The 72,089-nt window shown below is 36.4% G+C and overlaps 3 protein-coding genes, 1 long non-coding RNA gene and 1 pseudogene across 4 annotated transcripts in view; 2 read left to right on the top strand and 3 right to left on the bottom strand.

The window, feature by feature from the left end:
• Nucleotides 1–1,686, bottom strand: part of LOC132602606 (polygalacturonase-like) — a 2,342-nt gene extending 656 nt beyond the window's left edge. The window contains exons 1-3 of the mRNA XM_060315418.1: nt 1,193–1,686; nt 472–761; nt 1–125 (exon numbers count right to left, since the gene is read on the bottom strand). The exon at nt 1–125 is cut by the window's left edge and continues 104 nt beyond it. Coding sequence (XP_060171401.1) covers nt 1–125; nt 472–761; nt 1,193–1,642 — 865 coding nt within the window. The 5' untranslated portion in view covers nt 1,643–1,686. The remainder of the gene's footprint in view (nt 126–471; nt 762–1,192) is intronic.
• Nucleotides 1,687–20,932: 19,246 nt separating this feature from the next.
• On the bottom strand, nt 20,933–22,339 carry LOC132602607 (uncharacterized). The gene is made up of 2 exons (XR_009567838.1): nt 22,296–22,339; nt 20,933–21,354 (listed from the first exon to the last, which is right to left on the bottom strand). It is a non-coding gene; the product is annotated as an uncharacterized LOC132602607 (long non-coding RNA).
• Nucleotides 22,340–31,977: 9,638 nt separating this feature from the next.
• LOC132602608 (polygalacturonase-like) lies at nt 31,978–34,319 on the bottom strand. The gene is made up of 4 exons (XM_060315420.1): nt 33,827–34,319; nt 33,106–33,395; nt 32,528–32,756; nt 31,978–32,418 (listed from the first exon to the last, which is right to left on the bottom strand). Exons 1-4 carry the CDS (start codon nt 34,274–34,276, stop codon nt 32,200–32,202), a joined length of 1,188 nt encoding a protein of 395 aa, XP_060171403.1. The 5' UTR covers nt 34,277–34,319; the 3' UTR covers nt 31,978–32,199.
• An 11,600-nt stretch (nt 34,320–45,919) lies between these two features.
• On the top strand, nt 45,920–47,806 carry LOC132601922 (uncharacterized). The gene has a single exon (XM_060314970.1). It carries the CDS (start codon nt 45,920–45,922, stop codon nt 47,804–47,806), a length of 1,887 nt encoding a protein of 628 aa, XP_060170953.1.
• Nucleotides 47,807–54,514: 6,708 nt separating this feature from the next.
• On the top strand, nt 54,515–58,419 carry LOC132601923 (probably inactive leucine-rich repeat receptor-like protein kinase At5g48380; annotated as a pseudogene).
• The last annotated feature ends 13,670 nt before the right edge of the window (nt 58,420–72,089 follow it).

Raw genomic sequence — 72,089 nt, forward strand, 5'->3', positions numbered from 1 at the left:
AGCCATTGCTAGGCCTTGCCCAAGTTTTCACTCTCACACCATTTTGAGTTCCAGTGAAAGTCACTGTTTTAACTGTCACATTTTGAACTCCAGCCTCTTCCACTTCCCAACCTAAACTTCCAATGCTGCATCAAACATATTAATTCTTAGTTGATAGTAATTAAATCATTATAACTTAACGAATTTATACAAGAGTTTAATTTCTATACACTGACAGTTTAATAAAGATTCAAGCCACTTAAAGACAACTACATGTAAATGTGCATAACAAGTGAAACTAGTAACTTGGAATAATAAGGCGGGTAACCTTCTACTAAAAGTTAAAATGAAATTGATTGTGTAAAGTATTTTTATACTATCGGTGCATATAAGTTAATTTTAACTATGTTAAATAACTAAGATACATTAAAATGTTTATAAAAAATAGAGAGGATGTTTTAAATAGTGTACTACAAGTATTATGTCCCAAACCTGATTCCATGGCCAGGGCCACAAGCAATGCTTTCGATCCATAAGTTAGAATTTCCAGGGCCAATTGAGATGCAATCATCTCCAGTACCAATACGTGAGTTCATAATGCTGACTCCTGATGATGATTGTACATGAATTCCATCGGTGTTGGGGCTATTTCCTGGAGCTGAGACTCTCACTCCTTGTAGCTTCACATTATGGCAGCCATCAACCAAAATATGGAACATTTGACTATTTTGTGCAGTTACTCCGTTGATTATGATGTTATCCGAGTTGTAAAAGGCCAGTGCCTGCTCCAAAGTTCAATGCACAAAAGATTATTGTGCTAGTTTAATTTGACGTAATATCGATCCAATTCTTCTTTGGCACTACGGGTATGTTTGGTACATCAGAAACCAATTTTCCAGAAGTTTTTTTTTTTTTTTTTTCACGAGGAAGTCATATATATTAGCTGGATTTTATTTTTTCTTTCGTACTGGGGAAATGACTTCCTTACTTAGCTTATTGATGGAAGTCATTTTTCTTACAAGTATTTTAACCTTTTAACTTCTTTTTATTTGATCATCTAATGAATAGTTACGTACTACATATAGGAGTATCAATATTTTAGATTCAAAAGTTTCGCCTAAACGCTCTCACATTTGGGAGTTATATTATTACTAAATATTTTCTACATACGTACTAAACACTGAAAACATTTTTCGTGGCAAACTTTACATACCGTAGTTCCCTGAGGACATTTCTTGCCAGAGGTCTTGCAAGCCCAAAGACCAGCACCTTGTCCATCAAAAGTTCCACCATAGATAGAAACTCCGGTGACTTTTTCGAACTTTATCCAATTTCCAGACTTGCCAATCACATTATAATCAGAGAGAGCTAAGAGAGTGCCATCAATGCGTATAGTAATAGCGTTGCTCTTGCATGTCTCGCCACTGAAGTATGCGTTGCGAATCAGGTAACTTCCACGTGGCACGTATATAGTGGCCGCGCTAGTAGAAGCACAGGCTGCAGTCCATGCACTCAAAAAAGCATTTGATGAGTCTGTTTTGCCATTGGATTTTGCTCCATAATTTTGGACATTGTAAATGGTATTTGCTGCTAATGATAGGTTGAAGAGAAAGATCAAGAAAAGTGGGAATATTGCTAAGAGACTAAGTTTGCACATCATCATTTTGCTGATGGAAAATTGCTAAAAAGTTTTTTTGAGGGATTCAAAGAACTGATCAAATGGAGGTGATGAGGAATTGGAGTAGTTTAGGGGGATATTTATAGGCTTTGGATTGATGAGTTGTACTTTCATGGATTAATTTAAGTTAAAAAAAGTAAAGACTTTTTAATAGTTGCTTTTACACTTCAATGAAAGTTAGGTTTTCTTTCCAAATTGGTCATGTTCGGGTTTGGGAAAATAAGACTTTAAATCACAATCCAACATATGCAATCACACCAATTCTACAATTGTTGGCAATTTATTTTAAGGAGAAAAGTGAGGGGAAACAGAACAATCAAATGGCGAGCTTATGTTTCTTTTACATTTGAATATTAACTAATTGTCTTAGAATGCTAGCAATGTAGTTGTGTTCTGTTGCATACAAACCTTAAAAAGATAGAAAAATAATGCCCATAACGTTTTGTAGTCTTCCTTTTTGCATTTAAAATAAAAATTTGTCCAACGGACTCTTAAAGAGGGAAACATAAAATAAGACACAAATTAAAAGCGCCTATTGAGACGTTTCTAATAGAATAATTAATCTAGAATAGTGTCGTCAATCCAATCGTTTAAACTAAAAATAGCTGGCGATTATATAATGAGTTTAAGTTTGGTGCACTGTCAGTGCATCATTTTTTTACACAAGAGGGTAATAAGCAGGATTTTCCTATGTCTAAAATTAGTCACTGATTTTTTCTTTTTTCCTTTTCGCTCTCTTTCCTTTAAATCTCCTTCTTCTTGCTCTCAAATAGTCGATGGTTTCTCTCAATTTGCTTCTTTTCCACTGTTCACTTCGGTTTCTCCCTCAGTCCCTCCATGTTCATGAAAGACTTTTGCTGGAGGTTGACTTTTAAATGGAATTTGAAGGATTCAATTTAAAATTTGCATATGAAGAATGGCAGATATTGGAGAAAATATGACAAATCCTTTAGATACTTGTTACAAGATTCACAATGTTTGAAGAGTTAACGAATTACTTCAATGGTGATCTTTAGAAAAATCATGAGAATCTCAAAATCGTAAACATCAGTAGAGAAGGAATAATTTTGTTACCAGCAAGACAAGGAAATAATTTTGGTAGTTAGAGTACAAGTCGGATTCAACTTTCCTTTAATATTATTTACAAGTCGGATTCAACTTTCCTTTAATATTAATTACTTTTATGTTAATTACATTTTTATTAAAAAGGTAAACAATTACTACTACTTAATCAAGTCACTGTATTTACCTTTAAAATTACCTAATAGTGTAAAAAAAAGGTACACTGACAGTGCACCAAACTTAAACTCTTATATAATATATATAATCCACATTTAATATATGTATAATCATGTATAGTCAGTTATACCGGCCAGGAAAATTAAAAAGTTAATCTGACCAGTTATTTTATATTGATCCCTTTCTAAAATGCGTTTATATGTTAAATACATACTTCAGAAGAATATATATTTTGATTAAAGGAATTGTTGCTTCCGTGTGTTATATTCAAACTTTTACCATTTTTTGCCAACAATATCACATGGCTGGAATTAATTATGATTGAATACAAGGAACTGATTAAGTAAAGAGATTAGGGTAAAAAATTAGGTGGATTTATACATACTATGTTGACTTTTGTTTATGGATAAGGAGCTTATACTAATTGCACGTGGTTCATGGATTTTTTTACGTATATAACTTGTACATGTAAAGCCACACATGTTTAGCACAATTCCTTTTGCAAATGTGGGCCCAACTAAATTTTTTATTTTACACGTATCAATTGATAGCCTCTGTTTTGCTGATGTTGATAGCTGATGTTGATATTTAAATACACAGCCTAAGTTAGTGAATATTTGTAGATCTCAATTGTTTCTCCGAACATCATGTTTTCCAACACATGATTTTAAGTAAAATTAGATAGTAATGAGTCTATATTTTCAAAAATTACCCTATTTAGCCTATTTTTATACACTTCAAAATTCTTTACAAAAAGATAAGAATTTCTTAATTTGTGATTATAATTTCTAATATTTTTATGCTTAGAAATTGATTAAGGATGAGTGAATTAAAGTGAAATTTTAAAAGTCCATTTCTTGAATTCTTAAAAGCTCAGAAACTTGCAAAATATAGTTTTATGATAAATAGTCATTTAATGTAATTACTCACAATAATGAGAGAAACTCCTTTTAAACTTTATTTTTTCAATTAATACTTATGACTAACAAAATTATGATATTTTTCTTATAACAAAAAAATTTATACTCCAATATTTAGTAGTGTTATTGGGCCGTGCACCGCACGGGTTATCCTTAATTACGACAATATATATATATATATATATATATATATATATATATATATATTGTCCTTAGGCTATGTGACTGGTGGCTTTGAAATAGTAGTAAACTTGCCCAACAAATTCACATCATCTATGTACTGATTTTTACATACTTTTAACAAGGTAAACCTGAAAGTAAATATGGAACCCCAAAAACAATGATCCGTGCATGCATGAAATTAAATATGCTGTAGCAATCCCCTTTGCATGTCTCCTTTCTGCATGCAACTGGTGAACAAGATAATAATAGTCACCCATCATGGTCCAAGCCTATGACACGTATTGTTCACTTTGAGTCTAGGTCTACATGGTCCAAGCCTATGGCGCGTACTTGTGTTACGTGTTATAAAAGTTCACTTTCCTCTCTCATCCAGTTTGTGATTCACTGAAGGTACTGTGTGCAACCCTTTTTCAAAATCTTGTCAATCTAAGGCCCCATTTGTCCATAGATATCAAAAAAAAAAAAAAAAAAAAAATTTAGAGTTGGAGTTGTGTTTGGCTATAGTTTTTGAAATTGTAGTTTTTAGTGAAATGTAGTTGTAAAGAAGTGATTTTTTAAAAAAAAACAAGTTTTTTAAGTTTTTAGTATTCCAGAATACAACTTCAAGTTGTATTCGGAATTCTCATGGCCAAAAGCTGATTCCGAAAAAAAGCATAAAAAAAAAATTCCAGAATAAAGTGAATAATTCTTATGGCCAAACGGGGGCTAAAAGTGTGTCAATCTTGCTTGATCCACCCTCTCTAGGCGTCACATCATAGCTATAATTTATTCGTTTATTAATATCTCAAAGCAACAAATTTGTTTTCTTCTCTTATAAATTTCGGTTTTTTTTTTTTGGGCGGAGGCCAACTATATGTAATTGGTTTATTGTTTGATTTGTTACGGGGGACGATGTGGTGGGCGATGGTGATGTGATAATTTATTTGGTTCACATTTCACTACTGTAAGCTAATAAGAGCAGTAGATATATACTATTAATTTGTGTAATAGTTGAATTTATTATTTTCTCGCTCTGTATTTCAGACTTTACGAGAGACAAGCTCATATTCCTAATATTGTAACATTTTATATTTAGAAAATAATTTGTTATTTTCTTACACCTTTTGTCATTTAAACACGATCCTACAAGATTAGACATGACTTATTGGACGTGATCCTACCAGAGACAATTTCAAGTAGTTTTCCTTATAGGGTACTTTAGTAAGGTATTCCAATTCTATATGTTGACACGTACTGTTGCAGGACAACTACATTTACTCTTAGATTTGGAATAAGGGGACGTTTTGCCACACGATTTAGGAAAATACTACCGGTAAAAAGTTCATTATAAAATGTTTATAACTACACAAATGTTATTACATATATTTGACTATAAATTTCAAAAGTTTTTTTTATTATAAATTTTTTATGCCAAGTCCAACTATGACAAATAAAGTGAAACAAGAGGAGCTAGTCCTAACTGACTAAAAAAAAAAAGAGCACCAATCAAATTGAGATGAATGACGTGCATCATTTCGATCGTAGAATTCGTTGTATCCTTGCCTACCTAACAGGAAAAAATGAACTTATCTCAGGTAAGGTCTGGATGAAGAGCAACAAAATAATACATTCAACTGTTGATAAATAATATCTAGTGCTCATATGATTCCCCTATCCCCCTCGTCCCTGCAGCCAAAAAGGGCAAAAGAAGAATAAGAAGAAAAAGAAAAGAAGATATTAATAAGAAGAAACGAAAACAATAAATTGATATATTGGGATATTAATACACGACGAAAATTACATAAATGTCCCAATTTATGTGGTGGTTTTCGAGAATCAAAAGAGTTCTTCGACCGTGATATTTTCATATATATGTTCTTTGAATATTGTGAATGGTAAATTATATATTATCACTTAGTATAGTAATTTTATGTAGTTTTCAAGTATATAAATTCTATTTCAAAAAATTTAATGTCTAAATTCGCGATCAAATTTGAGAAGTTTAACTCTGAAAAATCGAACTATAATACATAAATTGGGATAAGGGAGTATTATCTTGTCCAATATGGAACAATTGCGTGCCGAAAGGAGACGTGAAAAGGGGGTTATTGCATATCGTCCTATTTCATGCATGCACGTATCCTTTTTTGGGATTCCATGTTTCAGGTTGGCTTTTATTAAAGTTGTTAAAGTCAGTTAAATGGATGATGTGAATATGTGGTGCAACTTTACTAATTCAAAGCTAGTAGCCACACAGAGTTAGGAAAAATTCAAAATTGCCATTAGATCTCTTAATATCTACCTTTGCTCAATTGTTTGGGTTCTAAGTTTTCAACAAGCTGTAAATTATTTAACATATTTAATGTGGAGAATGCAATCATTTCCAGTTTCACCATATTCAAATATTGTGACATGACTTTAATTTTCACTGGAAACTAAATTAATGCATCTTTCTAAATATAGAGGTTAATGAAGCGGATTCATGAACAGCATGATGACGTTTTAGATTTAAACCCCCGGTGTAGGTAAAAATAAATTGGCGATTTCTTTCTCCTTTTCAAGGTTTGATGGACAGAGATTTACCTAATATCTATGCTTGTGGGAGGTAACAGGTATCCCATGAAATTAATAGAAGTGCGCGCTAACCGGCTCGGATACTACGGTATTATAAAAAAACAACATATAAAGATTAATTGGTCCTTCCTAGTTTTTTACATGTAGAAGTTATATACGTCAAATAACCATGTGTGGTTTTGTTAAAGCTCAACTGTATAGCTCCCAATACCTAGTAGGCTATTTACGCCCCTATTGGCCTAAAACAATGCATAATTTAACAGTCAACTTAGGATAAATCCATTCGAACTTGTAATAGTATCCACCTAATCTATTTTTTGACTCTATTCCGGCCTTTACCTAGTTCCTAATTCAATCGTAATTAATTCCATGCATGTGATATCGTTGTCAAAAATTGGCAAACGTTTGAATTAATCAAATGGAAGCAACAAGATCCCTTAATCAAAATATTCTTCATAAGTACATATTTAACGCATAAATGGATTTTAGAAACATCAAAAGAAGTTGACACATGAAGAGTTAAGCCAAAAGGGTTCAATATATAGTATATATACTTTTCCAAAATTATCCATCTACATTAAGTTCGATGAAGGGTGTCAATTACGTCCACTTAGATGTAAACTTAATTCATTTGTTCCTCTTTTTAGTCATTGCTTAAACAAGGTCAAGAGTCAGAGAATTCACTTTCTTGTGATTGCTGACTATTACGTCTGTGGCTACAACGACGAAAAAAAAAGAGTAACAAAGAGAGCACCACTTCCTACTAAAAACAATAGTGATTCTTTCCTAGCCAAAATTTGCATAGATCAAAATATATTTCATCAATATAACTTGAAAATATATTTAAGAAGAAAAGAAACTATAGAATAAGCAAAAACATTAGCAAAAAGTATATTAACAAAGAAGAATAAATCCACCTGATGTGAGGCGTGTATATTATTTTTTTTGTGTGGCAAATAATGAACATGTATGATACATTAAAAGAATAATGATTTTACTAAAAGAAGAATTCATTAATTAACTTGAAAACTTTCTATAATGCAAGGTGACAAATAACATAAAAAATAATCCTATCAAAAAATAATACTCCATCCGTTTCAATTTATATGAACCCATTTGATTGGGCACGACATTTAAGAAAAAGGGAAGACTTTTGAAACTTGTGGTTCAAAATAAGCCTTGAAAATTTGTGTGGCTGTAAATCTTTCATAAAGTGAATTTGTTTCCAAATTAGTAAAGAGCTCATTCATTTTGGCACGGATTAAAAAGAAAATAAGTTCAAATAAATTGAAATAGAGGGAGTAATACTTTTGATCTATTGGAGGTTGGCTGAAGTAAGCCAAGCAGAAAAATTAATGGATTTCTGATAGAACTAAGAGAAATAGGATAATGTGATAACATAATCTTTGGCAAAATACATCAAATGACACTTAAACTATAGCCAAAATGTCGAGTTCACACTCAAGCTATGCAGGCAACCTATTACACACCTCAACATCTAAAAAGTGAATTTAATAACCCCCAGAAGCTGATGTGGCACAAAAAAAAATTATGATTAAAAAATAGGCGCATTTTGTTGATTTTGTTTTTTGCTAAATATGCCCCCACCCTGCCCCGCCCCCTCTTCTTCATTTTTGTAGGAAATCAATTCCTTCCTTGCTTGATTATGATTGAATGTCATCAATATATACAAAAGACTTACCTTATTCTAGGAGCTATTCTAGCTGTACATAATATTCTAGGAAATATTCTAGTTGTACATAATAATGACTAATATTCTAGCTGTACATAATAATGACAAAATACAATCGTTATCACACCCCCGCTGTCGAAGCGGGAGGTGGACGAACGCTTAGACTGTCCCGAAAGTCATCAAACAGTACGCGCGGAAGCCCTTTTGTAAAAATGTCTGCAATCTGATATCGGGACGGAACATGAAGGACACGAACTTCGCCACGGGCAACTTTTTCGCGAACAAAGTATATGTCCATTTCAATGTGTTTAGTGCGCTGATGTTGTACCGGGTTACCTGATAAGTATATCGCACTCACATTGTCACAATAAACAAGTGTCGCCTTTTGGATTGGGCAATGTAGCTCAAGGAGTAAATTCCTGATCCAGCAGGATTCAGAGACAACATTAGCAACTCCCCTGTATTCGGCCTCGGCACTAGAACGAGAGAGTGTAGGCTGACGTTTTGAGGACCAAGAAATCAAGTTGTCACCGAGGAAGACACAATAGCCAGAGGTGGAGCGTCTGGTATCCGGGCAGCCACCCCAATCTGCATCTGTATAGGAGACTAAGCTACTGACAGTAGACTCATAGAGATGCAACCCAAAATCAATAAACCCCTGAATGTAGCACAGAATGCGCTTAAGAGCAGCCATATGTTCATTACGAGGGTCATGCATGTGGAGACACACCTATTGGACGGCATAAGAGATATCTGGTCTAGTGAAAGTAAGGTACTGCAAAGCCCCAGCAAGCTGACGATACTTAGTCGTATCATCAAATGGTGCATCTTTCGAGGCACTTAGCTTCGGCTTCGTGTCAACAGGTGTAGGAGACGGGCTACAGAGTGACATACCTGCCCGTTCTAGGATTTCTTCGGCATACTGCTTCTGTGATAAAAATAAGCCATCTGCATTACGAGTAACAGCAATACCCAAGAAATAGCTTAGTGGACCAAGGTCTTTCATGGCAAACTCGGCACTTAAGAGTGCCATAATAGACTTACGGAGATCGTCTGAAGAGGCCGTCAGAATGATGTCATCAACATAAAGCAGTATATATGCAATATCAGAACCCCTGCGATAAATGAATAATGAGTGATCAGACTTGCTGTGTGAGAAGCCAATGGTGGCGACAAAATCAGCAAACCGCTGGTACCAAGCCCGAGGGGCTTGTTTCAAGCTGTAGAGAGACTTCTTCAATAGGCAAACATGATCAGGAAAATTGGGATCCCGAAAACCCAATGGTTGATGCATATACACAGTGTCAGAGAGATTTCCATGAAGAAAAGCATTCTTGACATCGAGTCGGTGGATGGGCCAAGAATAAGATAAGGCAATACTTAGCATAGTGCGAATGGATGCCGGCTTGACCACCGGACTGAAGGTCTCCTCACAGTCAACACCCTTCTGCTGAGACCTGCCATCACCTACAAGACGGGCTTTATGCCTCTCAAAAGAACCATTAGATTTCTTTTTATGACGGAAAATCCACATTGACCGAATCACATTAACATTAGCAGGCCGAGGAACTAACTCTCATGTCTTATTTTCAATTAGAGAATTAAATTCATCCATCATGACATTCTTCCAATTTAGGTCACGGAGAGCACTTACGGGATTTTTGGGTAATGGAGAGATGGAGGTAGTGCTCTCGGTGTTAAGGTTAGAGGAATATTTCAAATTGGGTTTGAAAATGCCATTACAGGATCGGGTAGTCATGGGGTGTGGCTGCTGTGGGGAGGGGGATGTAGGTGGTAATGGCGGGCTGGAAGGCAGCGGCGCAAGAGCAGCGGGAGGGCTGTCCTGCAGCGGGAGGGGGCTGCTGCTGGAGACTAGGAGTGGCCGCGGGTGGAGCCGGGGGTGGAGGTGGGTTGGGATTTAGAGTGTTGGGAGATGTATTGCCAGAATTTCGTTGCATATGATGAATGATGTATGGATTAACATTATGGTTCAAAAATTCATACGTGTGAGATGTCGGAGTATGAAGTTTTGAGAATGGGAATGTGTGTTCATCAAAGACCACATGACGGGCAACGAAAATTTTCCGGGTTGACATATCATAACACTTATATCCCCTATGATAGGAAGGGTACCCAAGAAAGACACAAGGAGTGGACCGTGCTTGTAACTTATGAATGGTAGTGGATGGAAACAAAGGAAAACATAGACACCCAAAAACCCGAAGATGGGAATAGATAGGATCTTTTTGGTATAGGAGTTGAGTAGGGGAAAAGTATCCTAGAACTTTAGTAGGGAGAATGTTCAAAAGGTATGTGGCCATAGAAAGTGCATGATGCCAAAAAGAGGGGGGCCTCAAGGCATGGGTGAGCAGGGTCCGAATTACATTATTTATGGATCGGATGTGACGTTCGGCTTTTCCTTTTTATAGGAGATGTGTAAGGGCAAGAGAGGCGGAATTGCAGCCCATGTTTTTGAGCAAATAGTTAAAGTGGTCCGTTATCAAATTCTTTCCCATTGTCACATTGTAAATTTTTAATGGACCTTTCAAATTAAGTTTTGATAAAAGCATGGAATGAGGTGAAAAGAGAGTAAACTTGAGACTTCTTAGAGATAGGAAAAGTCCACAAAAATTTACTAAAATCATCAAGAAATAGTACATAGTAACGATGCCCATTAGAGCTAGCTACGGGCGACGTCCAAAGATCACTATGAACTATGTCAAATGGAAAAGCAGTGAAAGACATCGAGTCATAAAAAGGTAATTTAACTTGTTTCCCCAAAGTACAAGATGAACATAAAAACTGTTTGTTCCTATTACATTCAATAAAATGCTTGCTATGAAGAGAGCGTAAAGGTTGGGCTCCCGGATGTCCTAAACGACGATGCCATGAATCAGGAGACAAAGAACTGAAGACAAAAGGAGATTTTGAAGGTGAGGCCTGGATGACGGTGGAGAGTGGATAGAGGTCCCCGCTACTGTTACATCTCATTAGTTTGTTCCCGGTCTGGAAATCCTTCACATAAAAACCAAATAGGTCAAATTCAACAGAAACCCAGTTATCAATGGCAAATTTTCGGACGGAGATAAGATTCTTAATGAGCTTGGGTGCATGCAATACATTATTTAAGGTAAGAGGGGGGTGTGGAGGTGAGAGAGTAGTGTTCCCGAAACCATGAATTGGAATTACATGCCCATTACCAACAACAATGCGATGATTACTATTGCTCAAATTAAAATAATATGAGAGTGTACCTTGGTTCGAGGTCATATGTGATGTTGGACCGGTGTCCATATACCAATTCCCATCCGGTGGAGTGATAGAGAAACTATGCATTGCCGCCTCAATGTCCGTCGGAGTGTAGCCAATATGGGGCTGGGCTGCCGAGGCCGCGTAGGCCTGTTGAGGTCGTGGCCCAAGAATACCGGGCTGCATCGCCAGTCGGGATTGCTGCCGTGGGCAGTCGAGTAGGGGCATGGTGGAGCAGCCCACTGTGTCCGCCACTGCCCATATGGAGGGTAGGAAAAATAACGTGGCGCGGCTGCCACTGACTGGTGCCGCCAGTTGGCCACTGGTTGGTGTCGCGGTCAGCGTTCTGCCCACCCCCACCGCGGCCATTATTGCGGTTTTGCCCATTGTTCTTTCCATTATTATTTTTCTTCTTGTTCTTGTTGTTATTATTCCTGCCATGATTGGAACTTGAAGAAAAATTATTCTGAGAGTTGGAGTTAACATGTTCCATGTTACCTGGTTGGACACCGCCAGTTGAGGCAATAAAAGCCGTATTCCCGCCGGCTTCCTTGGAGAGACGATTTTTAGCGTACGTTTGGCCAGTTTTATTCGGGATCAAACGCTTTCAAAAGGTGGTAGTGGGTCTTGATTTTGGACAAAATCCACTGTGCCAGAGTAGGCCTCTGGAAGACCACCAATGAGCCGCAAGACAAGGCGACTATTTGCCACCGGAGCATCCACATCTTCCAGCCTGTCCGCCAAGGTTTTCACGTGGTTGCAATACGCATCCGCACTTGAATGTTTTTTGAGAGAGATGTTACGACCCAACCCCGTGGGCCGTGACTAGTGCCCGAATTGGGCACCCGAACACAATCACAAATCCGAGTGGCAAATAGATGGCTTATACCGACACAAATATCAAATGCTGCCTCAGATTATATCAGATACATCCAGGTATATAACAGAAGCCGACAAGGCTATATTTCAAATTTAGATAATTTCCAGAAAAATTTCGGTAGAGTTTCCTTTGTTTTACAGACTATCCAAATTAACCCTGCGCACAGATAATACCAACAAAGGCCACACAGGGCCAACAAAGCAACATGTAAACATATGCGGACCGGCCGCCGCGGCGAATGGGATCGCCCAAACACAACATATACACGCATCTGTACAGAAAGACCCTAACCCACAAACATGTCCACAGACCTCTAAACAGACCGACAGAATCATATGACGGGACAGGGCCCCGCCGTACCCATGAACGAATATGTATAAATGCACTACCAAGTATATATACCAAAAATATAAGCTCCGGGATGAGAGGAGCACTCCGAATAGCAGAAGGGGGTGTCCTAAACATGTGGATCACCAGGCTGTGCGTCTGTACCTGCGGGCATGAAACGCAGCCCCCGGAGGAGGGGGTCAGTACGAAATATGTACTGAGTATGCAAAGCAGAAGGTACAAAAATAAATCTTGTACAGTAATCGAATCAGAAGTATGGAAAATGATACATATCCAAAAATATCAAAATGTTTATTTCCAAAGTATAAATTATGCATAGGGCACAGGAAAATATGGTCGCCCACCTGTCGATGGCGCCATAACACAGCATAACACCTGAAAGTTTCAAATCTCCGAATCCCCGGCACACATCACAACACAGCATAACGCCAATCACAGCATAACACCAAACATATATGGAACCCGGCCCTCGAGCGAGGAGCTCGGTGAACCATAAACACAGCATAACACCGGAATGTATCATAATACGCACGACAACCGAACCGGCCCGGGAACCGGCGAACGATATCATAGGGCACGAGCGGAGTAGTGAGGAATCATATGCATAAAATCATTATCATAAATCCAAAAGATAAGTAAAATAGTCATATTTAAAATCGGAACAATAATTATAACATTTTCTTCCCAAAGTTACCGAAATTACATAAAGGGCGTCGCAGGACCCACGGACGAGTATAGACCCGAACTGAGCCCGCCTATGAAAAACATACTCATTTTATATCATACAAACTCCTACGAAAATTTCAAAGCAATCCGAGTTTTTCTGAGGAAGTTATGGGCGTTTGAACTTTTGGAATTGCTAAAGAACAAGCTTTGGAACCAAAAATCAGCTTTCATGAAATCTTTACAAATTATAAACTCCAAGGATATAAGGATCAATGTTATGGCATATGCGCCCAAGAATACCAAGGAAACAAATACGAATCACAGACAAGCTCAGATTTGCGAGAATAGAGTTTCCTAGAGGCTCGTATCATGGCCTACTTTAACTAAGGCATGCCAAAAAAAAAGGTTACCTTACATACCTCAAACGCTCTCCAATATGATCCAACTCAAGCTAAGTCCAAACTATGATTCGGGTTTCCCACGATCTAAAAATAAGCCATAAAATGCCAAACATCAGCTAAAGACTTATTGGGCAATAAATTCCAATTTCGCCCAAAATTCTACAGAAATTTGGCAGCATTTCCCCTGTAAATAGGCCATCCCGAGAATTTATCTCGCTCAAAGTCAACAACAACAACCACAATAACCAACTTAACAACATCAATAATGAATTCGGAAGACAAAATAACATTAATAGCTCTCTTTTTCATCATTCGACAACTTTCCAATTATTCAATTCAATGGCTTACTTTCAAGCCACAATATCGTTCACACATTTAATTATCAACCGAAATCCTTACCACAATATTCAAGGGCATTCTAAGCAATTTACATAATATTTCTAACAATCCACAATTTCTCCAAATTTTTGGCCGAAAACAGCCCCCTAAACCGAGAACTACACTACAACACACTCCTCATTTTCAAATCATGATTTGTATCAACAATCCACACTATAACTATATCATTTCCATAAAATACACAAATTACATCAATGCACAATAACCCTCAAATCAGCCCACAAAATCTCAACATCAATCTTGAGTCATTACATGCTCAATTCCAAACTAGAATTCATAACGACGACAATTAAAATGCTAAGCGATATTAATGCAATCTTCGACATATTATGTGGCCCACATTCGTCCACACTACACATATACATATGTTGATGGTTCTCATAGATAAAGATTGCATTAATTGCATAAAGTTCTCCAAATCAGTCCGCAACACTTACCATATCAATTTGGGACATTAAACTCTTATTTCCACCATAAAAGTCATCACAACAACCATTAAAACGTTAAGCGACATTAGTGTGTCCTTTTGCATACAGTATGACCCATATTCATCTACCACTACACAAGCATATAATGGTGATTCTTAGCCACTCTACACACTACAACAATTTAACATGGTACAAGAAGCTAATTAATCAACTCAACACCACACAACACACACACACCCCACACGGCTAACACCCATCACACAACCCACTTCCAACATACTATATTTCACCAATTTCATCCATATTAACATACTACAACATGAATTAAACGTTCACAACACATAAACAAGTGCAAAACTTACCTTTCTTCTCCAATTCCATATTTGGTTAGGGTTTGCAATTGACACAACGAATGGTTGGATGACCCAAACAACTCTTCCACACTACTTAGGGACCTCAAATTAGTGGGTTTGAACCAAAGAAATAATTTTGGGGTGGTTCAAAATGATCTTGATTTTTTCTTGGTCTTGGCCGTGAGTGGTGGAGTTGTTTCTCCAACTTCTTGATATTTTATTCTAAGTGTTGAGTTGATAAAACGATGACTTGAAGTCATCTTTTAAGTCCCACAATAATCTTCCAAGTGTCTTTGGGCCCATACATGTGTTGGACCAATTAAAATTGGCCACAACAATGTGTGGGGACCACTTCAATCCACACGTTTTTTTTTTTTTTTTTTTGCAAGAGTTTTAATTTCCAAATTCATGAATTATGGTCCCAATTTTTCCTAAGTGTTCAAAGCCAACAATTTCATATATAACTTATATCTCAAAATAAAATCAAATGGTCAAAAGTCCCGACTTCGAATCCCGGAATGGTCTTGGCCTTAAATTATCATAGTTAATCCGGGTTGTCCCAATGTACAAAAATACGGGTTCTAACATCCTCCCCCCCTTTAGAACATTCGTCCTCGAATGTCAGATTAACCTTACCGGTCATACAACAATTTGGGGGAGTTTCCTTACAAACTATTACAACAATACAATCATTGATCAATGATTCATTTATCAAACAACATAGTCAAATAGAGAATTGGATTACCTGTAGGCTCTGAAAATAAATGAGGATACTTCTTCTTCATATGCTCCTCAGTTTCCCAGGTCATTTTCTCTCGGTTATTGTTCCGCCACAGCACTTTAACAGAAGCCATATCTTTGTTCCGCAACCTTTTTACCTGGCGATCCAATATGGCTATAGGCTGCTCCTCATAAGATAGCTTCTCTGTGACCTGAATATCATCTACAGGAAAGACTCTGGAAGGGTCACCAATACACTTACGAAGCATAGAAACATGAAATACCGGGTGTACCGCTCCCAAATCAGCTGGCAGATCTAACTCATAGGCAACCTTGCCTATTCCGCGAACAACCTGATATGGCCCAATATATCTCGGACTGAGCTTTCCTTTCTTGCCAAATCTCATAACACCTTTCATCGGTGACACTTTCAGGAACACCTAATCGCCAATCTGAAACTCTAACGGTCGACGTCGCTTATCGGCATAAGATTTCTGTCGGCTCTGGGCCGCTAACAGTCGCTCTCGGATCAGTTTCATTTTATCGACTGCCTGCTGGACTACATCTGGGCCAATTAATTGAGTATCACCCACGTCAAACCAACCGATCGGAGATCTGCATTTCCTTCCATACAACGCCTCATATGGTGCCATCTGAATACTGGAGTGGTAGCTGTTATTATAAGCAAACTCAACAAGCGGTAAATGGTCGTCCCAGCTACCCCTGAAATCAATAACACAGGCACGCAACATATCTTCCAATGTCTGAATAGTGCGCTCGGCCTGTCCGTCGGACTGGGGATGGAAGGCTGTACTCAGGCTCACCTAGGTCCCCAATCCCTCCTGAAATGATCTCCAGAACTTAGCTGTAAACTGGGCACCTCTATCGGAAATAACAGACACAAGAACTCCGTGCAGTCTCACAATCTCCTTAATATATAGCCTGACATAATCTTCAGCTGAGTATGTAGTCCTAACTGGAAGAAAATGGGCTGATTTTGTCAGCCGATCAACGATCACCCAAATGGAGTCGTACCTCCGTAGAGTGCGAGGTAAACCTGTAATAAAGTCCATATTAATGATCTCCCACTTCCACGTCGGTATCTCCATCTCCTGCAATAGCCCACCGGGCTTCTGGTGCTCAATCTTAACCTGCTGGCAATTTTGACACTGAGCAACGAACTCTGCTATATCTCTTTTCATACCGTCCCACCAATATAGGCATCTGAGATCATGGTACATCTTCGTCGACCCTGGGTGAACAGAATATCGGGCATAATGTGCCTCGCCCATAACCTGTCGCCGCAACCCTGCAACGTCAGGTACACACAATCTGCCTCTGTGAAATAACACTCCATCAGGTGAAATCTCAAACGGAGTCTTCTCCTGTGCCGGAGCTGCATCTCTGTACTGTGCCAGAATAGGATCCTCATACTGATGCCGCTTAATATCTTCTGTAATAGAGGACTCAGCAATACCTCGAACAGAAACCCCAACATCTCCAGAATCAGCCAAGCGAACTCCAAGACTAGCCAACTGATGAATATCGCGAACCATTTCTTTCCTCCCTGATGGCACGTCTGCTAGGCTACCCATAGACTTGCGACTAAGTGCATCTGCCACAACATTAGCTTTCCCCGGATGGTAGAGAATATCAACATCATAATCTTTTAACAACTCTAACCACCTCCTCTGTCGCAAGTTCAGCTCCTTTTGCCTAAAGATGTACTGAAGGCTCTTATGATCTGTATAAATATCAACGTGAACCCCATATAAATAATGTCTCCACATCTTCAAAGCATGAATGACCGCGGCCAGCTCCAAATCGTGAGTAGGATAATTCTTTTCATGTTTTCTGAGCTGCCGGGAAGCATAAGCTATCACCCTGTCGTGCTGCATCAACACACATCCCAAACCAATACCAGAGGCATCACAATAAATCACATACCCATCTGGACCCTCGGGAAGAGTCAGGACTGGAGCTGTAGTCAACTTCTCTTTCAGCAACTGGAAGCTACGCTCGCAAGCATCTGACCACTGAAACTTAGCTCCCTTCTGAGTCAGCCTTGTCAAAGGTGCTGAAATGGAAGAAAATTTCTCCACGAATCTCCGATAATAACCAGCCAATCCCAGAAAACTACGCACCTCTGTCGGCATCGTAGGTCTAGGCCAATTCTTTACGGCCTCAATCTTCTGGGTATCCACCCGGATGCCATCAGCCCCAATAATATGTCCCAGAAATGCCATTGAAGATAACCAGAATTCACACTTAGAAAATTTAGCATATAATTCCTGGTGCCGAAGTGTGCCAAGTACCGTCCTCAAATGGTCCGTATGCTCTGCTTCTGACCGAGAATAAACCAGAATATCATCGATAAATACGATCACAAACATATCCAAGAACGGTCTGAATACCCGATTCATCAGGTCCATAAATACTGCTGGGGCATTTGTCAGCCCAAAAGACATGACTCTGAATTCATAGTGCCCATATCGGGTCCTGAATGCTGTCTTGGGAATATCAGCCTCTCGTACCCGTACCTGATGACATCCTGACCGCAGGTCTATCTTCGAGAAGTACCTGGCACCTTGCAGCTGATCAAACAAATCATCAATCCTGGGGAGGGGGTATTTATTCTTGATGGTTACCTTATTCAACTGCCGATAATCAATGCACATCCGCAGCGAGCCGTCTTTCTTCCTCACAAATAATACTGGAGCTCCCCAGGGTGACGCACTAGGCCGAATGAAACCCTTCTCCAATAGATCTCTCAGCTGTTCTTTCAATTCTTTTAATTCTGCTGGTGCCATTCTGTACGGAGGAATAGAAATGGGCTGAGTGTCTGGCAACAAATCAATAGAAAATTCTACCTCCCGCTCGGGGGGAAGACCTGGAAGCTCATCTGGGAATACATCTACAAATTCATTAACCACTGGGACCGACTGAAGAGTCGGTGCCTCTGCCTCTAAATCATGAACACGGACCAGATGATAAATATATCCCTTTCTGATCATTTTCTCAGCCTTGAGGTATGAAATAAACTTACCCCTCGGCGAAGCTGTATTACCTGCCCATTCTATAACTGGTTCCCCCGGAAACTGGAAACGAACTATCTTCTGCTGGCAGTCAACATTAGCATAACAGGACGCTAACCAGTCCATGCCCATAATAACATAAACTCTAGCATATCTAACTCTATCAAATCATCTTTAGTACAACGATCAGATATGATAACAGAACAATCCCGATAAACCTGTCTGGCTATAACAGAATCCTCTACAGGTGTAGCTACCTCAAAAGGCTCTATCGGCTCGGATTCTATCCCAATCTCATTAGCAACAAGTGGGGCAATATATGATAAAGTCGAACCAGGATCAATCAATGCATACACAAATCGAGAGAAAACCAGTAATATACCTGTGACGACATTAGGCGACGCCTCCTGGTCCTGTCGGCAGGCTAATGCATAAATGTGGTTCGAAGGACCGCTAGAACCAGGAACTCCACCACGACCCCTGCCTCGGCCTGCTGATGCTGGTGTACCCCGTCCAGTAGGACGCATGGCTACTGAGGCTGAAGATGAACCACCGGCTGACCCGGTAGACTGAGCTGAACTGCCTGTACCGCCTCTGACCGAACAATCTCTCATCTGATGGCCCTGACGGCCGCAAACAAAGCATGCACCCGTAGCTCAGAAACACTCCCCCGGGTGCTGTCTCCCACAGTAGGAACACGAAGGTCTAGGTGGCCTCATCTGACTGCTGGAACCTCTGTCCAACTGTGAACCTGAATCCCTGGAGCTCGGGCCTGCCCCTGAATATCCGGCACCCTCAGATCTCCTGCCGGTAAACTGTGGGGGTGTACCCCGTGATGACTGAGAAGGATATCTGCTCTGCTGCTGCTGCTGAGGCTGTCTGCCTCTGAAATCCCCAGAATACCCGGACGATCTAGCCCTCTTGGGCTGGCCCCTATCATCAACTCTGTCAGGCTGGCGCCCCCTGCGTCTATCCTCTATGCCCTGGGCGTGGGCTTGTATACGGGCAATATCCATACCGTGCTGGGCCGCCAATACCAGGCAACTGTCAACGTAATACAGATCCAGCCCCACTATATATCGGTGCATCCGGTCAGTCATGGTAGCTACATATGTGGGCGCATATCGGGCCAGTGAATCAAACTCTAAGCTGTACTCCCGAATTGGCCTGCCCCGCTGCTTCAATAGCAGGAATCGGTCCACCCTGGCGCGCCTCACCTCCGGAGGTAGAAAGTGGGCCACGAAGGCCTCTGTAAACTCATTCCATACAGCTGGAGGGGCACCCTCACCCCTGGACAGCATCCAAGACTCGTACCAATTGGCTGCTACGTCGTGCAACCGGTATGACGCCAACTCAACGGACTCTGTATCAGAAGCACTAATCAGTCGCAGGGTCTGCTGCATCTGTCGAATAAACTCATGAGGGTCCTCTGCGGGCTTTGAACCGAAGAACTCTGGGGGGCCACAGGTCAGAAAATCACGGGCCCTCGAACTGTCGCGCCTGTCTGCCCGACCATCTCCTCCTCCCTGTCTATGAACCTGCCCTGCTACCAGTCGAGTCAATAGCTGAACTGCCTCTCGCAGGGTACCATCGTCCGCCCCTGGCTGGGGAACTGGAGGCGCGGCCGTTGGAGCCTCTGGAGCTAATGGTGTAGCCGCCCCCCGACCCCTAGTGGCAGCGACTGGTGCTCCAGACTCCTCTGATGATGAAGACGTAGAAGAGTCTACTGGCTGGGACGCAATATCACGCATCATCTGAGCAAGGGTCCGAGCACCCTTCTGAGCACGGCTGGTCTGTCCTACCACTGCCCTTTTTCTTCTGGGCGGCCGTCGCCTTTTTCGGAGGCATCACTGAAAGAAAAACAACAACGGATCAGAACAGAATCATCCTAATAGCATAGCTCTATCGCACGATCTAAGATTCAAAGAAAGGACAACATCCTAAATGTCCTGTAGCTTCCTGTTTATAGATGTGGTGCACAACACACCGATAATCAAGACTCTACTAGACACGATCTGTGGACATTCCGAGGACAAACTGCTCTGATACCACTTTTGTTACGACCCAACCCCGTAGGCCGTGACTAGTGCCCGAATTGGGCACCCGAACACAATCACAAATCCGAGTGGCAAACAGATGGCTTATACCGACACAAATATCAAATGGTGCCTCAGATTATATCAGACACATCCAGGTATATAACAGAAGTCGACAAGGCTATATTTCAAATTTAGATAATTTCCAGAAAAATTTCGGCAGAGTTTCCTATGTTTTACAGACTATCCAAATTAACCCTGCGCACAGATAATACCAACAAAGGCCACACAGGGCGAACAAAGCAACATGTAAACATATGCGGATCGGCCGCCGCGGCGAATGGGATCGCCCAAACACAACATATACACGCATCCGTACAGAAAGAGCCTAACCCACAAACATGTCCACAGACCTCTAAACAGACCGACAGAATCATATGACGGGACAGGGCCCCGCCGTACCCATGAACGAATATGTATAAATGCACTACCAAGTATATATACCAAAAATATAAGCTCCGGGATGAGAGGAGCACTCCGAATAGCAGAAGGGGGTGTCCTAAACAGGTGGATCACCAGGCTGTGCGTCTGTACCTGCGGGCATGAAACGCAGCCCCCGGAGGAGGGGGTCAGTACGAAATATGTACTGAGTATGCAAAGCAGAAGGTACAAAAATAAATCTTGAACAGTAATCGAATCAGAAGTATGGAAAATAATACATATCCAAAAATATCAAAATGTTTATTTCCAAAGTATAAATTATGCATAGGGCACAGGAAAATATGGTCGCCCGCCTGTCGATGGCGCCATAACACAGCATAACACCAGAAAGTTTCAAATCTCCGAATCCCCGGCACACATCACAACACAGCATAACGCCAATCACAGCATAACGCCAAACATATATGGAACCCGGCCCTCGAGCGAGGAGCTCGGTGAACCATAAACACAGCATAACACCGGAATGTATCATAATACGCATGACAACCGAACCGGCCCGGGAACCGGCGAACGATATCATAGGGCACGAGCGGAGTAGTGAGGAATCATATGCATAAAATCATTATCATAAATCCAAAATATAAGTAAAATAGTCATATTTAAAATCGGAACAATAATTATAACATTTTCTTCCCAAAGTTACCGAAATTACATAAAGGGCGTCGCGGGACCCACAGACGAGTATAGACCCGAACTGAGCCCGCCTATGAAAAACATACTCATTTTATATCATACAAACTCCTACGAAAATTTCAAAGCAATCCGAGTTTTTCTGAGGAAGTTATGGGCGTTTGAACTTTTGGAATCGCTAAAGAACAAGCTTTGGAACCAAAAATCAGCTTTCATGAAATCTTTACAAATTATAAACTCCAAGGATATAAGGATCAATGTTATGGCATATGCGCCCAAGAATACCAAGGAAACAAATACGAATCACAGACAAGCTCAGATTTGCGAGAATAGAGCTTCCTAGAGGCTCGTATCATGGCCTACTTTAACTAAGGCATGCCAAAAAGAAAGGTTACTTTACATACCTCAAACGCTCTCCAATATGATCCAACTCAAGCTAAGTCCAAACTATGATTCGGGTTTCCCGTGATCTAAAAATAAGCCATAAAATGCCAAACATCAGCTAAAGACTTATTGGGCAATAAATTCCAATTTCGCCCTAAATTCTACATAAATTCGGCAGCATTTCCCCTGTAAATAGGCCATCCCGAGAATTTATATCGCTCAAAATCAACAACAACAACCACAATAACCAACTTAACAACATCAATAATAAATTCGGAAGACAAAATAACATTAATAGCTCTCTTTTTCATCATTCGACAACTTTCCAATTATTCAATTCAATGGCTTACTTTCAAGCCACAATATCGTTCACACATTTAATTATCAACCCAAATCCTTACCACAATATTCAAGGGCATTCTAAGCAATTTACATAATATCATCACATAAATTGGAATGGAGGGGTATTATTTTTACCTGATTCCATGTCCAGGGCCACAAGCCATATTTTGGATCCACAAGTTAGTAGTTCCTGGACCGATGGATACGCAATCATCTCCCGTACTGATTATCGAGTTCAAGATTGAGATCTCCGACGATAATTGAACATGAATGCCATCCGTATTCGGGCTTTTTCCTGGGGCAAAAACTTTGACAGCCTGCAACTTCACATTTTTGCACCCATTGATGACAATGTGAAACATTTGGCTGTTCAATGAAGTTAGTCCAGTTATTGCTACATTGTTAGAATTGGAAAATCCCAGAGTCTGCAAATAGCAAGAAAACAATATAGCAATTTGTCAGCATCCAACTCAATAATAAGCAATTGGATTTTCATTTCAGTTTAAAGGCAGCATTTAATTAAGATTTCTATGGTCTAAGGTAGCTCACTGCCAGTAAAGAAGTTAATACTGCCTTAGAAAAAATTAAATAACCATAATAATACCAGGGTAGAAAATGCTTGCACGGTTATTCACATAAAGTACATGTTTATCCTTATTTGAAGGGAACGTTACAACTCATAAAGAAAACTGCTAATTTTGAGAAATGAACAGCCTTTGAACTTGTCTATTGCACACTATAGATTGCCTAAGAGATAACAATATGTAACAATTCATAACCTGAATAATAAAGCAGATTACTTGTTGCGACATGATAAAATATACTGGTGGTACATATAGTTACGTTCTTTATACAGTCAGTGTATATAAGTTAAATTCCTCTTATAATAGGTAGCTTGACGTCACTGAGGCAGTTCTTGCTTAAGAGGAATGAAATTTTGAATAATGTATACTATAATAAGTTACACTATCAGGTTATCTAAAAGATAACTACATGTAACAGTTCATAAAAATAGTGAGATTAGTACGTAACATGGCTAACAAAGCAGGTTACTTGTTACAACAAAATAAAATAGTTACATTATTTATTATATATAGGTTAAATTCATCTTAGAAGAAGCAGGGGTGCAGAATGTGACGGCGAGATCAGTTATATTTAAGAACACAACAAATGGTGTGAGGATCAAAACGTGGGGCAGACCAAGTACTGGCTTTGTCAATAATGTTCTTTTCCAGCACGCTACGATGATTGACGTTCAAAATCCAATCGTTATCTACTGCCCCTATAATAAAAATTGCCCCAGACGCGGGCTAATGATGATAACACCGAGCCTCAATGGTCGGGCATGATACTATATATATGACATCGAGCCTTAATGGTCGGGCATGATACTATATATATGACACCGAGCCTTAAAGGCCGGACATGGTACTATATATATGTATAAAATATTTTTTTAGGGATAAGCATGCATGGCATCCGCCTTATGAGGCATCCAGATGTACAGGTTATCTCTCATAGTCTATGTTACCTTTCATATCTATATTATGTTGTTATTCATGCCTTACATACTCAGTACATTATTCGTACTGTCGTCCCTTCTTGTGGACGCTGCGCTCATGCCCGCAGGTAGACAGGGAGACAGATCAGACCCGTAGGTCTTCTATCAGGGGATTCTCAGGGGTACTCCACTTTCTTCGGAGCTGCAATCTATTTGGTATTGTTCTTATGATCATTTGTATTCATATAGAGGCTCGTAGACGTGTGTGTACAGTTAGAAGTTTTGTAGCCCCGCCGGTTCATATTACGGTATAATATATCGGTGGCCTTGTCGGCCTTATTTTGAGCTCTTGATACTTTACTGATAGCCTTGCCGGCTTTATGATATACGCTGTGTTGTGGCGACCTTGCCGGTCCGTATATGTACATATGTGCAGAAAGATCGGATATTTCTATGTTGGGCCTTTTCTGCGTGCAGGTGTTCTTTGAGTTATGGTTTATAATGTTCAAAGTAACGGATAAGTCAGGTGGTTCCCGGCCTACGGGTCGGAGCCCGTCATACTCCTGGTAGGGGTGTGACAAAAGTTGACCCAAAATTCTATCCTTAATTCTGCCAACTTGTTCCAAATTTTCGACAAACTTATTTTTTTCTTTGATTTGCTTGGTCCCAAAATCTTCCAAAACTCCCCCTATATGATATTTATCATTTATTATATTTGATAATAGTCATGTTCTTGTGTTTCAAGGTTGTCCTTCTCGGTTACGACTTACGAGATCGTAATTCATCCTTTACATTGTGACGTACTTCGCATGGCTTGTACCTTCCAAAAATTCATGGGATGTCTCCGATACTCCATTACTACGGTGAAGTATGTGGCATGCTCTTAAAGTACGGGGTGTAACACAAGCACTTACTGCAAAGTTATTATCGGAGTAGATTCACTTTCTTTGTTATGAATACAATGAACTAAAGTGGTTGTCCATTTAATTCTTAGAGATCACATACATGAATCGCTTGAATTCATATGTATGTATCTGATATGTAACTTCATTCTTGCCTTTAACGATGTGCTTTATAACTATAAATAGAGCACTTTTGGCTCATGGATTGTACACTTGAAATAAGAAGAAAAGTTTTCTCCTCCTCTACATCTATTGTCTCTATATATCGTGTTTTATATTATTTCATTTGCTCTCCATTTATAACATGTTATCACCATGAAGCTCTAATCTAGTGAGAAGGTTTTGATTTTTTCATTTTGTGTTACGAACATCAAGCATGGTATGTTTTTCAAAAGATTTACTTTAATTTGGTTCTTGGAATACATATTATCATTCTTGTTACATTCAACTACTTGTCAGCCTTAAACTTAATTATATCTTGAATTCTCAAGACATAAGCATGAAATAATATTAAAGACAGTGGTTGCTATAGTAGCTTAAATGAATTTGATATGGTTAATTGATTGTCTTTGGTCTTATTACAATCACATGCCTATCATTAAATAATCTTACCTTGCTCACTATTATGTGTTTGAATATATGTGGTATGATGTAAGAAAATTACCGCTCATATTTGGTATTATTTTATTATTCATAAATTGCCAAAATTATTCACAAGTAAACTATGACAGTTTATGATATAAGATTGCACGTGTATTATTTTATTCGGTAGCTATATAGCCCCTGAATTAGTTGCTCAATTGACGATCACATGAAATCTTTGTGTGGAATTTTTTTTTTCTCCATGATAAAAGACTATACATGTATGACTAAAATCTCACCAATCAGTGAAATGTCATTAATTAATTGTATCTTGGTCTTTATTCATATTAAGAGAGTGATTATCATCATATTTATTTGGATATCTACATTAGATGTATCTTCATTAAATTTTAAAGGCTATAATATGAGATACATATATGTTTCATTAGTAAATGCTACTTACGGAATTGTAAGAATATATGAACATTAGGGTGATAATAAATATTTTCATAAAGGCATATTATGACTAACCATTTAACTTTATAACTGTTAACTTAAATAATAGTACGTTCATGGTGTTATTAATTATGGTTGATTTTTATGATCACTAAAAGTGAAAATATTTTCAATTGCTTGCTATGTTTATTTCTGGTGAACTGCTCTATTGCTTGTACAATATTACTCTTTGTAAGTAATCTAATAACGTGAAAAAGTTGTAGCTCACAACAGAGAGAATAAGCTTTGAAAGCCTTCATCAAGTAAGCGACATGTTGTGTTTTCAATACTTATGACATTCAATTATTCCACAAGATTGAAAATACATGAATACTGATCTAATAAATTTGAGATCAAATACGAAAATACTCTCAATTTTTATGATATTAAATGTGCTCCTGAAGCAGTATTTATGGAGAAAAAAATTAAAATATATTATGAGATTATTTTATGCCTAGTTGTGACTAAACAAAATTGTGTTACATTCCTTGAAGTGAATGAGAAAAATTGTGATAAACATTATATAAGGGTAAGATGGTGGGTTCAAGTCCAACGCATTATAAGGGTAAGACATCGTGTTCGAGTCCTGATGCACCGTGACGATAAGATGTTGGGTTGGGTCCCAACACATTATGGTCTCACATAGCTTTACGAGGGCAAGACATCAGGTTCAAGTCTGGTGCTCCATGATGATAAGACGTTGGGTTCCAGTCCCAACACATTATGGCCTAACACGCCTTATATGGATAAGACATCGGGGTCGCGACCCGATGCACCATACTGATGATATAATGATGACTAAGATAAAATTATGCCTTTTTGAGGAAAATTTATGAAGCCCGTCCCATTGAATCTGCTCCATTTTATTAAGCGAATGTGAGAGCGATAGATCAAAAGTCTGAAAGAAGACTAAATAATTATCAGGGTTGTATGAATGAATGTGGGCGTGGCAAATGACAAAATAATAATCGTCACCATGGTGGTAATTATAAATAAGAGAATAATAAGGATTCTCAGGAATAATCCTTCAAAAGGTGAAGGTAATGTCGGCCATCGATGTGGTATGAAAGGGAATTGGGCACATGACTGCCATTCGTCCAAATATTTTGTCAAGCTTTATCAATCCTCCGTCAAAAGAAAGAAAAAAAAATTGAGGCCACACTTGACCTTTTGATGTTGAGGCGAGGCCGTTTGAATAATTATGAGAAATACTTGGGAAAAAAGAAGAAGCTCATGAGGCATGTCTAGATGATTATAATTCATTCTATAAGTCAATATGGCTATATGCATTAAACTTATGAACTAATGCATGCTCATGGTTGAATAAATACCACAACTCACCTCTAGTGGAGGTTTCAGAGAAATAAGGAAATAGTTTGGCCTAAACGGTCATTAGTTACATGCTTTTAGTACGTCAAAAATATTGTGGTATGTCTTATGATGAATCACCAAAGGGCATAAGCAAGAAATAAGTCTTGCCTATAAAGAAGACGTCCACCATACTAATTGTATTACGAAATATGTGGGTGCACATAATTAATTGGAGTTCTGGAAGAGCTAATGTGTTACCACCCGGAGGAATGAAATTGTTCAAAATATATTGGGCTTGTAGTAAGTCTCAAAGGAAACTTATTAAGTTTCAAAGGCAATGAATTATATTAAGACTACAAATTATGGGAAGATTTAATCTTCATGTTACTACAAGCAGAGCGAGTTATAAATAATTATGTGAAAGATTACCCAACTTTTCCTCCTGTTTGAACTGCACAAATATGGGCATGATGATGGAATCACATGCGATAGTAAACTAGAAGTTTACTGAAACAAATATAAGTTGGCATGACTGGTTGGTCTTCCCGGTTCAAATGTGATGTGAAAATAATTGAGACTTCACGTGGTTATATATTGAAGAAATAAAAGATTCTTCAAGAATTCTCATGTGCTGCTTGTTCTCATTGTAAATTAATCATTGTACCAACTAAGGTTGGGATTGTATTCCCTGATTTTTGAAACATATAAAAGGTGAATATGGGCCTATTTACTTGTCATGTGGACCACTTATTATTATATGGTATTAATAGATGCATCTATCGTATGGTCACATGTGCTTTGGTATCTTGAAATTGGAATGGGCAAGGTTGTTTGCTCAAATTTTTAAATTAAGAGCACAGTTCCAAACTATGATATTATGTTGATAATGCTAATTTATACCCAAGTTGGTTTAACAGAAATTGTATGTCTTCAATTATAGCTAAACCATTGTCTATGAGAATAAAACTCCCAAATGAAAATTTGGTATGAGATGTGTTGTTTAATTTGTAGCAGCACTTGTACGCATCAAAACCAACAGGGTTCCCCTATATGGTTGGTTTCAAGGACAGGAACCAAATAATTCCCATCTAGATATTTAATTGTGTGGTATATGATTCAATTGCTCTACAACAACACACAAAGATGGATCCTCAAAGAAAATTGAGAATATATTATTAACTATCTGGAGCCAATCACAGGAGATTTAATTTGTTTGCGATCAGATTTGGTGATTGATGTTTCGACGAATAAGTATTCTCAATATTATGGGCAGTGATGGAGCCAGGATATTTACTAAGGAAGTTCAAAATATGAAAAAGTAAACACACGAAGAAGTCAAAGGGGTTCAACGTCTATTATATTATACATAAAAAATATTATTAACCATGTATAAACAGTATAATTTTCCGCCGAAGGGGGTTCGGATGAACACCTTTGGCCCTTCCTACCTCCGCCCTAATTATGGGGAAAAAATAAGCAGCAGGAAAATGAGACAGATTGAAATGCATTATCACAGTCTTATATGGGTTCTCGTAAAAATCAGTGAGATCAAGAGGTTCGAGAGATCATTTATTTGCAAGATATTGCAAAACAATTGTCAGACGTATTATTGACCAAAAGCAAAATATATATCATGATTTTCAACAATACAAACTATAGCTGCTACATCTTCAAATCATGCAAAAATATTAGCCATGAAGCTAGTCGAGAATGGTTATGATTAAGATCATGACTCAACATATTTTGCAACGGCGTGGTCTTTCTTTGAAGAAAGATTCTAACAATATTGTAATAAGACAACACTAGTTGTATAGCTCAATTAAAGGAAGAATCCATCAAAGAAGGCAAAACAAAGTACATTTGACCCAAATTCTTTTTCACACATGATTTTCAACAGAATTGTGACATAGATGTTCAACAGATGCGGGCGGGTGATAATCTTGCAGATTTGTTCACTAAAGCATTACCAACATCAACCTTTGAGAAGCTAAGATACAAGATTGGAATGCGTCATCTCCCAAATATCAAGTGAAGTTTCTGTCAGGGGTAGCAACGTACGCGTTGTACTATTCTTTCCTTAACCAAAGTTTTGTCCCAATTGAGTTTTCCTAGTAAGATTTTTAATGAGGCAACTAGCACTCAATGCGTATTACAAGATGTGTGTATTCTTTTTCCTTCACTAAGAATTTTTCCCACTGATTTTTTCCTAGTAAGGTTTTCACGAGGCACATTATCTATAAAAAAATTCCCACTGATTTTTTCCTAGTAAGGTTTTCACGAGGCACATTATCTATAAACATCCAAGGGGAAGTGTTATGAATACAATGAACTAAAGTAGCTATCCATTTAATTCTTAGAGATCGCATACATGATTCGTTTGAATTCATATGTATGTATCTGATATGTAACGTCATTCTTGCCTTTAATGATGTACTTTATAACTATAAATAGAGCACTTTTGACTCACGGATTGTAGAAATAAGAAGAAAAGTCTTCACCTCCTCTCTACATCTATTGTCTCTATATATCTCGTTTTATATTATTTCATTTGCTCTCAATTCACAACATTCTTCAATTTATTTTCATTTTTCTGTAGTTATTGCGCACTACAGAAAATGACAAATTTGTGATGGATAAATCTGTCACAAATCATTAATTGTGACGGATCTGTGCCAAATTTATTATATATATATATATATATATATAAAATAACCCCGTCAAAATTCTGTCACAATTTGTGACGGAATTGCTCCGTGTCAAACAGTCCGTCACAATTTTGACATTTTCTTGTATTGTGCAAAGATCCAATTTATGTCTATTCATTGTCAGTTAGTTGTCTACATAAACTAAATAAACAAAATCAGATTCACTGAACCAGCTAAATGGTGGAATCTTCCGGTAATTGTTATAGGGTGAGTAGTACTTTAAATACAACCTTTCCACACTCCAACTTTATTAGTTTGGTCCTCTAAGCTTCTACGGTTTTATATCTGTTCACACTCTTTTTCCTACTTTACAAAAGTTGAGATCAAAGTGTCAAATAATACTTCAATCACTTTGTCCAATTTTCCCTTTTTGGCAGAAACAATATTTTATGGCGCTTCCTTTTTCTTTGTTCATTAGCAGAATTTTGCATTGTCCGTCAAATTTTGGTCAGTACATCTGCAACTCCAATTGTAGCCTCTGAACTTTTCTTTTAAGCTCCTCCATATCATTTCGCAAATTCCAACATTTTTAGAGGGTCTGAGCAACTTAGCTTATAAATTATGAATCGATTTCTTAGTCGATACAGTTAGTGTAGTTTTTAATGTCACACCATAAGGTTGCAATCGTTGCAGCCTGTACTTCAGCTTTATTGCTAGAGCAAGGCTGCAAATTAACAACCATTGTCACACTTGTCTAGTACAAACCCATTAAAATGCAAGCATGACATAAAACTTTTCAGAGAAAGGGGCATGCTATATATAACTTTTCAGTGGTATACATTTCGAATCCGCGAATTTTGTAGGACAAAAAAAAAGTTGAACCAAACTAATACAAAAAAAAACATAAGTAGGTTAGTGCGTGAAAGGACCAAACTGTAAAAATAAAAGTTTGGCCTTTCACTTCGTGCGTGAATGAGGCCAACAAAAAATCATGCTCTTTTTTTTTTTCTTTCCAGGTTTTCCTAGTTATTATCCTTTCCTTTGCAACAAAAGGTTAGTGCTGATAAAAATTTGAGAACTCCTAGACGTGAATAGAATAGTTTTCCCCTCAACATAATTCACATTAAACTACTGCTGGGATTTTTCTCATAGGCAATCTTCTCAAGGAAATGCACTCATCATGAAGTAAACCATGATCGTGCATAAGATATTTCTCTACGAAAAATAAAGGAATGGTCGGAGACATGTTCGACATTGTTCTACCAATGATTGTATAAAAATAATTTACATGCTTGATGTAATTTGACTTGTTCTAATAGAGTAACAGGTTACCAAGTATCTTTTTCAGGTTCACCTAACCATGTTTAGTGTAGAAAGTTACTTGCAGTTGGTTTTTGAGCAACCTGATCATATAAAGTAACTTTATGCATCAGTTAAGCTGTTAATAAAATCAATGATGACTAATCAATAAATGTGTCACTTTCTCTTGGGTTGATTTGCCCCTTCCAGATATATCCCTTAACAAGTAGTTATGGCACCAAATTTCCTACTTGACTCTGTTTTCAAAAGAATCTCTAGTGTCATGCGATACAATGCAATGAGAACTTAAGAAGAAGAGAAGGCAGGTGGGTAGCTAATGGAAGACAAATGATGTGAGAAAATAGAAATGGGAGTTGAAATTCATTGGCTGAAAAGGTCAAAAGAGGATGACTTTTTGTTGGCTTCATTCACGCACGAATTTCGTGCGTGAAAGGCCAAACTTTTATTTTTGCAGTTTGGTCCTTTCACGCACTAAATTAGTGCGTAAAACCTACTTATGTTTTTTTTTTTTGTATTAATTTGGTTCAACTTTTTTTTTTGTCCTACAAAAGTCGCGTGTCCTATACATTTCATTAGACATTGCATAATGTTACATGAGGATCAATAGAACAACCAGTATGTTTAATACATAAGAATCCAAATACAGTTTATAAATTGGAGCTTGCTTGGCCAGCCTCCGAACAAGTAACACAAACAATAAAATTATATTATTAGAGTGTCTAGCTTCGTTTTGTATAGTAATTTTCAGCTTTGTTTTCATTTTGTAAATTAAAGTATGCAGTATGATATTATACAAATAAATTTATAGTATCTGTTTTCTTCTTATTTATAAGGCGCAGCCAGAAGTTTCTAAACCAAAAGCTCTTCCTCCAGCATTAACACATGAAGCTTTAGCTCGGCCATCTTTGTAACTAAGATTCACATCTTCAAGTGTTATTCCACTACATGGATTCGTTTTGCTACAATCTAATTTCACCGCAATTTCCGTAGCCGATGTTCCGTGTATGTCTTGATAAGTTACATCACTTATTTTTACACCGGAGCCCTAAAAAAGAAAAAGAGAAGAATAATATGTTAGATAGATGAACACGATCTTTAATTTATCATAATAATTCGTGTCATCATTGTGCTAAATTTAACTATTCAAACATTACCTGATGAGGACAACTTTCATGATTAGGACAATAATCTTGGTCTATGATTATTGGATTTTGAACATTAGACATAACTAAATGCTGAAAGAGAACACCTTTAACAAAGCCATTGCTAGGCCTTGCCCAAGTTTTCACTCTCACACCATTTTGAGTTCCAGTGAAAGTCACTGTTTTAACTGTCACATTTTGAACTCCAGCCTCTTGCACTTCCCAACCTAAACTTCCAATGCTGCATCAAACATATTAATTCTTAGTTGATAGTAATTAAATCATTATAACTTAACGAATTTATACAAGAGTTTAATTTCTATACACTGACAGTTTAATAAAGATTCAAGCCACTTAAAGACAACTACATGTAAATGTGCATAACAAGTGAAACTAGTAACCCGGAATAATAAGGCGGGTACTCTGCTACTAAAAGTTAAAATGAAATTGATTGTGTAAAGTATTTTTATACTATCGGTACATATAAGTTAATTTTAACTATGTTAAATAACTAAGATACATTAAAATGTTTACTATAAGAAAATAGAGAGGAAGATTTAAATAGCACTACAAAGTATTATGTTCCAAACCTGATTCCATGGCCGGGGCCACAAGCAATGCTTTCGATCCATAAGTTAGAATTTCCAGGGCCAATTGAGATGCAATCATCTCCAGTACCAACATGTGAGTTCATAATGCTGACTCCTGACGATGATTGTACATGAATTCCATCGGTGTTGGGGCTATTTCCTGGAGCTGAGACTCTCACTCCTTGTAGCTTCACATTATGGCAGCCATCAACCAAAATATGGAACATTTGACTATTTTGTGCAGTTACTCCGTTGATTATGATGTTATCCGAGTTGTAAAAGGCCAGTGCCTGCTCCAAAGTTCAATGAACAAAAGATTATTGTGCTAGTTTAATTTGACGTAATATCGATCCAATTCTTCTTTGGCACTACGGGTATGTTTGGTACATCAGAAACCAATTTTCAGGAAGTTTGTTTTTTTTTTTTTTTTCACGAGGAAGTCATATATATTAGCTGGATTTTTTTTTCTTTCGTACTGGGGAAATGACTTCCTTACTTAGCTCATTGATGGAAGTCATTTTTCTTACAACTATTTTAATCTTTTAACTTCTTTTTATTTGATCATCCAATGAATAGTTACGTACTACATATAGGAGTATCAATATTTTGGATTCAAAAGTTTCGCCTAAACGCTCTCACATTTAGGAGTTATATTATTACTAAATATTTTCTACATACGTACTAAACACTGAAAACTTTTTTCATGGCAAACTTTACATACCGTATTTCCCTGAGGACATTTCTTGCCAGAGGTCTTGCAAGCCCAAAGACCAGCACCTTGTCCATCAAAAGTTCCACCATAGATAGAAACTCCGGTGACTTTTTCGAACTTTATCCAATTTCCAGACTTGCCAATCACATTATAATCAGAGGGAGCTAAGAGAGTGCCATCAATGCGTATAGTAATAGCGTTGCTCTTGCATGTTTCGCCACTGAAGTATGCGTTGCGAATCAAGTAACTTCCACGTGGCACGTATATAGTGGCCGCGCTAGTAGAAGCACAGGCTGCAGTCCATGCACTCAAAAAAGCATTTGATGAGTCTGTTTTGCCATTGGATTTTGCTCCATAATTTTGGACATTGTAAATGGTATTTGCTGCTAATGATAGGTTGGAGAGATAGATCAAGAAAAGTGGGAATATTGCTAAGAGACTAAGTTTGCACATTATCATTTTGCTAATGGAAAATTGCTAAAAAGTTTTTTTGAGGGATTCAAAGAACTGATCAAATGGAGGTGATGAGGAATTGGAGTAGTTTAGGGGGATATTTATAGGCTTTGGATTGATGAGTTGTACTTTCATGGATTAATTTAAGTTAAAAAAAATAAAGACTTTTTAATAGTTGCTTTTACACTTCAATGAAAGTTAGGTTTTCTTTCCAAATTGGCCATGTTCGGGTTTGGGAAAATAAGACTTTAAATCACAATCCAACATATGCAATCCCACCAATTCTACAATTGTTGGCAATTTATTTTAAGGAGAAAGTGAGGGGAAAAAGAACAATCAAATGGCGAGCTTATGTTTCTTTTTACATTTGAATATTAACTAATTGTCTTAGAATGTTAGCAATGTAGTTGTATTCTGTTGCATACAAACCTTAAAAAGATAGAAAAATAATGCCCATAACGCTTTGTAGTCTTCCTTTTTGCATTTAAAATAAAAATTTGTCCAACGGACTCTTAAAGAGGGAAACATAAAATAAGACATAAATTAAAAGCGCCTATTGAGACGTTTCTAATAGAATAATTAATCTAGAATAACGTCGTCAATCCAACCGTTTAAACTAAAAATAGCTGGCGATTATGTAATGAGTTTAAGTTTGGTGCACTGTCAGTGTATCATTTTTTTTACACCATCGGGTAATAAGCAGGATTTTCCTATTTCTAAAATTAGTAACTGATTTTTTCTTTTTTCCTTTTCTCTCTCTTTCCTTTAAATCTCCTTCTTCTTGCTCTCAAATAGTCGATGGTTTCCTTTTCCACTGTTAACTTCGGTTTCTCCCTCAGTCCCTCCATGTTCATGAAAGACTTTTGCTGGAGGTTGATTTTTAAATGGATTTTGAAGGATTCAATTTAAAATTTGCATATGAAGAATGGCAGATATTGGAGAAAAAATGACAAATCCTTTAGATACTTGTTACAAGATTCACAACATTTTGAAGAGTTAACGAATTACTTCAGTGGTGATCTTTAGAAAAATAATGAAAATCTCAAAATCGTAAACATCAGGAGAGAAGGAACAATTTTGTTACCAGCAAGACAAGAAATAATTTTGGTAGTTAGAGTACAAGTCGGATTCAACTTTCCTTTAATATTATTTACAAGTCAGATTCAACTTTCTTTTAATATTATTTACTTTTATGTTAATTACATTTTTATTAAAAAGGTAAACAATTACTACTACTTAATCAAGTTACTGTATTTATCTTTAAAATTACCTGATAGTGTAAAAAAAAAGGGTACACTGACAGTGCACTATAGTTAAACTCTTATATAATATATATAATCCAGATTTAATATATGTATAATCGGGTATAATCAGTTATACCGGCTAGAAAAATTAAAAAGTGAATCTGACTAGTTATTTTACATTGATCCCTTTCTAAAATGCGTTTATATGTTAAATACATACTTCAGAAGAATATTTTGATTAAAGGAATTGTTGCTTCCGTGTGTTATATTCAAACTTTGACCATTTTTTGCCAACAATATCACACGCCTGGAAGTAATTATGATTGATACAAGGAACTGATTAAGTAAAGTGATTAGGGTAAAAAATTAGGTGGATTTATACATACTATGTTGACTTTTGTTTATGGATAAGGAGCTTATACTAATTGCACGTGGTTCATGGATTTTTTTACGTATATAACTTGTACATGAAAAACGACACATGTTTAGCACAATTCCTTTTGCAAATGTGGGCCCAACTAAATTTTTTATTTTACACGTATCAATTGATAGCCTCTGTTTTGCTGATGTTGATAGCTGATGTTGATATTTAAATACACAGCCTAAGTTAGTGAATATCTGTAGATCTCAATTGTTTATCCCAACATCATGTTTTCCAACACATGATTTTAAGTAAAATTAGATCGTAATGAGTATATTTTCAAGAATTACCCTATGTAGCCTATTTTTATACACTTTAAAATTCTTTAAAAAAAGATAAAAATTTCTTAATTTGTGATTATAATTTCTAATATTTTTATGCTTAGAAATTGATTAAGGATGAGTGAATGAAAGTGAAAATTTAAAAGTCCATTTCTTGGATTTTTAAAAGCTCAAAAACTTGCAAAATATAGTTTTATGATAAATAGTCATTTAATGTAATAACTCACAATAATGTGAGAAACTCCTTTTAAACTTTATTTTTTAAATTAATACTTATGACTAACAAAATTATGATATTTTTCTTATAACAAAAAAATTTATACTCTAATATTTAGCAGTGTTATTGGGCCCGTGCACAGCACGGGTTGTCCTTAATTACTATATATATATATATATATATACCTTAGGCTATGTGACTGGTGGCTTTGAAATAGTAGTAAACTTGCCCTACAAATTCACATCATCTATGTACTGATTTTTACATACTTTTAACAAAAGGTAAACCTGAAAGTAAACATGGTAAGGGTGTCAAGTGGGCCGGGCCAGCCCGAACCCGGCCTGGTAAACCCGGCCCACCACCGGCCCGGCCCAAGCCCACTAATAGGTGTAAGGGGCTGGGCTAGGTGGGTTTTATTAGGGGGCTGGGCCGGACAAGGTGGACAGCCCACCAGCCCGGCCCACCATAAGCCTGGGTGATGGCCCACCGAGGCACCGGCCCGGCCCAGCCCGGCCCACTTCAAATTAAAAAAAAAAGATAAGTATTACATTTATTACTAATAATAAGTATTTTAAAAACATTGTATCCCAATAAAATAGTTGTAGCTATAATTGTGGGATTCTTAAAATTTTGGAAGCAAATATATGAAATATTTATTAATTATTCAAACCATAGTTAGAATCTTACTTTAGTTAATTAAAACTTAACCATTAATTTTAACTCATGTAATGTGTCTCTTATTCAAGTAAGAACTTGAGAAAAATAGAGATAATAAAAATGAAGAGGAATCGAATTCGTTAATATTTAATTGCTACTAAATGAAAAATAATTTACCTCTGAAATTGCTGATGCGTGAAATAAATCAAATACCCCTTTTAAGTTACTATCTTGCTGTTGGCTTACACAAGTTCAAAAATATTTCAATAGGTTATACAGTATACTATATAATAATATAAACTATTAGTTATATATATAATAATATATTAATATAATCTTATTAGTTTCAAATATTTTATATATAATAATAATTAAATATTTTTTAGCATATTGAAATGTCTCCACCGATGATGGAGACGTGACAATCTGCACATGACATTAGGACTTAGGATCAGATGAGATAATTAAATTAAGAACTTTGGTTTAGTATCAAAACTCATGTGCATTGTTCCCATTTAGATGAGTAGGAAATTTAGAAAAAGAGGATAGTAGGGAATTATGAGATAATATGGAGAAGAATGAATGGTATTTATAGTTTGAAAATACGGCCAAAGTATAATTTAAGGAACTTGAAGGTTAAAATAAAGTTGACAACAACTAGATTTTAAAGTATTAAACTTAATAAATTTTAGCATTAGAATTTTTTTTTAAAATAATTAAAATCCGGCTCGGCCCACTAACTAAAACCCGGCCCGGCCCACTAACTAAAACCCAGTCCGGCCCACTAACGGGCCCGGTTAGCCCGACGTGTAGTCCCTATCCGAGGTGGGCTGGGCCGGACACCCTTTCCCTCTCCAAGCCCGGCCCCCAGCCCGGCCCCGACCCGGCCCGTTGTGGCCTACATTTAAATGGCCCAGCCCGGCCCGGCCCACTTGACACCCCTGCATGGAACCCCAAAAACAATGATACGTGCATGCATGAAATTAAATATGCTGTAGTAATCCCCTTTGCATGTCTCCTTTCTGCATGCAACTAGTGAACAAGATAATAATAGCCACGCGTCATGGTCCAAGCCTATGGCACGTATTGTTAACTTTGAGTCTAGGTCTACATGGTCCAAGCCTATGGTGCATACTTGTGTTATGTGCTATAAAAGTTCACTTTCCTCTCTCATTCAATTTGTGATTCACTGAAGGTATTGTGTGCAACCCTTTTTCAAAATCTTGTCAATCTAAGGCCCCGTTTGTCCATAGATATAAAAAAAAAACTTTTTTTTTGGAATTTTAGAGTTGGAGTTGTGTTTGGCTATAGTTTTTGAAATTATAGTTTTTAGTAAAATGTAGTTGTAAAAAAGTGAATTTTTTTGAAAAACAAGTTTTTTGAGTTTGTGGTGTTCCGGAATACAACTTCAAGTTGTATTCGGAATTCTCATGGCCAAACGTTGATTCCGGAAAAAAGTGAAAAAAAAAATCTGGAATAAAGTGAATAATTCTTATGGCCAAACGGGGGCTAAAAGTGTGTCAATCCTGCTTGATCCGCCCTCTCTAGGCGTCACATCATAGCTATAATTTATTCGTTTATTAATATCTCAAAGCAACAAATTTGTTTTCCTCTCTTATAAATTTCGGTTTTTTTTTTTTTTGGGCGGAGGCCAACTATATGTAATTGGTTTATTGTTTGATTTGTTACGGGGGACGATGTGGTGGGCGATGGTGATGTGATAATTTATTTGATTCACATTTCACTATTGTATGCTAATATGAGCAGTAGATATATAATATTAATTTGTGTAATAGTTGAATTTATTGCTTTCTCGCTATGTATTTTAGACTTTATGAGAGACAAGCTCATTTTTTCCTGTTAGACAGGCTAGGATACAATGAACTAATTCTATATATATATATATACACTCACTTATTTGATTCGTCTCAGTTTGTTTGGCGCTGTTTTCTTGCTTGTCAATATTCCTAATATTGTAAGATTTTATATTTAGAAAATAATTTGTTATTTTCTTACACCTTTTGTCATTAAAACCCGATCCTACAAGATTAGACATGACTTATTGGACGTGATCCTACCAGAGACAATTTCAAGTAGTTTTCCTTATAGGGTACTTTAGTAAGGTATTCCAATTCTATATGTTGACACGTACTGTTGCAGGACAACTACATTTACTCTTAGATTAGGAATAAGGGGACGTTTTGCCACACGATTTAGGAAAATATTTCCGGTAAAAAGTTCATTATAAAATGTTTATAACCACACAAATGTTATTACATATATTTGATTATAAATTAAAAGTTTTTTTTTAATTATAAATTTTTTATGTCAAGTCCAACTATGACGAATAAAGTGAAACAAGAGGAGCTAGTCCTGACTAAAGAAAAAAGAGCACCAATCAAATTGAAACGAATGACCTGCATCATTTTGATTATAGAATTGTTGTATCCTTGCCTACCTAACAGGAAAATCTTAGGTAAAGTCTGGATGAAGAGCAACAAAATAATACATTCAACTATTGATAAATAATATCTAGTGCTCATATGATTCCCCCATCCCCCTCGTCCCTGCAGCCAAAAAGGGCAAAAGAAGAATAAGAAGAAAAAGAAAAGAAGATATTAATAAGACGAAACGAAAATAATAAATTGATACTTTGGGATATTAATACACGACGAAAATTACATAAATGTCCCAATTTATGTGCTGGTTTTCGAGAATCAAAAGAGTTCTTTAACCGCGATATTTTCATATATATGTTCTTTGAATACTGTGAATGGTAAATTATATATTATCACTTAGTATAGTAATTTTATGTAGTTTTCAAGTATATAAATTCTATTTCAAAAAATTTAAAAAATTTATGTCTAAATTCGTGATTAAATTTGAGAAGTTTAACTCTGGAAAATCGAACTATAATACATAAATTGGGATAAGGGAGTATTATCTTGTCCAATATGGAACAATTGCGTGCCGAAAGGAGACGTGAAAAGGGGGTTATTGCATATCGTCCTATTTCATGCATGCACGTTCCTTTTTTGGGATTCCATGTTTCACTGGAAACTAAATTAATGCATCTTTCTAAATATAGAGGTTAATGAAGTGGATTCATGAGCAGCATGAGGACGTTTTAGATTTAAACCTCAGGTGTAGGTAAAAATAAACTAAGCGATTTCTTTCTCCTCTTCAAGATTTGGTGGATAGAGATTTACCTAATATCTATGCTAGTGGGAGGTAACACGTATCCCATAAAATTAATAGAGCGCGCTAATCGGCTCGGATTCCACGGTATTATAAAAAAAACATATAAAGATTAATTGGTCTTTCTTAGTTTTTTACATGTAGAAGTTACATACGTCAATTAACCACGTGTGGTTTTGTTTAAGCTCAACTATATAGCTCCCAATACCTAGTAGGCTATCTACGCCCCTATAACCTATTGGCCTAAAACAATGCATAATTTAACAGTCAACTTAGGATAAATCCATTCGAACTTGTAATAGTATCCACCTAATCTATTTTTTGACTCTATTCCGGCCTTTACCTAGTTCCTAAGTCAATCGTAATTAATTCCATGCGTGTGATATCGTTGCCAAAAATTGGCAAACGTTTGAATTTATCAAATGGAAGCAACAAGATCCCTTACTCAAAATATTCTTCATAAGTACATATTTAACGCATAAATGGATTTTAGAAACATCAAAAGAAGTTGACACATGAAAGTAGGCCAAAAGGGTTCAATATATAGTATATATACTTTTCCAAAATTATCCATCTACATTAAGTTCGATGAAGGGTGTCAATTACGTCCCCTTAGATGCAAACTTAATTCATTTGTTCCTCTTTTTAGTCATTGCTTAAACAAGGTGAAGAGTTAGAGAATTCACTTTCAAGAAAGCTGACAACAACGAAAAAGAAATGTAACAAAGAGAGCACCACTTCCTACTAAAAACAATAGTGATTCTTTCCTAGCCAAAATTTGCATAGATCAAAATATATTTCATCAATATAACTTGAAAATATATTTAAGAAGAAAAGAAACAATAGAACAAGCAAAAACATTCGCAAAAAGTATAGTAACAAAGAAGAATAAATCCACCTGATGTGAGGCGTGTATATATTTTTTTTTTTTGTGTGGCAAATAATGAACATGTAAGATCCATTAAAAGAATAATGATTTTACTAAAAGAAGAATTCATTAATTAACTTGAAAACTTTCTATAATGCAAGGTGACAAATAACATAAAAATTAATCCTATCAAAAAATAATAATACTTTTGATCTATTGGAGGTTGGCGAAGTAAGCCAAGCAGAAAAATTAATGAATTTCTGATAGAACTAAGAGAAATAGGATAATGTGATAACATAATCTTTTACATTAACCATATGGACCATGAGACTGGGATAGAGGCTTGGCCCATCCAAAACTCCCATCACGTGAAACATTGCTACATTTATGGAAAAAGATAAACTATATCTATATCTATACATCTCAAATGAGGGGACTAACTACTTATAAAACACAATATACAAAGAAGAGCAAATGTGACGAATGCCTAGTGCATCCAGAATATGTTAAGGCTGTGAAGGCATATGTTTTCAAGTTAAGGTTGGTTTGATAATATATATAGCCAAGAGAATTAAACTTAAAACTGACCTAGAAATCTGAAAAGCCCCCTTGAAAGTCCAAGCATCAGCACACTTTAATAGGTATTTAAAGGGAAATTATGAATTTATTATGAGTGCTTTTAATATTTTGTACGTTGAATTTTCTTGGAACTCTAAGCATCAGCAAATAGTTGATCCAGTCACCCGTATCTAAGCCACTTTAATTTCTTGTGTTTAAAGGGGTAATTAATATTTTGTATTTTTGTTACTTTAGATAATTACTCCAATTTATTGCAATCCTTCTAGTAATTAAATTAATTTTAAAGGGTAAAACGTCGTTCAACGTTTAGTGGACATTTTAGTAATTCAACTTTTAACTTTTAGCTTACCACTTTTAGAATAGTATGATATGATGACAGATAGATTATTTAGTTTATTAATTATTAATAAAAGGTTTTTTTTCTTCAAGAATAAAATATACCTGCATATGAATCTGGTCTATACTGGCCATGGATGATTTCAGACGAGGTAGGGGTAGGCCAAAGAAGTATTGGGGAGAGGTAATTAGACACGACATGACGCAGTTACAACTTACTGAGGACATGACCTTAGATAGGAGGGTTTGGAGGACCCACATTAGGGTAGAAGGCTAGTAGATAGTTTCATTATCCTGTCTTATTAGTAGTCGCATTATCGCAGTATAATTTCTTGTGCTCTGATTTATGCTATTATCTGTTATTTCATGTGCTTTGATTATTCTATGTTATTTGTGTCGCTTGCGTTACTTCATTTCCATATCGCTTTGAATCTCTTAGCATTATCTGACCTCTTTTTATGTTTTTTTATTGAGCCGAGGGTCTTTCGGAAACAGCCGTCCTACCTTGGTAAGAGTAAGGTTTTCGTACACTCTACCCTCCCCAGACCCCACGTGGTGGGATTTCACTGGGTTGTTGTTGTATGAATCTGGTCTATACTACTAGATCATTCAACGTAACTTTTCAATTTTTTAACCTTATGCTAACTAAGAAAATTAATGCATTGATTTTTGAAAGAATAAATATTATAAATGGTGTTTAAGTGAAGGGTAAAATGGTTTTATTTTAATCTTTGAAGGGTATTATTGTAATTTGACTTTCAACTATGGAGCTTCCTACTTTTTATAATACTAGTTTCTCGACACGTGCACGTGAATATCGAGTCATGTAGTACATATATGTAAAATAATATCAATATTATTAAAATAAAATATTGAGTAAATAATTATACCTGAAAAAATAAAATACAAGTGTTCTGGGACGATCTATGTGGATCCTGAGTAAATAATTATACCTGAAAGAATAAAATACAAGTGTTTTTGGATGATCTATGTGGATCGTGAGTAAATAATTATACCTAAAAGAATAAAATACAAGTGTTCTTGGACGATCTATGTGGATTGTCGGATAGTTACTTATTTATCAATGTCAAGATGATTAGGTATCGGCCGAACCAATGAGGATAAACAATCAATGTTTAATTAGATATTTGTGATTTTTAATTTTATCTTATTTTATTAGGTACAAATATGTAATAAAGCGTATCTCACCTAATACTTCCTTATAGATGATATTCCTTGTGTGGATGTTTCTTTCATCTGCTTTGGTTGCTCTGTACTTAGACTACTTTTGTTGTCAAATATTGATATTTCTCTTGAAAGTGCAACATAAAATTGATTATGTAAGATCATATGTTCTTGCAGATATAATCCAACATGTTATGGTAGATACAATCCGAAACTGATGGTCGGCACTCTGATTGTTAAAATTGGCCAGAAAGAGAGAAAGCAAGAGAGTAGGAGAAACATAACTGACAAAATGAATATGACAATATACATAAGTGGCAAGACCATTACGTGTTAAAGTACACAAATAGTCTTTTTGATAATAGATATCATTTTTTGCACAGTTAAGTTAATAAACATTTTACTTTCCACCAGAAAAAATAAGTAAATGAGATCTCTTGCCCTTTTGACAATTTGAATAGAAGAAATTAATCTTTTCATATCTATTATGTGTTAATTTTCTGATCTCTTGTGTGTAAAAATTAAGATCTCTTATAAAAGGACATAAAGCTAGAAATATTTTGTAAGTGGGCAACAAAACCATTTCTCTAAAAAACAAACTAACCCATAATCGATAATGTTCTTTAATTAATAAAATCTATAACTTATAAGAGATAGAAGGTCTTCCAATTTATGAAATATAGTCACTGAAATGTTTACTAAATTTCTTAAAGCACATATTTAGACATAACGATTTTAGCTTGTAATAGTTCATAATTGAAAGGAAAAAAAAAAAAAATTCAAAGGAATGAAATAGCCTATTGGTACTATCTGCTTCAAAAAGGAGTATTAAGACAAAGTTGTAAGCTAGTTTAAAACAACATGCTGATGATTAAAAAAGTCCTATTTTATATAAATTTTAAATGTGCTTGCTCTCTCCTTTGAACACAGAGTGAATAAATGACATTTGTCGTAAACTCTTTAAAGTAATTAAAATGAAAACAATAAGTTAAAAAAAGAAGAAGCTAACAAAGGTGAGGATTATAACTTAAGTCACTGCAGGGGTGTAAATCCCAAATCAATAGACCTAATAGAAGATAATTATGAATTATGACAAACGCCTTTCTACAGATGAGGCAAAAAAAAATTAGCAACGCGGGTTTGAAGTAATAACTGGATACCCAAATTACTTTTAATGATAAGGAATATGACTATCTATCTGTAATTGCTCTATTGGCATTTCAATGTTGGTGAGTCTTTAATTATTATTTTTTTGGTTAATCGAGTCTTTAATTTCATTTGCAACCTTAAAATAATTTTTCAAAAACTCAAGAAAAACTGAACATCAAATTAATAGAAGAAGATAACGTTGTAAAACTATCATGGGTAGTACTTAATCAAATGTGCCAATAGAATAACGTGATTTGAATAATTGGATATACCAAAAGAATACTGCGTGTTTTTATACTTGACGGCATGAATAAAACCAAGCCAAAAATATATCATCAAACTAATGCAGAATATAAATTTTGTAATAAAAAAACATAAAAATCAATTAAGCCACATCATAAGAAGAACTATGACTTTGAAAAACTTTGGTCTTGAAAAAGCACAATTTTAAGAAAATAACGATCAGAAAAAATAAAAAAGGACAAAACATACCTTAGTCGAGAAAGATGATGAAATCAAAGGAGCCATTGTAGTCCCGGAATCCGAAAGACCGAGAAGAGAGTTGAGTAATTACTAACTTAGTGATCTTGACTCGTTTAAGTTTAATTGATAAACTTTCTGATCCTGTTACCTTAGATTTGAGTTGAAATCCTTGCAAATATCCTTGTTATTAAGTAATGTAGTCATCTAACGGAGCAAGATGAAGTATAAAAGCAGAAATGAAAATTCGTCAGAGACCCGGAAGATAACATTGGTTTTACCGTAGGAATCAAATAGTGAAATAATTTTAAAAATCCATACAAAGTAATTTTGTTAGAAAGAATAACCAAATGAAGGTGGGTTTGCATAAGGGGGAAACAATGTTAACCATACCGGCAGATTCTTGCCTTGGTAGGTAGACTTCGTAACTGTTTTGCGTTTTCGTGTCTCTTAATTTGCAGTAGAGGAAAACATTAGTTTCATAAATTTGTTAGACAACTATTCTAAAGAGGCATTTGTACTGAGTGTGTTTTATTTGTACGGTTTTTTTTTTTTTTTTTTTTTTTATATTTAGGTAATAATATAAAGGGTGTTTTAGTAATTTAACTTTTAAGTTTTGGAGTTCATACTTTTAAAATAATATAAATAAATAAATAGATAGATGTGATATGATATGATGATGTAGGGGATACTTATTCTGAATTGACGTAGTTTCAAATTTTATTGTCAATTTTCTATGAGTATTATGCTGAAAATGGCCTCGACCAAACATAATCATAGAACCCAAAGGACAAATCCAAAGATTGTAGAACTTTCGAAGTCTCATTTTGTATGCTTAAAGTGGTAGAACTCTATTCACATATAATTGGTCATTAAAATATATTTATAAGTTTTCTCTCTCTATACAATTCCTACCGTTACATCATCAACGGCTAGCTCCAGCAAGATTTCCGGCCACGCTCCTCCTTATGGAGCCGGCGGTCGGTCCTAATTTGGTTCCTAAGATGCATCCCCCAGATCATCTCGGTGCTACGATGACTCCCCAAGATCCTAATTCATCCAAAAATTCCTATAGATCTGCTATTTCAAACCCACAACCTCAGAAAACAGGACATCGTCGAGAATCGATTACGGCGACAATCACATCACATAATGGAACACCTGCTACCATCTTTGATACTGATGAATATTACGGAATGATGGCAGAGGAATGCAAATTCGTAATTGTTGGAAAATTTATGAAGATTCGACCCCAAATTGAAGTTGTACGGACTACAATCAAGGAATTATTTACTCTAAAAGGTACAGTGCAAGTTGGGGTATTCGACAATCGACATGTGTTTATTGAGGTTTTTAATGATGAGGACTTCAACACGGTTTATTTTAGACATGCAATTGAAGTTGAAGAGCAAACGATGTGGCTTAGTAGATGGTCACCGGAATTCACTCCTGATGAAGACAGCCCCCTTACTCCGGTATGGGTTCTTCTTCCTAAACTTCCATTTCATCTACACACATGGCATTACCTCAAACAAATATTAAGCATTGTTGGTACACCTATGGCTATGCACCTTGCTACGAAAGGAAGAACCAGACCTAGCATGGCTAAGGTTAGGGTAGAAATTGATCTTTCAAAATCTAGAATTAATCATATATGGATTGGATCAAAGAACTCTAATAACCCTATGGTGGGTTTTGAGCAGAAGATCGAATACGAAGGAGTCCCTAAGTATTGCAATCATTGTAGACTACAAGGACATTCTATTAGCCAGTGTAGAAGAATTGAAAGAGAAATTGCAGATAAGAAAAGGCAAGAGGAGATCAATCAAAATAGCAACAAAGGGGACCACGAGAAAAAGAAAGATAAGATTGTACCTTCTAACAATAATAAACAAATCCCAAATGAGAAAGAGACAGTGGAAAATGGGGGAAATTCTCAAATGGCTACAGAGGAAAAACAACAACCCCACAAAAGAGATTTTGGAAAAAGTCAAACAACCCAAGTGCAGAATGAGCAAGAGATAAGGGGAAGGACTTTGTCTACTGAAAAGAACAATAGTAACATCGCTAAAAGAGGTAGGAGTGAACCACCCAAAAAAGTCTACTTGCCAACAGGAGCTATATTTGGAGTGGATACGCCTCCTCCTACTAATGAGATGGTGATCAATAAAAATAAGAGCCTACAAGATAAGGATCTTGAATTGAGGAAAGATGAGGTGAGAGCTACTGAAGTGGACAAGCCCCTTCCCGTTAATGAACCTGCCAAGAAAAGTAGTGTGGAAAAACAGAATGTGCCTATTATTGAGAAAATGAACTTGGCTATTACATGTGTTCCTACTCCTAAAAGCTCAATTCCTAGTGAGAAGGTTCCCGAGACATCAAAACTGGATCAATCCCAACAAATTATTCTGAGTACTGCTCAAAGGGAGACTATTATTATTGATGATCCAAAGGCCCTTCAGGTAGTATTATTTGAAGATAAGAATGAAAAACAAAAACATGAGCAACAATGGATGATTGAAAATCCCAAAAAAGTCAGATCTCCCAAGAAACTGAATAGCACTTCTCACGCACCACCAATTCATAACAGATTTGCAGAATTGCTTGAAAACAAAGAAATAGAAAAATCTGAAAATGTCAATAAAGCAAGTCCTACAAAGAAGACTCAAAGTGGAAATGATGATCCTGATGAATGGGCAGAAAGTTCCTCTACTGAAGAAGAAGAAAACTCTACAGGAGACTCATCCGATGACGGAGCAGAAATTTTAACCCAATCTGTGGTTGGAAAAGAATCAGAGGTGCAAACTGATAAGATGTCCGAGGGTGATAAAGGTAATGTTTCTCAGAAGAAGGGTAATATGATCACCCGGAACCAAAATAAAATTTTACACAAAAAATCCAATACCTCCAATAATGTTTAAGATCTTAAATTGGAATATTAGGGGGATGAAGTCTCAAGCTGCAAGTGAGAGGCTTACTTTTATGACAAATCATCATCAAATTTCCTTTGTTGCACTACAAGAACCATTTATGAAGGAAGACAATATTGATACTTACAACAGAATGCTTGGTATGGATACTTGCTTTGCTAACATTAGCAATAAGATTTGGGTGTTCTGGAAAGCTGGTATTAAATGCAACATCTATTCCAACCATTCTCAAATGCTTACTTGTAAAATAGAACAAGATGATCCCAAGTCTAATTTCTATATCTCCATTGTTTATGCTAAATCCAGAAGTGCTGCTAGAGAAGAGCTTTGGGATCATATGAGAGCCTTTGCGTCTACCATATCTCTCCCCTGGGCAGTGTTTGGGGACTTTAACAGTATCCTAAATTGTGATGAGAAGCTGGGAGGAAATGCTCATAGGTTGAACAAAAGTTTGCCTTTTCTAGAATGCCTCAGTGACTGTAGTCTCTCTGATATGGGTTACTTTGGTCATGATTTTACTTGGTGCAATGAAAGAAAGGATCAAGATATCATTTAGAAAAGGCTTGACGGATTGACTGCAAATGAAGAATGGGGTAATTGCTTTACAAAGACTACAGTTCATCAACTTACTAGGGTGAGTTCTGACCATTGCCCCCTTCTAATTTGCTGTGAAAATGATGATAGACAATATATCAAATATTTCAAATTTTTAAACTTTTGGGCTGATGAAAAGGGATTCTATGACGTGGTAAAGCTGAATTGGGAAGTTAAGATCTCTGGCAACATCTTTTGGGTTGTTCAGCAGAAATTAAAAAAGGTTAGCAAGGCTCTTAGTGAATGGTCCAGAAATAGCATTGGAGACATTTTCAGTAAGGTCCATCAATTGGAGAGCCATGTTAACAGATGTGAAGAAATTTATATGAGATCCTTGAATCAAGACCACATAATGGATTTAAATAAGGCTAAAGATGACTTAGTTCTACATCATAAAATTATTGATAGTTTTTGGAGGCAAAAAGCCAATCTCAAATGGAATCTTGAAGGTGATGACAACTCTCGTTACTTCCATACCATTGTTAAAGACAGAAAAAGAAGATTAAACATTCACTCTATCAAAGTGGATGATCAATGGGTGGAAGGTGATGAGAATATTGCTATTGCTGCTGTCCAATTTTATGAAAACTTATTTGGCAAGGATGATAGGGACATTGACATGAACATGATCAACTTACTCCCTAGACTTATTAGGGAGGAAGACAATGATATGTTATTGGCAGTGCCTACTAATGAAGAAATTAGGAAGGCTGTTTTTGAAATTGACCCCAATAGCATTGCTGGCCCGGATGGACTTAATGGATTTTTCTTCCAGAAGACTTGGAATATTATTGAAACAGATATGGTAAGGCTGGTTAGAGCTGTTTTTGATGGTGAATCTCTTACCAAATTTTATACTAGCACTTGCCTTGTCCTTCTACCAAAAATTGAACATCCTCAATCTTTTTCAGATTTCAGACCCATTAGCCTGAGCAATGTAACTCAAAAAATTATCTCCAAAGTTTTAAATGAAAGATTATCCTCCCTTATTCCTAGGATTGTCTCTCAAAACCAAAGTGGATTTGTAAAAGGGAGAGCTATAGGGGAGAATGTTTTACTAGCTCAAGAAATCATCCATGGCATAAAGATCCCTAATAAAGGGGGTAATGTGGTTATTAAACTTGATATGAATAAAGCATACGATAGGCTTTCTTGGCATTTCTTGTGTGCTGTTTTAAGAAGACTTGGGTTTGCTGAACAGTGGGTTCATATGATCTGGAACCTACTGTCTAATGTCTGGTATTCTGTGATTCTTAATGGGAAAAGGCATGGCTTTTTCAAATATGAGAGGGGTGTCAAACAAGGGGATCCCGTATCCCCTTCTTTATTTATCATTGCTGCTGAAGTTCTGTCCATGCTCCTCAATAACTTGTTTGACAAACCTGAATTCAATGGCTTCAGTATGCAGCCTAATGGTCCAAAGATAAATCATCTCTCCTATGCAGATGATATTATTATATTTTGTTCTGGTAAGACTGCTACTCTGAAGCTTATTATGGCTACTTTAACTCAATATGAGCTCAATTCTGGTCAACTGATCAACAAAGAGAAGAGTTGCTTCCTGGTGGCTGATGATATCTCTACTAAAAGAAAGAACATCATTCTTAGAAATTTGAACTTCCAGGAGAAACAATTCCCAATTACTTATCTAGGATGCCCCTTATTTGTTGGAAGGAAGAAGATTCAATATTTTACAGAGGCTGCTACCAAAATTATTCAGAAAGTTGATTCTTGGCAAGGCAAAATGCTATCTATAGGTGGTAAGATTGTTCTTATCAAACATGTCCTCAGTGCTATGCCTATTCATCTGTTATCTATATGCCAGCCCCCTAAGAATATTCTTCAACAAATTGAGAAAGTTTTTGCCAATTTCTTCTGGGGTACTCATGAAGGTAAACATAAATATCATTGGGCTTCATGGGAAAAAATGTGTCTTCCTACCAGTGAGGGTGGAATAGGTGTGAGGAGCATGATTGATATTACTGATACCTTTTCTGCTAAGATGTGGTGGCAATTTAGGACAAAAAAAATCCCTTTGGACTGATTATCTAAAGGCCAAATATTGCAAAAGGGTCCATCCTTTAGCCAGAAAATTCAATTATGCCCATTCTCATGCTTGGAGAAGAATGATGAAAATTAGGCACAGAGTGGATCAATTTATTCTCTGGCATGTTAATTCAGGTAACACAAATTTTTGGTGGGACAATTGGTCAGGTCTGGGCAGTCTTGCTCAGTTTGGAATTCCCTCAAAATCTATCAAAACTATGGTCTCAAGCTACATTGACAACAACAGATGGAATACTTCTAAACTTTCTCTTGTACTTCCTATAGAAGTGGTCCATCATATCCAAGAAGTTAAAATTAACTCTTCCTCTGCCTTTGATCAGCCCATTTGGACTGTTACTACCAGTGGAATATTTAATTGTAAGTCTGCATGGAATAAGCTCAGAACCCCCCATATCTCTTCTATCATTAATATGATGATTTGGCATAAAAAGTGCCCTTTCAAAGTATCTTTCTTCCTGTGGAGAATCCTCAAAAACAAGACATCTGTTGATGTTAATCTTGGAAGATTGGGTATTAATTTACCGTCTATTTGTTCATGTTGCGTCAACCATGCTCGGGAAGATGAAGATCACTTGTTCCTCAAGGGCAGAACTGCCAGAATGGTATGGGATCATTTTTGCAAAATGATGCGAATACCTATGGTTCAAGGTAATATGAGACAGATGCTCATCAGCTGGTGTATGGCTAAGAAACACAACAACCTGGAAAAGATGGTGATTCAAATTCTTCCATGTATTATTGTTTGGCAGATCTGGAAGGATAGGTGTAAGGCCAGGTTTGAAAATTTTAAAATGTCTCATAATAGAATTATTCTCTTGTCTACTCAAATGCTTAACTTGACTGTTCATAAACAGTTCCCTCAAATACCTCCTTATATGAAATGGTATCACTTTTTTGAATTAATTGAAAAGGCTAAAAATTCCTTCTCTATAATTCAAGTCAAATGGAATCCTCCTAACAATGGTTGGGTGAAGATTAATTCTGATGGCTGCTCTAAAGGTAACCCCGGCTTGAGTGGTGGTGGTGGTGTTATCAGAGACCACTTGGGCAATTTGGTGATGGCCTATGCTATGAATCTCAATATTCAAACCAATAACTATGCTGAGGCCATTGCCCTGAAATCTGGGATTGATTGGTGTATCAACAATGGTAAAAGAAAGGTGATGATTGAAACTGACTCTATGATGCTAATCCACTGGATACTGGACATTGCTTCTACCCCTTGGCCACTTCAAAACATCATTTTGGATATCAAGACTCAACTGAATTTTTTTGAAGATAAGACCATTAATCACTGTTTTAGGGAATGCAATAAGGTAGCGGATTGTTTGGCAAAATTTGGTTTGAACTGCAATGGTACTATTTGGCTCGACAACTACCAGATGCTACCAAAAGAGGTCAAAGGTGAGATCAGCATGGATAAATTGCAACTTCCCTCCTTCAGAATGAAACACCTTAAGAATTCCTTCTATCTGGACAAACAAATTCTTCGAATGTACAACTTTGATGTTCCTTAATGTTGTTTCTTTTGTTGAAGAGTGCTTTCTGTTAAGGAGCCTCTATATCATAGCTTTAGGCTATTTTTTTTGGGAGCTTAACTTGATACCTACATCTTGTACAAAATGGAGCATGTTCCATTCTATGGTAGGCCTGAAAGGACTGGTTTTCCAGTTCTTTCCACTTTTGTACATCTTTCTGTTAATAATATATCTTCCATGCCCAAGGAGTAGGGATGGAAAATTGAAAAAAAAAAAGACTGTAGATATCGAAATTTTGTGGGACTCTACAAATTGAGCCCAATATCTGTTACCCTCTGTTTGGATGGTTGTTTCCCGTGGTTCATTAATGTACAATATGGTATGGTACAGTATGGTGTTATATTCTATTGTACTGTATTAATGAACACCATGTTTGGATAGACTGTGTCGTTTGTTGTGGTTTAATAACATTTGTATTGTTTGGTTTGACTGTATGGTGCTGTATAATAATTTGTAAGTTTACTAAAATACCCTTAACTCTTAATTAGAAATTAGTTTATATATATTAATAAAACTCAAGTAAAGAATAAAATAGGAACTTTAAAAAATAAGTAGATAGCGGGTGGGGGTGGGTTGTGTGAGGTGGGTGGTTGTGGGACAGTGGCGGACCCAGGATTCAATGGTCCTAGTGCTCACCTTAAAATCAACAAAAAATATATTGCTTTGAGTGGGATTTGAACTTGGCTCCTTCAAGGCTTAGCCTAAAGCCTACAACCTTTTAACTAGAGCGTCAGGATCTTTTATTGCTTTTTGGGTGCTATTTATTATTTTGTACCAAAATTTCAATATTTTCTATAGGTCTACATAGAGTATCCACCACGGTTAATGGGTGCTCGAGCACCAAAAAGTAGTACATGGATCCGCCTCTGTTATGGGATGAGGGTGGGGGTGAGTGGTAGGGTAGAAGTGGGGTTGGGTGGTAGTGAGGGGTAGTGGGTGGAGGTGGTGTGAGGTGGGTGGTTGTAGGATGAGGGTGGGGTAGTTGGTGGTAGGGTGGAGGTGAGTTGTTATGGGGTGGGGTTTGGCGGTGGTGAGGGGTAGTGGGTGGCAGAGGAGTGGCGTGGTAGCGTGGGGTGAGGTGGGGTAGGGTGGGGGTGAGTGGTAGGGTGGGCTGGTGTGGGATGGATGGTGGAGGGTGGGGCGGGGTGGGGCGGGGTGGGGTGGGATGGATGGTGGAGGGTGGGGTGGGGGTGAGTGGTAGGGTAGGGGTGGGGTGGGGTATAATGGAGAAATGAAATACGTTACCACCCAAAAATTACCAAATTCGTGGTTACAAAAATTGGGACTTTTCATGGTTATATAACCATAGAATAAATCATGGGTTTACAACACCATACCACATATTTTAAGAAAAATGGAAACAAACATGGTTTCATAGAAAACCATACATTAATGAACTACGGGAAACCACCATCCAAACAGGGGGTTAAGGTTTCTTGGAGGCTACTCTACCCTAAATCCTAGTTCACGCCTATATAAAGGGACACAATCCTTAAGAAAGGCATCTCAAATATCCCTTAAACTCATGGGTATTCAAAAAGAGGTCAATATGTGGCCGGATATTTCTTGACAACCAAATACTTCAAGAAGATCCACAATATCCTTTCATGGAGATCATATACATCCCAAGAAAGTCCACATATCCATATCCAAATCCAAATCATCCTACGTTCGAGAAATAAGCTACTAACGACCCTCGAATTACGAAGAAATATTAGGAGAGAAGAATCAAGGGAGTAAACAGATCTTCTACCCGCAATGTTCATCAATAAAATCTCTGTTTCTTCATATTTTGTTTGTGGTTGTAATTTATTTCCGCACATCGAAATTTGTTGCAAACAATGACATTTACATCTTGCAGTTTCTTTATTTAGATAGCTTTTGTTTGCATCTTGTAAATAAAAGAAGTTGACTCTAAGTGTGTGTACTAAAAGAATAAATCACCTTCTTAAAAAAAAGGGAATACTAAGGCAAAATTGTCAACAACTGGATACACTTAAACATAAGGAGAATTGGAGAAATCATTGGTATTAAGTAGTTGACTTCATTGTGTTATATACAGTAAGTAGGATTGACTCAACAATATACAATCATATTATTGATAGCTTTTCAGATGGAGAAAATTCTTGGAAAGCAACTATACGATTGCTTAGTTATTTTTTTTTTATTTTTGTACTTAACGATTAACTGTAAATCTTATATATTGCTCATTTCCTCTTTATAAATTTTGTTTATTCTTAAGATTTAATGCAATTCTCTTGTTTTATAATCTCCTAGAGTTCCATCCATTCTTATTTGACTATTCACTTATCCCAATTTCCATATGTTTGAAGCCTTTAAGCCGAGAACATCGAACCATTAAGTCAAGAATCATCAATAAATATAGACAAAAATTGAAGATTTTTCCATTGGTACAATTGTATAAAATTTGAAGTATAATCATTCTTCAGCGATATTTTCTATGCTGAGGTTCAAGATTTTGCAGGAAGTTTCTCAAAATATGGAGAAAACCAATTTCAGAACAAGACCTCTCTTTTTCAGTTGCTCATTTCTTGGCTTTCTATTGATATTACTTAGCACAATTTGTGTCTGCAGTGCTACAAAGAGTGAATTTTATTGCTTGAAATCGATAAAAGATTCATTACAAGATCCTTTCAATTCTTTGGGCTCTTGGGATTTCAGAAATGCTATCGAGGGTTCTATCTCTCATTTTGCAGGAATTCAATGCTGGCATGATTATGAGAATAAGGGAATGAACCTCAGACTTTCAAACTTAGGACTAATAGGTGAGTTTCCTCGAGGCATTCAAAATTGTACAAGCTTGACAGGTTTAGATCTTTCTAGCAACAAGTTGTATGGAACTATCCCTTCTGATATTTCAGTAATAGTTGAACATGTTACAACACTTGATCTCGCAAGTAACCTATTTTCTGGCAATATACCGCCTGATATAGCTAATTGTGCATACCTAACTTCCTAATGTTGGAGAACAATAATCTAAGAGGTGAAATTCCAAGCAGAATAGGATCTTTGCCTCGCCTTAAGATATTCAGTGTAGCCAACAATTACTTGACTGGGTTAGTGCCATCATTTGTTAAAGGATAAATCACATCTGACAGTTTTGCAAACAATTCAAGGCTTTGTGGGAAGCCCTCGAAAGAATGTGAGTATTCTGAGGACTTTGAGGATTCTTGGATATGGAAACATATTGATTATGCTTCATTCATCCAAGCATTTGTGGTCGGTTTGGTACTTTTCTATGCATTAGTTTTTGTATTTTGCTTATTTCAATTTCCTACCAAGGCTATCAACAAGATAGTTTCATTGAACAAATGGAAGCTGAAGAGAAAGGAACATTTAAGTCCACGAAGTGATTCACCAGGTGACGAGGAATTAAGCAGCCACCAGAAGGTAAAGATTTTGCTATCTTTTCAGCTTTTCCCCCCTGCACTGTTAGCTACATATTTGTTACTGTATTTCTAGTTTAGTTATTGGTCATTGCAAATCCATCATGATATATATATATATATATATATATATATATATATATATATATATATATATATATATATATATATATATATATATATATATATATATATATATATATATATATATATATATGTATATATATATTCTTGACTGGAGAACTGAATGGAGGTAAAACTTTTTATTCGATGATTGATGAGCATACATGTTATTTTAGCAATACATCCAGACAAAAGAGGGGGTGAATTGTGTCTTCCCCAATTTTCCCGAGTTAAAGAACCTGATTCTTTAACATCAGTAAACTAGACACAAACTGAAAGTGAAGTGCGAAAATTAAAATACACAAGCAGTTTTACGCGGAAAACTCCTTGCTCAAGGGAGAAAAACACCACGACCTACCCTCATAGGATTTACCTCAAGACTCCACTATCTCCAAGAGCAGTTTTAGGTTACAATTCTATAACCAAAGGGACTAAATCTAGTACCTTAACCCCTACAATCAACTTTGAATGTAGCTACCCCTTTTAAGACTATACTCCTAGTTTAGAAAGCTAAACAAACTTCACCATTGATCAGCTACAACAATACTTCTGAAAAGTAAAATAGGTTACAATTTAGAACCAAATGCTTAAGCCTAACCAACTCAAGAACTAAGACAGCTTCTTCCTCTGGTACAAGTTCTTTAATTGATCAGCTTGTTCTTTAATTGATCAGCTTGAATCCTTCACAATGACTGCTATTTTCCAAGAGTAATCTCAGTGTTTGCGCGAAATAGCACGAGCCTCAATAGCAGCAATGCGGTGCTTTATATAGGAGTGTCGTTGGACCAATCCTTCTACACTTATTCGCCAAAACCGAAAGTATTTTGGTTAAGGAATCCAATCCAACTTGGATTTGGTTTACTTATTTGCTTCGACCTCCACACGGTTTCTCCTATTTCCTTACCTTTTTCCTTTTATGCAAATGTAACAATATTTCCTTGTTGTTCACGAATTCCTTGATGCAATGCGCGTAGCCCATAAGTATAATTCTTCAAGGAATCCAACTTTCACTTGAAATCAGTTTCACAGCTTCTGATTAGTAGTCTTCTAAGAACCTGATTCTTTCGATATCTACATAATACTCTTGCAATCCATTTAGTAGAATAACCAGTATCTCCAAGAGACGTCGTTCTTTTTCGTTGTTTGTTAAGAATCAAAACCAATTTAAGCTCAGCTCAACAATACATGACAGCAACAAGCTTCTCAAGTTTCTGTTCTGTTTCTGTATGTTCAAATGATTCAACTTGTTGTTTTTCAGATATTAAAGCTGGAGAAGTTTGTTACTAGAATGAGTTTCATGGAGCTGCAAGAAGCGACTTTTGATTTCAGTGAAGAGTGTTTAGTAAGAATTGATATGCTAGGAAATGTGTACAAAGCAATTCTACCAAATAGCTGGACACTTGTAATCAAGAAGCTCAATGTTAGGGAAAAATTGGAGGACGAGTTTGTCTCTGAGATAACTACTCTCGGTGGTCTGAGGCATCGGAACCTATTACCTCTTATAGGTTTCTGTGTTGAAAGGGACAAAAGACTTCTTGTTTACAAATACATGCATCATGGAAATCTTCATGAATGGCTGCACTCAAACGAGGATAAGGCCAAGATTTTGGACTTCCCTCTTAGAGTTAAAATTGCACTTGGGATAGCAAAAGGTCTGCCTTGGCTTTATCATGGGTATGAATTACACGTTACTCACGGAAGCATAAGCACACGGTGTATCTTGCTAGATCAAATGAACCGAAATATCCAACTTTTGGGAAGCAAAATTTTGGAGTAAGAATGATACTGCATTAAGTTGGAGTCTTTTCCCAATAGCTGGATATTCAGGTTTAGGTTCTTACAAGCAAGACATCTACTGCTTTTGTGTTGTGCTTCTCGAGCTTGTAACCGGGAAGGAGCCACATGAATTGACCCGCTCAAGAAATCTATTTGATCACTCACCTAGTCTACTTGATGAAGATAGAGATTTTCTTGGGAAAGGAATCAACGATTTGATCCTCCAATTTCTAGAGTTAGCTTGTGACTGTGTGAAGTTTTTTCCTAATGAAAGGCCGACGATGCTGGAAGTGTATGAAAAACTCAAGACAATTTATCAGGGTCGAAACGACCAGGTATAGGAAACTCCCTTATCAACTGCCATTTGAAGTCTGTAAGACTAGTACTATTATTGTTTATTTGGTTAGAGCACATCAATTTAATAGCATCAAAGAAGCTTTGTGTTTTTACATTGATAGCTTTTGCTGCAGCTGTAATATCTAAGACTTGCATATAATTTACAACATTGGAAAGCCATATCGATTGCATGCTTCTAAAAGAGCCTCAGCAGACTAATGCTGCACTTTATAGGCATTTTTCTGAGAGTTGTCTTCAGAAATTGGCCTAAAGCAGTTTCTCTAGAGTAAGGTTTAGTGAGTCACGAAGCTACTTATTACTGACAATTTGAGGAAGATTAAGGTCATTAATTGTTAGGATTGCAAACAGGAATAATGCATTAGGCTACTTTCTAGATGCAAATGATGAATATATAGCAAAGTCCAATTAAAAACAATGAACAACTCACAAGTTTTATGGTGTATTTGGACCAAGTGATGGATATCTAGCAAATACAAAAGGAGATGTGTGAAGGAATATATGGTAAATAATTTCTCTACTCTTAATCAAAGGTTCTTTCTAGTTCGATTACCGGAAATGAGGTCACTTTTGGAAAAGAGCACTAAAGATTTTACCATGAGAATTCAAATTGTTCGTGGTAAATAATTTCTCTACTCTTAATCAGATGTTCTTTCTAGTTCGATTACCAGAAATGAGGTCACTTTTGGTAAAGAGCACTAAAGATTTTACCATGAGAACTCAAATTGTTCGAGCTAGGTTGTGAATTTTGAACACCGAATGACAAAGAAAATGACATCAACAAATGATGTCATGTTCAAATGGTGCACTCTATCTTATTTCAGTTGTACTAAAAGGTGCACTTTTTGGTATGCCTGGTCTCCTCTTTTGGTGATGAAAAAGGAAGGGTCCTTTCTTTTGGTTAAGCTTAAGCAACTTGAAGCCCCAACTTGCATCTGTATATCCCTTTTTAGCATGTTTTAGAAAGAAGTCCAAGCTAAGACCTTTGGACTTTATTGACTTGACATGTTTTCTCTTCTTCCAAATGTAACTTGACGTGTTCAACGTCTATTCCCTGCCATCATAATTCATAAACTTTGTCGGTCCAAAGTTATTTGTATTTCGTGTCTGAGTGGAATTTCGAGCCAAAATTGTAACGAGAAAGATATGAATGAGCCCAATTTCCAGTGAAGGGTATAAAATTAGATCATTTTATTTAATTTAGGAATAAAACGGAGAAGAAAGTTAGTTCCATTCATCATCAAGGGGAATCTTGTTGTAAATATTCTAAACATAATGTATTTCCTATATCACCAAATAAAAAAATATAATTAATTAGTTGAAGGTTAAATATGCTAATTTAGTCAAATATTACAAAAATCAGAACTAAGAACGTAACTTACCAGTTACCAATACACTATATGAACTAGATTAAAAGTACTCCCTCTGTCTCATATTAGTTGTTTTGTTTCGCTTTTCGAGAGTCAAGTTGACTAATCTTCGGAGATAAATTGAATTAAATCAATTCCGTATTTTAAAATCTTAGTTTAGATATTCAAAAACTATACGAAAAGTATTACAAGTTTTAATTCTTTTCATATTGATACGGTGAAAAATATATTTTAAAATTTTGGTAAAAATTTATATAGTTTAACTTTTAAAAAAGAAAAGTGGACAAGCAACATGAAAACGGAGGGAGTAATTAACTTCCTACTTTTTTATGCATGATATTCTTGTGTTTGCTTACGTGAAATTGTTGATTGAATTAGCAACGAGCTCGTCAAAAACAAATAAAACACACATTTCAATGTTGGACAACGTTGACAGTGGACGTTTTAAAAAATTGATTGTAAAATAAAACACATCTATTAACCTTTATACACTATCAGTCTATCACCGAAATTTAACCAATTATAACATTTTACTGTTTTATTTTTAGGTGATCATGCATGTCGATCAGACTTATATATTAGGAAAAATTACTCGTTTTTTTATGTCTGCTTACCATGATAGTGTAAAAAATTATACATGACTCTCAATACACATAACTTAAATCTAAAAAGTAACTTTTGGTAAATCCGTTTTTTTGTTTTGTTAAGAGAGATGGAAATTCCTTCTCCGTTATTGGCTAGTGGTGTAGCCCCCCACGTTGCATCTTCAACTTCTTCTTCTTCTTTTTTTCTCTTTTTTTCTTCTTCTTTTTTTACATCTGCATCTTCAACTTCTCTTTGGACAACAAGAAAATTGTGAGAAAAAAATAACAAGCTAATTCTACTTTCTCTCTTAGGGAAAAAAATTCTACTTTCTTAATTTAATTCTGTCATTTAAAACAAATTTTATTTGAACTTTAATTTTATGTTTTCTTTTTTCACCATAGGTTAAATGTTATTCGACATTTAGACTAAACAAATAAGTTTCACAATATTTGATGCCCCGGATATCATCTCGAGTTGTGGCGATCACATTTATATTGATAACAAAATCAATTAATTTATGCACCCTTAAATATTAATTCCAAATTAAATGCCATTTTAACTTTTTCTTTTTTACTTTTTTTAATAGGTTTTACAACATCAACTTTTTCAAATTCAAATAATATTCTTCTGTTTTTGCTTTGAAAGATGACTAAATTGTTCACTTTCAAATAAGATAAAGTGGGGGGAAATGTCAAAAGTAAGAGCAAAGATCAAAGAGAATTTCTGTTTCATTCTCTTGTATAATTATCACCGTGAATAGGCATAGGCACATGTGTTCATTGTCACACCCCTACCAGGAGTATGACGGGCTCCGACCCGTAGGCCGGGAACCACCTGACTTATCCATTACTTTGAACATTATAAACCATAACTCAAAGAACACCTGCACGCAGAAAAGGCCCAACATAGGAATATCCGATCATTCAGCACATATGTTCATATGTGGACCGACAAGGTCACCACAACATAGCGTATATCATAAAGCTGTCAAGGCTAACAGTAAAGTATCAAGAGCTCAAAATAAGGCCGACAAGGCCACCAATATATTATACAACAATATGAACCGGTGGAGCTATAAAACATCTAACTGCACACACACGTCTATGATCCTCTACATAGAATACAAATGATCATAAGGACAATACCAAATAGACTGCAGCTCCGAAGTAAGTGGAGTGCTCCTGAGAATTCGCTGATAGAACACCTACGGGTCTGATCCGTCTCCCTGTCTACCTGCGGGCATAAGCGTAACGTCCACAAGAAGAGACGTCAGTACGAATAATGTACTGAGTATGTAAGGCATGAATAACAACATAATACAAATATCAAAGGGAACATGGAATAAGGGAGATAACCTGTACATTTGGATGCCTCATAAGGCGGTGTCATGCATGCTTAGCCTTTTACAAAAAACACTTTTATACATATATATAGTACCATGTCCGGCCATTAAGGCTCGGTGTTATCATCATTAGCCCGCGTCCGGGCCTCCTGCATCCCGGGAAATATCATAACATGCCCACTGCAGTGGTGTGCACATCTACGTGTCATGCCCGACCGACTATAGTGCGGCGCGGTGTGAGAAAATACATACATACATACATACATACATACATATATATATATATATATATATATATATATATATATATATATATATATATATATATATATATATATATATATCGGAGTGACGTAAGGTCGGTAGCCTCCGATTATATTATGGATCAATCATCATCGTTTATCCCACCTTGAAGGAACAAGGGTCATAAGGTGAGATTACCAACACTGAAGGAAATTAAGAAATTGTAAAGTAAGCTCAATCATCTCATAATAATATAAAGCTCATGTACTTGGAAATCTCTATGAATAAAATCATCTCATAATAACATGAAATCCGTATGCCTTGGAGCTTTGATAAATAAATCCCTCATAATCATCGTCATGGTTATAATAAAAAAATTATTCATCTTTAGCACCAGAAAAACTTTAAGAGTCGTGAATCTCTAACATTCTTGGAAATGAGGATTTTTATAGAATTCATGTATGGGTTGGTAGGAAAAGAATCATGCCTTTAAAAAAAAAAGAGAAAAAGCCTTAACATACCTTGGAGCTTAATTCTCTACTTCTCCAACTCACTTTCTGTCTTGTAATTTACTAAAGTTCGCTCGTAATCTCATAATCTACATATAAAACAATTTACATTATTGTTAGGATCATCCTCATATACTCGTCTTAAGCCTTCAGTTTAAATCCATTCAGAATCTGCCAAAATTCGGGCAGCATCTCCCCTGTTTATATGCCTATCCCGAAATCACAATACCAACAACCAACAACAATAACAACGTTACTAGCATCAACAACAATAATATCAACACCAATATACTCCATAAACATCCCACACGATGTTTATTCAATTTCTCCATCAACGGTTAATTATACAATCATTTAATAACTCTGTCTCCGTAAATAAACTGAAATTAATATTAATAAGGAGAGATTCATACCTTATTCTTGCTAGAGCAGCAACATCTTCAATATTCACTTTGAATCCAAGCCAATTCCACTGCAAAATGATACTATAATCACACTACACGTTGTCCGGACCTCGATTAATACTCCATAACTTGAAATTACTCAAAATCCACACTTTTATATGATATACAGGCCCTCATATGTTTGATGAACTTTCTAGAGCATTTGGGAAATTTTTTGTGAAGAAAAAATGGGTTTTTTTCCCTTATATAGTGTGCCAAAGTCGGCATCACTGTAGCGTCACTGTACCACACTGTAGCAGCGTGACCTACTCTGTCCGCCTAACTCGTAACGTCTATAATTCTCTACTCCAATGTTGTATCGATGAGCGGTTTATTGCGTTGCAAACTAGACTCGATGAACTTCATTTTAGGCTTTTGAAACACCTTAAAACTCCTAATATACTAGGAGATATATCCCTCCAAATGTGACTAAAAATCTGCCCAAAATTCTGCCAACTTTTTTCAAATTTTCTTCAAACTTATTTTCTTCGATTTGCTTGATCCCAAAATCCTCCGAAACTCTCCATACATGATATTTATCACTAATTATACTTGATAATAGTCATGTCCTTTTGTTCCAAGGTTTTCCTTCCCGGTTACGACTTACAAGATCATAATTCATCCTTTACTTAAACAATATACTTAATAATGCTTCGTTCCTTACACTCCAAAGTTGTTTTACCTAGCCATAACTCGACATACTTACATTCAAATTTAACCAGTGCTTCTTCGAGATACGGGGTGTAACATTCCCCCCCCCCCAAAAAAAACATTCGTCCTCAAATGTTGAGGTAGAGTTCGCTCTGAGGTAGATGTCAATGTTCTTACCTGTATTTATCGATATTTACTTTACTTACTTGCAGTCTTACTTGCCCATTTAAAACTGAACTTATCCGAATTACGCAGTTTATCCTTCTTCTTTTATGGCCAAAATTTACGCCTGTACTCAAGGTCGTCCCTTTTCTTATTATCTGTCTGTCTACTAACTCTTCATGTTTTATCGTTCTCGTTGTCTCTTCAACCTTCATCGTTTACATTCTTATATGCTCTTTTATTCAGTACTTACCATATACCTTTATCCAATTTTGATCCCATCTTCTGCTTATTCAGAAATTTTTGTTCCCTTCGATCTCCACATATCTTTCTTACGTTTTACAGATATCCCTAGGCCTTTGTCTTTTTGGAGTTTACTTATTCTTATTCTTCCTCCCTTAAATATAACCTCAAGATTGGTCACATTTTAGCATTCTTTGCTTTCTATAGCAGTCGAATTAATCTTTGCGGTACTTTATCTCTCAACTGGTTTAACACAAAAATGTCTCGCTTAATTTCTCTTTCCTTCAATTGGACTTCTGGCACTTAGCTAACTAACGGTAATTCTTGTACTTATATCAAAACATCTCAAACCTCTTATTTAATGATTCCTTTCCTTCAATTTACTCTTAAAGTTTCTGATCCTTAGTTCGGCTAATAACTTAGGGGTGAATTCAGAAATTTGTCGAAGGATAACCAAGATTCCTAGTCACGTAGCGAATTCGAATCTTTTCATTCTTTCCTTTGTCTGTAACCTTCATTCATCCCTTTTTCCAATAAAAGCCATCATGTTGCTTGTTCTACGAGGTCTCATTGTCACCCGCTTGGTCCAATCAAATGTGATATCCTTTGATCATTTCTTTTGGGGTTCTCCTTCTACTTTTAACCTTTGCCCGATTCTCAATTAATAAGTCTTTCCCATAGTTTGACGCAATTATCTGTCATTTCGGTTTATCAATCAAGGGAATCTCTTAATTCCTTAAATGTCCATCTCCTTTATTTATATCCTTGAATCCTTTTCTTGCGATCATATCTTCATCTACTTCCATGACTTCACCCTCCGTTGACTTAGTCCCTCTTGTTTCGCAACCCTCTATTTCTCCACTAGTGGACAACTTTCTTATTCGGCTGTGGCACTTTTCCTTGCTTGCTTCTCTAATGCTACTTTAGATTATCCCTCTTAGTACTAATCGATTTTACATACATATCATCTTATCTCCTTGTTAATTCTTTGGTCAGACTCCTTAATTCTTTGCATTGTCATCATAGTTCCACTTATGGTAGCGCCCAGATAGTTTACAATAGCATTTCCTTGCTAGTGGCTTATTATTCTCATTAATTACTTTACTTCAGATTACTCATCCAATGCGTCAAACATACCATAGCCAAGGGATTTATATTTAAATGGGACTCAATTCGACCCATACAACAATCCTCAGCACCATTCCTTATACACTTGTATACAATATTTTCTTATCATTGATGTTATCCCCCATCACAAGATTATACTTACAACATACTAATGATCATATCTCAAGCTAATCTACTATTCAAAATATCTTCAAATCCATGGTTGAATCTTTCCTTCAATTTCCTCCCATCAAATGTTAACATATTTACAAAATGACTCATAAGCATGAGACTAAAATAAAATCTTACTTAATCACAACTTCCTTTCAATACGAGTGTGCTTCCCTCTTTAAGTCCTTAGCTCTCCTATACCAGCGGCTAATTGAGACTTAACTAGCTTTCATTCTTCTTCAAATATTTATTGTCGTCCCCACACCATTTTGCTAGCCATTTCATCAGGACGATTATTTATATGGTCCTATGACATATACTTTCACGATTCGATATAAACAGTGACTTATGATTTCACGATGCAGGAGATATTTTCTAGTCTCAAGTAGTACTGTTGTCATGCTATCTATAGGCATACTGTCTTCTTTCTTTTGACGATCATTGAAATTCCTATAAATATTCCTCTTTTAAAACTCTCATCTCTTCCAGTGCTACGATTTCTCTTTACTAATCTCGATTGTCCCTGATACTTATCCTTGGTCACTTGTATACCTTCTCGCTTCTTCTGTTACTTTTTTGGGGTACATTGGCTGCATATTTAATTGTAATAAAAAAAAATTCTGGTACTAGCGATTCGAATCATAGCCCGGAACACAACGTATTGCATTGACAAAACTTATTCCCTTTGATTTGCTAAACCTTCATTATCTTGTCATGCCTCCTTTCCCATGTCTGTCTCATAATATACTTGCATTTAGTCCATTTCCACTTTTCTTTAGCACATCCTCGCTATATTAGTTCATCTCGAATTTCGACTCCTTCAAGCCAGTACATTTCCTTTTTCTGTACTTAGGAATATTCTAATTCGTCTAAGAATGTTCTCATATACCAGTAACATTCGAGTATTGACCATCTTTGGTAGTCATTTGGCTGACCCTAGCGATCCTTCAACTCCTCTAGTCCATATAATACCGGAGTTACTTTCATCGCATGATTTGACTTATTTCTCTTTTGCTAACTGGATTCTTGTATCAAGTCAAATGTCCACACATATTGGACAGGACTCAAACCACTTCCTTCCTTCATGCCTAATAGTCCCCTAGGTTAATGAATCAATGGTGACATCGGAATTCGCTAAGCTCCTTATAGAATGCCTAACTATATCATGCTCCTTCAGCCGTAATTTTCCTTCATAGCTATCCTTTCACCAGTACCCTTGAGATTCTTCATACTCTTGGTTCCTGATTCCGAGTTGGGTTTATACCATACCAGTAAAAGTTGATACTCTCTCTCATTCATTCTCATGATTCGTCCTTTCCTTAATTTAGCTCATAGTGTCCCATAGTTTCTCTTAACTAATTGGTTGTATCATAATTATGCGTCATATTCGTTCTAATGTCCCGCCGATTCTTATTCTCATCATGAAATTTTAGTAAAATACACCATTTTCTTTCTTCATTCGTTCATTTCTTATTCCCTTTACGATACCATAGCTTGCTCATATGTATGTCTATTCCTTGTATATTCGTCCTGTTTCCTTTGTAATCGTATCTCTATTCCAAGTCCACTGTCTTATGCCATCACTGTCTACCTTTGGCTAACCTTACTAATTTATTAAGCTTCCTCTTATTGTCGCCAATCACATAACTTTCTTTAATCAATTTATAACCGCACTTTCTCGTACTTCTATCCTCAAGGTCCTCCTTGATTTCCTTTGCTCTTAAAGAGCTCTTTCTCATTTGCCACTTAATAATATCTACCTGAAAGTTTGCAGAACAACCCACTATGAATACAAACCCATCTTGATCTCACATATATATATATATATATATATATATATATATATATATATATATATATATATATATATATATATATATATATATATAGGGTGAAACTTTCCCATACTCGTTAACTTCCTTTTCCATATCAATATCTTTTTGTTATCTCTTACTAACCAATCTAATCTATAAATCGTAATACCTTATTTGAGTTCCTAATGTCAACTCTCTTTATGTTTCCAATAGGTCTCAATCCTCCGAAATCTCGGATGCAACTCATTCCACTTTCTTTAATTATTAATCATTTTTTTCCTCCAGGGTTTCTCCTTTAAATTAAATTAAGATCATTCTAAAACTTCTCTTTGAAAGCGTCTCATAGTTGTCCCTTCAATCATGACTTACTAAACTGCTGATGGTCGTATTTTCCCTTTACTCTTTCTCTATAGACATGCAAATAATTCAATTTGTAAAAATTTCGGCAGAGTTTCCTCTATAATTCTTACTACCTCATTCCTGCACATAGCCCAGAAAACACATCCAATGCCCCACAGAGCAATCACAAATACCAATAATATCTTGCTCAAGTTCTTATATCAACATCTATCCATATTAATAAAATAGGAAACATACCTTTCGAATGAACAACTTTAATTCTTAGCAATTTCCTCGTAGCGGCATAATCAACTGCTTATCCATGATCAAAACATTTGGGTAGTTGACACCCAATTTTGTCCCTTCTTTATTTTTTTTTTATTTTTTTTATTTACCCGAGCTTCTAAATTTACTGACGAGCTAAATACTTTATTTTCACTATTATTTTACTGCTACTACTATTAATATCATTACTTCACTACTTTACTATCAACATTACTAGTATTACTTTATCACAAATTTTAAATGGTTCGTCAACGTTTCATTTTAGGATTTGTACTTGTTAAATTAATTTTTTACTTTCTACATACTAATTATTAATTGTCTTCACATAATATATTTTGTACTGGTTATTAAGTTAAAAGCCCAAATAAATTAATTGAAGGAAGAAAGGGCCACATTTTCGGTCAACTGAACAGACCAGCCCATACCCATTTTCTACACTAACGGACCAGCCCAATACCCGTTTAATTTCTACCCGACCCGGCCCAATCTTCCTATTCTTTTACCCTAATCCCTATCTCCCTTCCTTTTTCTCCTTCAGCCGCCTCCCTCACCTCTCTCATACGCTCTCTCCTTCTCTTTCTACCTTCTCTCTCCCGCTCCTCACACTCCTTCCACTGCCCCTTGTCCCCCACGCCTCTGTCTCCTCTGTTCCCCACGTCAGTCCCCCGCTCCTTCGTCTCTCTCCCACGCTCCTCTCTTTACTTTAATACAAATGAAACCCTATAAATGTAATCCGAGTTGAATCGTTTTGGGGGGGATTTTTCAGTGTTTTGGGGGAATTCCATTTTGTTTCTTGACATCAGTTTGAAATTCCGAACATTATTTATGTTGCTCTTTGATTATTTCGAAGCTGAGTATATAAAAATTCGGTGAATTGAACACTGATTGGGAAGATTATTAGATACGGAGTATTTTTTGTAACACCCCGCATTTTAGGACTGAGTTTAAGCTCATATCATTAGAGTTCTAGTGGAAACATGGAAGGTTTGAACGTTTTGCGAAAATGGTTGATAGGCCTATTTCGGGCAGCGATAACTCCTTGATCGGTTTGGAATTTTGGAAGGTACTATCAATGAAGTTGTAGTATGTAGAAATACCTTTCTAACGATATAAGGATCAAGCCAATCAGAGATCGGAGCAAGGAGATATGATCGTCTCAATATGGCTAATAGTAAGGCACTTGAAATCCTATAGAATCGGCTAAGTTTTTGATACGTCTGAATTCCAGTCAAATTTCATGAAACTCCGTTGGGAATTTGAGAAAACTTCCTTGATGAAAGTTGTAGCCCTTTGAAATATCTTTCCAACGGTATCTTACGGGGGTCCAACGGACATCTTTGCAAAGCGTTATGCCCATTTTACTGAAGCCTGTTCGCTGAAAATTCTGCCAGCGTAACGGCGACGTTACGGGCCGTATTTCGTGTTACGGTCCGTAACAGTGGACCGTAACGTCCCGAAAATTTCCAGAAACTCACTGGAAATTTTCACCAAAATACGGTACCAAGTTACGGTCCGTATCTCGTGTTACGGGACCGTAACAGTGACCGTATCTTGGTCCGTATATACGTTTCGGGTCACCTGACTTCGGGAGGCCATAACCCTATCATAACTTGGGAATTTGGGAAAACTCAAAGAACGAAAGTTGTAGATAATTGAAAACCCTTTCCAACCATAGGTTGTGGGTTCACAGGAGACGTCGGGATAAGGAGATATGGATGTTTTAAGACAGAAAGGTCCCAACCCGTTTTCAAGTTGGGTCAACCCATTTTCCCCTTGGTATATAAAGAAAATATTACCCTAACAGCCCATTTTTCCTCCAAAACTCAGATTTTAGAGAGAGGAAGTGAGAGAGAAGGGAAATTAGAGAGAGAAAGTAGAAAATCAACCAAGTTTAAGGCCCCGAATCCCAAAGCTCGTGAAGGAAAAAGTGTAGTACAAGTCATTGTCGTCATTTTAAGCCCAAGATCGGACTTGGGGGTGTTGATTTCGTGGTGACTACCCAAAAGGTAATATTTCTACTCCCTAATCACTTATAGTTATGAATTGATGAATTCTTGGGAGTATAATAATTGGGTTTGTTGAAGAGAATTATATGGACTATGCTAGAATTGTTGGATTGTTGGTTTGGGATTGTTGTATTCATATGGGTGGTGAAGAATGATGTTAATTACACCTAATTGAGATTGTAGAAATTGGTAGAAGTAAAATAATGGGGATTTGGTGAAGAAAACACCATTAATGGGGGTTATAGAGCTTCATGCCCACTAAGTGTTTGATAAAATGCTTAGATGAACAAAACATGGATATTGTTGCTAATATAGAATCCCTATGACTTGTATGCTATAGATTGAAGTTGAAGGGGGTGAAGGACATTGTGATACGCCCAAAAGCAGAAGGTTAAGGTATGTAGAACTTCCATCCACATGTGGGAACTTCTATGTTCTTCCCCATGATCCGTTTAGTAAATTCTATGAAGTTCAAATCCTAGGGCATTAAACCCAATGTATTGGTAGCCCGTAATTATGTATGTATGTATGTATGTACATGAATTCCGTATATATGTTCGTTATTGTGTTCCTAAACCTCCATTTCGGACATTAGGAATCCTAGCTTAATCCATGAATCATGAATTCTTTCTCATGTGTTCTCATTATGTTCATATGAAACTGCATGAGTTATTTTGCAAGTTATAAACATGTTTTCAAGTCAACTACAAACATGATTATGCATTATGGTATTTCCCATGATCAAGTTTACAAGTTATTTCATGAAAATATGTTTACAAGTCCTTTCGTGAAAATCATGATTTCAAGACAAGTACAAGTTAATTCATGAAAGTCATGGGCTTCTTAGCCAACTATATTATTTTCATGTTCGGGAGTTGTAATAATACCGAGAAGGCTCAGATAGCCTGAAACTACGTATGCCAACGTAGGATAAGAATCGCTCCGCCCAGTAGGACGATTCCTTCATATGTTCCCCATTGAGGGATTTGGATCCATTTATGTTATGTTCATGTCTCGTGCCCCGGCAAGGTACGAGATGGCTTAGCTGATCGGGCAGAGATCAGACTCCACGCTTCTCCCCGTGGTGGTTTATGTCGGTATTACAGATTATTACAGATTATTACAGATTATTGCAGATTATTACAGATTATCTCGTGCTTACAGTACTCATGTTCATGTTCAGCTCCAGTACTCAGTTTCAGTTTTAAATTTCATGATTTTGTACTCATGCTCATGTTCATGTCCAAGTTTTCAGTTTCAGTTCTTACTATGTTATTCCATGTTCCATGTTGTTTCTTCCGGTTGCTTTACATACCAGTACATTCAATGTGCTGACGTCCCCTTTTTATTGCCCGGGGGCCTGCATTTCACGATGCAGGTACTGATATACAGGACGACACATCTGCTCAGTAGGACAGCATTCGTATCAGCTTATTTGTGAGCCCCATCTCATTCGGGGTTTAGTCAACTTTTATCTTATGATTAGTTATGCATCTAAAGGTATGCTGGGGGCCTTGTCCCAGTAAGTATGTTTTTCAGTCAGACTCATGATAGAGGTTTCATAGACTAGAACAGACAGTTATGTCATGTCAGATAATCGAAGTCGCATAGCCATTTTGGCTCACTAATGTTTAAACAAGTACTTTATTAAGTATTATGACTTATTATGTTTTATAAAGGCTCATCATGCATTCACGTTATATTCCGCTTATGTTATGCATCATGATGATTCAGCAAGTCATGTGGTTCGCTCGGTCACATGTAGTCAGGTACCAAGTGTCGTGTTACGTCCAGGCCATGGTTCGGGGCGTGACATTTTTGTCACCAAGTCTTAAGCTTCTTTTATTCTGTTCTTGATTTTGTTTAAAATCAGAAAATACTTTTGTTAAAAATATAAGATTTGTGACGAAAGTTAAGTTCTTGATGATTCGATTAACTTTCGTCGTTGCTCGACAAGAATTTTAACTACGACAGAATTACTTTAATTATTGACTCGAGTTGCGAATCTATCAATACGAGAGTAGATTCGAGGCCTCAAAGCCCTTGTTCACTGCACCAACAAAAGGCCAGTAAACATTTTTGCTTTATGTAACTATCAGCAAATTAAATATGTCTTGTTATCTTATGTGGTTTATATGTTTATGTACTTATTAGTTAGCTGATGGACTAGTCTAATAGTCGTTGGTAATAGATGTTGCGTTGGTTTCTTTTTGGATTAGGCTTGTGAAGTTTTCATATAGATATAGGTCATAAATTAGTTGGTTAATTTGGCTTTGCTGTGGGCTAGCATACAAGTTAGTTTTGTTCCAGTTTATCCACCTGTGTTAGTATGCAATGGTTGGATTTAAGTTGGCAAAATCAGATTTAGACTAACGACAATTATTTTGCGATAGGTTAGTATGTGTCAGTTTGGTTGTGTATGTGAGTGTAAAATCTGAGTGCCCTCATGTGTTTTATTTGCGACTAGTTTAATTCATAGTGGTCCCTCGTTTAATCCGAATCAGTAATCTTGGTTTGTAACTTGTAGTGTGTTTGGTTGCCTGAATTTAGTTATATAGGGAAGTGGCAATGTTTGTATAGGTGTGTTTCCCCCTTACTCCCTGATGCCTAGCTCAAATTTCTGTCCCTTTCATCTTTGGTTTCAGTTCTGTTCCATGAAAATGTGGTAAACAGGTCAGTTTTGGGTTTAGTTTCAGTGTAATATATTGAAGCTTGGGTTGAGACATTCAATCATGTTTGGTTCATGAAATAGGGCCTAAACTGCATTCATTAGGATTAGAATGACATTGACCTGGTACTTTAAGTAAAAAGACTACTTGTGTGTTTATCCGAATGACTCATGCTAAAACTATGAAGCCTTTGCCATTAAGGTGCTGTTAGTATCAATATTGCAAATTTAGAACCTGTTAATAAGGCTGAACAACATTTTAGATTCAGCTTCAGTATCTTCAAATATATGCTAGGGACTCTGCTGAATTCTGAAAGTATATTTGAGGTTCCCTATTGATAAAACATGCTAAGTGTATCCTATATGTATATCATTTGGTTACCTGTTTTAAAACATGATATGCATACTATATGATTACCCCTTTTGACCTGTATGAACAACCTGTTTAATCTACCATTCTTGATCATGGAATAATTC

Source organism: Lycium barbarum, chromosome 7, assembly GCF_019175385.1.
Source record: "Lycium barbarum isolate Lr01 chromosome 7, ASM1917538v2, whole genome shotgun sequence".
In the NCBI taxonomy this organism is placed as follows: domain Eukaryota; kingdom Viridiplantae; phylum Streptophyta; class Magnoliopsida; order Solanales; family Solanaceae; genus Lycium; species Lycium barbarum.

Coding starts and splice junctions, on each gene's coding strand:
- LOC132602608 (XM_060315420.1), bottom strand. CDS start 34,276: ATGATAATGTGCAAACTTAGTCTCTTAGCAATATTCCCACTTTTCTTG. Junction 32,757..33,105: donor GGCCCCGGCCATGGAATCAG/GTTTGGAACATA, acceptor TGTTTGATGCAG/CATTGGAAGTTTAGGTTGGG. Junction 32,419..32,527: donor ATGAAAGTTGTCCTCATCAG/GTAATGTTTGAA, acceptor TTTCTTTTTTAG/GGCTCCGGTGTAAAAATAAG.
- LOC132601922 (XM_060314970.1), top strand. CDS start 45,920: ATGACTCCCCAAGATCCTAATTCATCCAAAAATTCCTATAGATCTGCT.